This window comes from Hyla sarda, chromosome 6 (assembly GCF_029499605.1).
Source record: "Hyla sarda isolate aHylSar1 chromosome 6, aHylSar1.hap1, whole genome shotgun sequence".
NCBI classification, from domain to species: domain Eukaryota; kingdom Metazoa; phylum Chordata; class Amphibia; order Anura; family Hylidae; genus Hyla; species Hyla sarda.
Genome location: NC_079194.1, coordinates 29,587,490 through 29,659,578, shown reverse-complemented (window position 1 = coordinate 29,659,578; position 72,089 = coordinate 29,587,490). Strand labels below are relative to the sequence as shown.

Below are 72,089 nucleotides of genomic sequence, written 5' to 3'. Positions count from 1 at the left end.
GTTTAGAGCTGGATTACCAATAGAAACTTTGATATCAACTTTCTGCAATTTTTGTTTTATAACTTAAGTTTGTTTTGATGCAAATTTAGTACATTATTGCAATCTTCTAGCAAGCTTCAACTTAGATCGCAATCACTGGACGATCCCTACCTACTTGGATGATCCGTCCTGAACAGCATACCCTAAACTGAACGACGGTCCCTTTTCTGGACTTAATGCAGAGACATCAGAGTTTTCAAAATAGTCAGACAAACCAGGTCGGCAAAAATAGCCTAAACAACTCTTGACAGAGTATAACAAAATCATTTTTTTTTTCAAAGCTGATTAAGAAAGGTAAGGATTACCGATAAAAAAAAAACTTTGATATCCATTACAAACTTTCTGCAATTTTTTTTTATAACTTACATTTTTTTTTTTTAAATAACAATTTTGTTTTATTGGAATATAAAACATAATAATACAGCAATATGAGCAGAACGACCAAAAAAGATAAACATAGTCATGGACAGGATGGTCATACATAGAGCAGTAGCATAGGGTGCAACAAGCACGTTTGAACAATGACTAATGAAGAGTGGACAGATTACATCACAGTATCTGAAAGGGCACCTCAAGAAACCCAGATGAAGGGGCTACGCAAAATGATGTAAGCAGTCTCAATTACAATTGCAACTTCAATTTGTTTTAATGCAATACGTTATTACAATCTTCTAGCTATGCCCCAGACAAGCTTCAACTAATTGGACGATCTGCTCTAAACAGCACACCCCCAACTGAGCGACGGTCCCTATGCTGGACTAAAGGCAGGAGCTAAAGTTGTCAAAATAGTTAGACAAACCAGGCTGGCCCATATAGCATAAACAACTCTCGACAGAGTATAACAAAATCAGTTTTTTTTTTTCAAAGCTGATCAAGAAAGGTAAGGTATATGTTACATTAATACCTTGTGCTATAGGTGTTATCAACATAATATATTGGTTGTGTGCAGAACAATGCACTGCGAGAAACACAGTGCAATTGCCACTGCGCAAAATTGCGTCAGGGGTTCAGTGTGTCAACTATAATGAAAAGAAACTGATAGGATCCTGAGGGTAAAGTAGCGATTATGCTGATACAATGACACAGATTTACCTAAGAAAGTAGTGTAGTTTTCTTTGTGCGTTTTTTCCCCCAACATATATTTTTCCATGGTATTTGCTAGTGTTTCCCAACATTTTGCACTTTTCCCTACATTTTGCTTTTTTTTACACATGCTCTGAGCTGTGGGGTTTTCCTCAGCTCAAATCCACCAAATTTTTTGTGGAAACCTTAGTAAATATTTTGGGATTTTATTAAAATGTTGGGGGGACATGCCCCCTTTTTGGTGATCCTGCCCCCTTTTCCCAGCAGTCACACCCCTTTTTCGTGTTTTCTCAGTAAAATGGAGAGTTGATCGGGAATTTTGAGTATTTGGCGCAAATTCTGGCGCATATTCTGGAGCAGACACAAATTCTGGTGCACAACCCAACAAAACAGGTCGGGTTTACAATAGTAAATAAGGTCCACTGTGTTGGTTCAATTTAGCTGTAGTATAAAATAACGCAGTACGATCATATTGTATCAGCATAATCGCAACATTTCACCCAGGATCCTATCAGTTTCTTACCATTATAGTTACCACATTGAACCTCTTGCAAAATTTAGCGCAGTGGCAACCGGACTGTGTGTCTCGCAATGCATTGTTTGGCACACAGCCGGTACATTATGTTGATAGCACCTATGGCAAAATAATCAGTAGGACACAAGTTATCCATGATAAATTGAATGTGGTCTATTTGACAGCACATCGTACTCGTCATTTTATTTTTCTCTTTATGAATGAAATGTATTTGTGCAATTGTTCATTTGTTTATTTATTTATTTGCTACTACTACAACATCATTACATTGTGCTGATGTTGCATGACCTACCTGGACATACTGTTCATTTGTCTTAAATAGGTACTCCATTGCCCCAGCGTTCGGAACATTTAGTTCCAAACGCTGGTTACAGGCTTTGGGGGTTGCCGCGCCACTTGTGACATCACACCACCCCCCCTCAATGCAAGTCTATGGGAGGGGGCGTGGCTAATGCCACGCCCCCTCTCATAGACTTGCATTGAGGGGGCATGGCGTGATGTCATGAGGGGTGTGGCGACCCCTAAAGCCTGCACCCAGCATTTGGAACTAAATGTTCCGAATGCAGGGGCATTGAAGTACCCCTTTAAAAAGCCTCTTAGTTTTACCAGATGTATATACCACTTATCATTGAGAAAGGGACTGTGGCGTCTCGAAACGCGTCTGAAAGGTCTTAATAAAACTCAAATATTTTATTTATAGTGATCTGACTGTTCTCATTTGAGGTGACTGGTGCCGATGAATCCCATAACCTTTTTCCTGATTTTCAAGATTGTACTTCATATTGGCCTGGAAGCAAATCCTGCGGACTCCTGGGAGGCTACACTTCAAATCTGACTACACGCGGTCATGGTCGTTGTGTCTATTACAGGACAAATAAAGGTGAGCAAAGATCCACTCGCTATCTGACAACCACCTGTTATCCAGATGTACTAATCCATGAGAAGCTCTGCTGTTCAACCCCCAGAAGTATCTGTGTATGATGCCATTTTGTACGTCCAGTACGTAGAGTGGCTCCTGTATGGCCTCTAGTTGCTGCAGGAAGAAGCTTTGGTGATTTTACAGGAACCAATGTATTTTTTTTTCACCTGGGGGTGGGGGTGGAGTCCTATCTACAGCGGGCAAATGAAAGACAGGGGATAAGCTAACTACAGGTGGCTATATATACAGAAGAAAAACTACCTGAAAAGGGGGGGCTATATACAGGGGACAAGCTAACTACCGGTGGCCATATATACAAAGGGAAAGCTACCTGAAGGGGTGGGGGTATATATAGGGGACAAGCTAACTACCGGTGGCCATATATACAGAGGGAAAGCTACCTGAAAGGGGGGGCTATATAAAGGGGATAAGCTAACTACATGTGGCCATATATACAGAGGGAAAGCTACCTAAAGGGGGGGCTATATACAGGGGATATGCTAACTACATGTGGCCATATATACAGAGGGAAAGCTACCTAAAGGGGGGGCTATATACAGGGGATATGCTAACTACAGGTGGCCATATATACAGAGGGAAAGCTACCTGAAAGGAGGGGGGGGGCATATACAGGGGACAAGCTAACTACAGCGGGCAAACTAACTTCACTAGCTAGAGGGGGTGCCCTATAAAAAGTGGGAAAGCTATCTACAGTGGTAAGTTAACCTCAGGAAGCCCGAATATAGGAGAAAGCTACTTTAAAGGGGTACTCCCGTGGAAAAAATGTTTTTTAAATCAACTGGTGCCAGAAAGTTAAACAGATTTGTAAATTACTTCTATAAAAAAGTTGTAATCCTTCCAGTACTTATTAACTGCTGAATACTACAGAGGAAATGGTTTTCTTTTTGGAACACAGAGCTCTCTGCTGACATCATGACCACAGTGCTGACATCTCTGTCCATTTTAAGAACTGTCCAGAGTAGGAAAAAATCCCCATAGCAAACATATGCTGCTCTGGTCAGTTCCTAAATGGACAGAGAGGTCAGCAGAGAGCACTGTGGTCATGATGTCAGCAGAGAGCTCTGTGTTCTAAAAAGACAACCATTTCCTCTGTAGTATTCAGCAGCTAATAAGTACTGGAAGGATTAAAAAAAAAAAGTTTTCCATGGTAGTACCCCTTTAAGGAGGCAAGCTAACTACAAGGAAGCCCTATATAAAGGAGAAAAACTACCCACAGGGTGGGGACCTCTATACAGGGGGCAAGCTACCTACTCACAAGGAAGTCCTACATACAAGGAGTAAACTACCCAACGAGGGTCAAACTACCTACAGGGGAAAAATGGTTGGGTAGGTTTGCCCCATGGTAAAAAAAATTCCCGTGGAGTACCCCCGGAAGAAAAGGTTTGTGAAAACACTTGTCTGAATGATTTGCATAAACATTTTGCAACTTTTCTACAATTGTGTAAAAATTTGTAACAATTTACCACCCCCCCCCCCCAAAAAAAAAATGGGTAAAACCAATGATGAATTTTCCCCATAGATCATCTCCTCTTATCTGTACTATTCTTATCCTAGACCCAGGGTGCTCATCTGGTTATTTTTAATCTGTATGAATATGAACAATTAAAAGTGACGTATCTGAAGCCTAACAGGAGCGAGGGAACGTGAACTATACGATTCTGCATATATCATATCTATTTCCTCAACATAAAAGTGATGTACACGTCGCGTACTCCTGCTGCTGCCCCCCCCCCCCATTTCACGGTCCAACCCTGCTACGCAATTACTGTAATATATTACGCTATATAATTATGCTATAGAATTAGCTTCTCGCGGATTTATCGTCTCGGAGCGCGGTGTCACCATACAAAGCCGCTTTGTTGATTAGAAAGGGATAGAAGTGTACAGATAAGCTAATTATCGTCAAATGGCGGCGCAATCATTTCGGAGTTGAGAAATTTCTCCACCTCAGCAGGGAACAATGATTGAGATGCGCCGCCTACACGCACAGATATATAGAAAGATAGAAACGGCATATGCTTCTCTCTTCTTTCCTCCATGCCACCCTAAGGATAATGTATTCTGGAAGTGATTATAGTGAGATGATCGGATAATTAGAAGCCTTCGTTATGGCTTCCTTTGGCTGTTTATAAAGTGTTATCTCGGAATGATTTAATAAAGGATGTAGATCAACACCACGCGAGGAGTGAGATATAAACATGGCAGAGGGAACATGGAGATGGTATATATTTATGGCCTTTGACAAGAATTTCCTTTTGCGCTGCCTCAGATGTAAATCACAGCTCGGTGCTAAAAGAATTCAGTCTGAATGGGATGAAGTGTTATAAGAACGTCAGCTCGCGAAAGAAAATATATTATCTGTGTAATGCCTTTTCCTAGTATTGCAAGAGAGGCCATGAATGGCGGAAATAGATTCTGGGCTTTCAAAATACTATACAGCAGAGCCGAGATGGTTACTTCTGTTATGGATAATAGATGCAAAATGGAGATCATTCTTCTAAGATGGTGGTTGGATCCTGTACTACGCCGTGAGTGACCATCCCCTATTGGCACCGAAATATATGATGCAATGCTTACGTAAAGTAGTCTGCTAACCAATTAGAATGCTTACACAATGTGCTAAGCCCTACTGAATGATATATAGTGTGTGTACACAATACAATAAAACAGAGAACCATTTTGACTCAGTCCTGTGTCAGTATGTGTTTTTCTCTCCGTGCACGTATTATCTAATTTGGAGCAGGATATCAACTTAGAGCGGTCACTTGGAACACACCCAAAACACTTATAGGCAACTCTGAGGAGCATTCATCTATGAAAAAACATATTGTTTATATGTATGTAAATGATTAATTCGTTCTCCTGACTCACAGATAGTGATGAGCAGCAGGGGCCATATTCGAATTTGCGATATTTCGTGAATATATTGACGATTATTCATCGTATTTTCACGAAATTCGAATATTCGCTATGTTCATTCACATTTTTTCTGCTTTTTTTTCTTCACATGCAAATTTTATGCGAATTTTCCATGCAAAATTTCGCATAAAATTTGCATGTGAAGAAGAAAAAAAAAAACAGACCCATGTGATAGACCCCTATTCTCATGGAAAGTTTGCATAAAAATTTGCATGTAAACAAAACGAAAAAAAATATTCGCCATTACGAATGTATAGCACTATGTTATAAATATTCGCGAAATTGCGAAGTGCCGATATTCTCAATAAAAATTTGCATTACGAATGTTTGTGCTCACCACTACTCACAGAGTGGTAGAAGCTGAAGGAAGAAGCACAAAAGGAAGACTGAATTCAGGTAGAAGAAACAGACATGGTCGCACATCTACAATCTTGTATAATGATCTAATTGCTTCTCAGCATAATATATAAAAAACTAAGAGGTTGTTAGTATACATTTTTGATCAAAAAGTACAAGCCCACTCGCCACGTCAAGGCAACCTAATTAGAGTGGGTCCCTAACGTCCCTAGCATTAAATGGCGTAGCACTGGGCGGCGACCACCACCGCCGCGACACCAGTGCCCAAGGGGGGGGGGGGGGGACGACCCACTGGCAGAGCGGCCCCAATGCCACTCAAACCAGTCTATGGGCCGCACTCCCCCCACCCCCCCACAGACACGGCGCCACGGCAGCAACGGACGCCGCACAGCACCACACCAGTGTGAACAAGGTGTGACAGCACACTTACCATGCTCTCCCAGTCAGACTGGGAGGCTGCTAGGAAAGAAATGGCCCTTGTGTAGCTAACTACTACTTATATAGGGTTGGGCTGAGGGGGTGGGGAAGAGTGCAGACACATGTTCAAACAAAAAAAAAGAGGGGATAGAAAACACAATGTGAATTCAGGTAGAAGAAACAGACATGGTCGCACCTCTACAATCTTGTATAATGATCTAATTGCTTCTCAGTATAATATCAAAAATAACAGGTTGTTAGTATACATTTTTGATCAAAAAGTACAAAGCCCACTCGCCACGTCAAGGCCACCTATTTAGAGTGGGTCCCTAACATCCCAAGCATGATTAGGTGGCCTTGACGTGCTCCCAGGTTAGCTCCAGTGTGAGTAGTCACACATACAATGGGAGAGGGAGGGACAGGCTACAAGCCCCACCCTGGTTGGCTAGATATAGTGCCAGCCTCACAGGTGAAACCTTAATGCTACCCAGTATGATGAAAAGGGTGCATTAGTATAAGCTTTAGACATAAAACACCTTACAATTGCGTGGTCTGCAATGGCAAGAAATACTCAACCCCAAGTGCAGTTGTGCACCTATATTGGGGTGGAGCTCCTGCACTCGTGGTCCGTTGCTATGGGCGATCCCCAGCATAAAATATGCATACAATGGAGGATGCCTGCAAACGGTCACAAGTACCACAAGGGCATCCTACACATGATAAACGTGTGGATGCATGACATTTAAACATTAGACAAATTCACCGATGTGGTCTAAAATGGCAGATAATCCTCAACCCCAAGTGCAGTTGTGCACTGTAAGCTGGGGTAGAGGTCCTGCATTCATGGACCACAATATAGGTTCACTACTGTGGTAGATGTAACAATGACATTGACTAACCCTCAAAACTGATGTTAAAATTGAGACATTAGCCAGTATATCCTTATATTAAGGACATACCTGAGCCCGCACACCAACGCCAAGGTTTCTCAGATGGTACGGGTACTAACAACTAACCTACCTGTGCATGATTGGCAAAACCAGGAACCAAATTACAGCAGTATTAGGCCTAGGCTTGTAGACTGCTCCCAGGTTAGCTCCAGTGTGAGTAGTCACACATACAATGGGAGAGGGAGGGACAGGCTACAAGCCCCACCCTGGTTGGCTAGATACAGTGCCGGCCTCACAGGTGAAACCGTAATGCTACCCAGTATGATGAAAAGGGTGCATTAGTATAAGCTTTAGACATATAACAACTTACAATTGCGTGGTCTGCAATGACAAGAAATACTCAACCCCAAGTTAAGTTGTGCACCTATATTGAGCACTGAGGTGCTCCCTGGTTCCTCTGGTGGGTCCCTTAGAGGATCGTGATGTGCCATCTTGGTGCTCTCTTACCCACTTGTACAAGCTGAACTGAAGCGGTGGGACTTCCTTCTTCCTTTTATCGGAGCCTCATCCAAAATGGCTGCTAAAAGGAAGTCCTTTGTAAGTGCAGCCTCTCCAACCATCCCCCCCCCCCCGTAAACAAGGGGGCAGTCCTTTGTATTCCCTTCAGGACTTGGAATGGAATATTGGTTTTCCTTGCCGGGGGTAGGATGCAGATTTTCACAGGCTTTCGCTTTACGCTTTTTAGAGACTGACTTGTTAACCCCTGCTGGGGCGACTGAACTTTATAAGGCAGCATGTAGTCTCCTCGCTGCTTACGTTTGGATGATTGTTTGAATAACATAGTTCATAATGGCTGAAATGATAAACTTTCCTTGAGTACACACTTGCAATAAATAAAATCCTGTACAGCAAATGTTGCACACAATTTGTTGCACGTCTTGTGCGTCTTTCGCTTTTACAAGTCTCTGTTAACACTTGGGGATTTTCTTGCAATAAGGCACACACCGAAATCCTGTTCGTGCGACACCTAACTTGTGGTAAACAACAGGATGTTGTGTAGGTTACCTAGAGTTTGTGCCGCCAGGAGTGTTAACCACCACATTGCCAAGGATAAGCCATTGCCTATGCCAGTAATAAACACCTCAAATGCCAGGTTAGGAAAACCACTTTTCCTTTACTTCAGGAGCTTGCAGTATAAACAGGGACAGTACACTTTGGTGCAATATTTGTTGAAAGATGCTTTTGGGAATCACAGCTGCCTTTTGGCACTATGTCACATCTAGTCCTCCTCAACTAACTTGTTACTTAACTTAGATAAATTGTAGTTTGGTCTGAACTTAAATTAAACAGACAGACTGACTGGGACTTGAATAAGACTTTGGAGCTAACAATCACTTGATCTGCACTTCACTTGTGGAATCCTGTGTTAGGGCTTACCGCAGAAGTGGACTTGTATGGACCAGAGCTGCCTGAGGCTTTCTCTCACTTTATCCGCTCGGTATTGGACTTGTCTAAAGTTGACTGGACTGAAGAAGAGCCTGGTCGGTGGGAATCCATATGTGGGCGATGAGTCTCTCAGAAACTGCTAGACAAAGATACAGACATAGTACCTGTCCCCAATAGAGGTATGGGGCAAGCATGCTGCAGAGATGCTTCACTTTCCCATGACGGAATCCTACTCACCACTGACTATGGCTAATTAACTCCTCCCTGTCTATCCAGACCTGGGGCCGCAGGGCAGAAGGCCATGATTGGCCAAAGTGCTTCTGAGATCCCTTAAGTATCCTCCTGTACAGACAAAATTAACTCTTATATAACAAGAACAAAATACACAGACATTGAATATATGATATTACATTAAAATACATTAAACCTCTCAATACATGCAACCTGAGCAGTGGGCCCGGAGCAGACATGTTAAAGTGACATTCATCTGACAGTGCAGGAGGGAAAATGTGTTACGCACCGTGATACCACACAACCACATGTGAATTGTTAGATGCATCCGATGGCATCAAAAGGCATCAAGAGTCATCCTAGCAGTTACCTGAGGGGCATGACCATAAAGAGTCAGGGAGAAATCCCTTCCAATGTAGCCATGTATCTGAAACAACTGCATTGTAACAGCTCAATGGTTACCTATGACAACCCTGTCTTCCCTCTTTCCTGCGTACAGAAGTTATATCTCATATGTATCTGGTATCTTGCAAACAGTTTAAAGAGTACCTGTCATCAAACCATATTTTCTAAACAAACTCAGATTATATTCACTTACTACTCCTAACATTCCTTCTGCCCTTAAAAAAAATTTCCGAGCTCTAAAAAAGCTGTGTATCATACCTTTCCCTTTCCTCCCATTGTCTGAGCTCCTGGCATGAGAAAGTGGACATTTCCCAGCAGGTGCGATGTCACTGAAGCCTGTGAGAGCTGTGCCTCGCCATTCCCCGCCATGCCCCGCATGCACTTCCTAACTGTTTGACTTGTGGCAGGAAACAGAACAGAGCCACCTAGTGGCTGTTTTTTCAATCACATTAAAAACATAGAAAGGTTTAGAATTTTAACAGCAAGTAAATAGCAAAGGGTCTTTATAATAACATAAGGAACAATATATTAAAAGTTTAGTTTGGTGACAGGTACTCTTTAAAAAAAATAAATGAAATTATATCAAATAGAATAGTGACTAGACCTTTTCTTAAATCTCCAGGTTGAGATTGTAAAGTTGGATCACTTCTCCTTCTGCAGAGAACAGGAAGTGTTCTTTACATATCAGTGAATTCACATCAAGTATATAGCTTAGTCTATGATAAACCCTTCACCATCTAATTGATATAAATAATATTGCCAAAATACATAAGAATTCCTCTAAATTTAGTGTACCCTAAATTATACTGTCCTTAAAAATGTACCTGCCTGAGTTGTGTGGTTAGTTAGAAGTGGGTGGAGTGTTTATACAAGTCCTTTCCATTTTATATATGTAGTGATTAGGTATTTGCTCATTCCTTATATGATTTGATGTGATGTTCTCTTTCAGAGTAATACAATGCCTTGGATTTTGAGCTAACCATTGTAACTGATGTTATACTGTGACATAGTTACTAACTTCTGTGACTTGTAGTTCTACTGTATGTATTTACTAACTTAAGCTTAAAATGTTTCATTAATATTATATTTATGTTAATATCTTATTGATAATTCATACCATATACTTATTTATGTTTATTGATCACAACCAATAAATCTACATACTTTTTAAATTTTTACATATTATTTTATGATATTGTAAAAAGTAATGATAGATAATTCTGTCAGACCCAGAGATACCATTTGCATTATTTATATTTTTCAGTGATTAGTAAGGTCACATATTTCAATTTCTTTCTGACCATAGATTATAGATCGTCATGGCATCATGACCTCCTGCTAAAACAAAATACTGACAAAATCTTAACAATCACCTATATATTGGAGTGACCCATTCATGCATTGAGCTCAGTCTTCACACACAACACGCTCCTATACATTATTTATTTGCACATTTCGCTTTGCATGCATTTACACCATGTCTTCACGTCAAGTACTTCATTAATCACCTTTAATAATACATGACTCCAAAACATACATCTAACTCCAAGAAAAGACGCCACTAAGAACTCTTATCCCTGTTATGAAATATATATTCTCAGGATTAAGGTTGTATACTATTAATTACATAATTATAGTATCCTGCCATGTGCTTAAAGGGGTACTCCGCTGCTCAGCGTTCGGAAGAAACTGTTCTGAACGCTGGAGCCGGGAGCTCGTGAAGTCATAGCCCTGCCCCCTTATGGCATCACAACCTGCCTCCTCAATGCAAGTCTATGGGAGGGGGCGTGACGGCTGTCCCATAGACTTGCATTGAGGGGCTGGACGTGACATCATGAGGGGGTGGGGCTATGACGTCCGAGGTCCCGGCGCCGGCTACAGCGTTCTGAACAGTTTGTTCCAAACACTGAGCAGCGGAGTACCCCTTTAAAGCAGAATAAGCAACATCTGGTATTATCTGTATGTTCTGCAAATAGATTTAAAGGATATAACTGTGCATTCACACTTGGCAGATTTTGTTGCAGCTGTATGTGCTTGCTGGTAAAACAAATCATTTAGCTCAAAATCCTATATATGGTATCACTCCACACTACTTTTATGTGCCTGTAAATCAATTCTACATCCAATTGTAGAATTTTTTTCCATAGAGTAGCTAATAGGGAAGTATATTTCCAGCCATGTAGAATTCTCAAAGAGAAGACATCCTAAACTAAGTTCACAGTACACTTGTGCTCTACGTTACCAGTATAAGTAGGAATACCACCAACATATGTTGACATATACCGCGGTATGCAAGAAATAAAACTAAAGGGTTTTTTAGAAACTCTATAGACAACCAATAATGGTAATTGTGGGGTAGAAATTCTTGAGGGTGAATTTACATCACATCTATGGCCTCCCTGGCATGGATACATCAGCAAAATGTCAAAAAATGGGAGGCCAATATATCCAAACATAGTTAGCTAGCAATTAAAGGAGTAGTGCAGTGAAAATTAACTCCTCCCCTATCCAAAGGATAGGGGATAAGTTATAGATCGCGGGGGTCTGAGTATTGGGACCTGCTGGCGATCTACTGAATGGGGCCCTGGCAGTCTGCCGGAGGCGGGCGGTCTGACCCCCACAGGAAGCCGCGGCTGACATCCCCCTCCATGGTCGGCATGCCCCCTTCCAGCACCTAAAGGAGTGCCAAGGCCCCGTTCAGCAGATCACCGGAGGTCGAGTACTCAGACCCCCCACGATCTATAACTTATCCCCTATCCTTTGGATAGGGGATGAGTTATTTTTCACCACAGAACTCCTTTAAGTTGCGGTCATGTATATGACTTTTGTCTCTAATTTATAGGCATAGATCACAGCACTTTTAACTCCAAGACAAAACTCATATAGGCTTGAAAAAATAGGCACTGCCATTAAAAAAAAAAAATAAAAAAAAAAATGTAAAAAAAAAAAAAAATGACGTGTTCTGGGAAAATGACCAAAATGTGATTGATCCCTAGAATCACTCGCATAGCAGGAGATGTGCAGCAATAGAAAGTCTATGGACCCATTTTCTGTGCACAAAGCAGGGAGAAATCATTCTTACAATCAGTGGGGATCTAAACAGCCAGAGCCCCACTGAGCAAAGCTTTTTGACATGTCCCCGGGGTATGTAAATTTTTTTTCTATATGACAAGTACACTTCATGCAAAAATGTTTAAATAAATAAATTACATTGCCATACTTGTGATTGTGATTCTATGTTACCCTGGGTTTTCTTTACATAATTATTATGCATTACTATATGTAATCACTGACTTCAGGGGTGAAATGCCATCCATGCTGACATCACTATGTCCGCCATTGACTGTAGCAGTTGTGTGCAGAAAACCATGTGGTCAAAGTGAACATGCAATTAGCATGAGTTTTGAAAGATATGTCTTTATGCCTTTATTTATTGTCTATATGAAGTTTTTACTGGGTTTTTCAAAAAGTTAGAATGCCCCCTTAATGAAGAACTACGGGATAGAAAAACCTATCCCCTATCCTAAGCAGAGGGGATAAGTGTCAGATTTCGGGTGTTCAAACTGCTGGGACCCCCACGATCTCCGCCCTGCACCCCAGCCCCCCTCCTCAATGGGATGTGTCAACCACTGCATGAAGTGGTGGCCAACACGCCATCTATCTCTATGGGAGAGCAGGAGCGCTGCACTCACCTCTGGCTCTCCCATAGAGCTGCATGGAGGGGGTGTGTCGGTCACTGCCTTTTGCGAGGGTCGACATGCTCCATTTAGAAGGAGAGCCGGGGCGCCATGCGATCTGACACTTATCCCCTATCCTTAGCATAGGGGATACATTTTTCTATTCTGGAGTACTTCTGTAAGGAAGTTATTTGGCATTTTACAAGAAATTACTGTCCTGCTTACTCCGTCTGGTCCCCCCTTCTTTTCTTTTCTTCCTGCTACCGAGATGAATGCTGGTTGAAGGACCTGTCTGCTCAGCCAATCACTGGAAGCAGCTTGGTCCCATCATGCTGAGTGATTGGATTAGCAGGTAGATCTTGCAATGAACACTCATTTCGAAAGCAAATAATAAAAGATCGGGGGGCCAGACAGAATGAAACAGGAGCTACAGCGGACCAGCAGGGGACTGGGGCTAGGTATATGCCGTTTTTGCTCTATTTTTTCCTGGCCCCAGCAAGATATACATTTTTGCATAATGCTGGATAATGCCCTTTAATCGTTTCCTATGCATTCAAAGCATAAATCTTAAAAAAAGGTCCCAAAATGTATGAATCAAGTCTAAAAGCAATTCTTGAAATATTTCCTGGAATTTCCATCCTAATAAAAACCACAAAGCCGCAACAGGACCCATATCTTTGCTGCAGTAAAATGCTAATTTTCTTTTTTTACTTCATTCTTTGCTATTTTCTCTACACTAGCATTTATATGATGGCTTATATAAACTTTTATATGAAGCTATTCTTTCCAAGCACACCATATGCCAATGTTTAAAAAAAAAATAAAAAAAAAATGATGAAATTAAACATCACATCAAACCTCCAATTTGACTTAATTTCATAATTTTTAACAAAAAATACATGAGAAAAATATGAAAAAATATAAAATTACCTATTGATTTTCTTTTTTCTTTCTTTTTTTTTTTTAACGGTAAAGTATCAATCTAGCGCCCAGCTCATGAGTCCAAAATTGTGTCCATCCGTCACTTTCCATCATTGTGATGACATTGTAATATTAACAGCCTTGCATACAATTGGGATAATATGCAATTAGATTAATTTCCCTAATAAAAAATGAAAAACGGCTCCGTGAAACTCATAACATTCTCAATATCCTGGTGGAATATTCAATGCTGCCATGTATAATGAGGAGTCGCACCATCCCTGTACAGTATGGTGACATCTGCCATCCAATATAAAAGAAATTAAAAATGCATAACCTACAGCATACAGAGAAGATTTACTCATCTTTGATCCTAAAAATGTATTATCAGAAGCTTAACAAAGATTATATGTGAAAAACATGGAGTAATGTTGCAGTAATTATCTCTACGCAAGATAAACCTGTTCACTGCCAGGGAGGCCAGTCGGAGATGCGATCTACAATCCGCCATCCTCAGTATATGTAGTTCTTGGGTAAGTCAATTAAAAATACACAAGTATTTTCTAATATAACATATAGACAACAATTTGCATATATAAATGATTATTGAACATGTTAGCCAACCTCAGGCTAAGAAATGGATATTATTAATCACTTAAAGGGGTACGTTGGTGGAAAAAAAAAATTTCAAATCAACTGGTGTCAGAAAGTTAAACAGATTTGTAAATTACTTATATTTAAAAATCTTAATCCTCCTAGTACTTATAAGCTGCTGTATGCTCCACAGGAAGTTGCGTAGTTCTTTCCAGTTTGACCACAGAGCTCTCTGCTAACATCTCTGTCCCTGTTAGGACTGTCCAGAGCAGGAGAGGTTTGTTATGGTGATTTGCTTCAACTCTAGACAGTTACTGACAGGGACAGAGGTGGCAGCAGAAAGCACTGTGGTCAGACTAGAAAGAACTTCCTCTGGAGCATACAGTAGCTGATAAGTACTGAAAGGAATGGTATTTTTAAAGGAAATCTTTTATCATTATCACCCACACTAACCTGTCATACAGGCTTGTAGTGCGGGTGATACTGATCAAAATGATACTTACCGTGTCCTGAACTGTCCAGCCGTTCCGCCGTTATATAGCTTTTTCTACATATGTAGATGAGGTGCTTGGGGCATGGGCGGAGCTACCATCCACATACATAATCCCCCTCCCTCCTCACACAGCAGGTTTACTCTACGGCGAATGTGCCGCTTCACCCGCACTACAACCCTGTATGACAGGTTAGTGCGGGTGATACTGATGACAGATTTCCTTTAACCCCTTAAGGACCAAGCATTTTTCAATTTTTGCTCTTTCGTTTTTTCCTCCTTACCTTTTAAAAATCCTAACCCTTTCAATTTTGCACCTAAAAATCCATATGAGGGCTTATTTTTTGCGCCACCAATTGTACTTTGTAATGACTTCAGTCATTTTACCCAAAAATCTACGGCGAAACGGGAAAAAAAATCATTGTACGACAAAATTGAAGAAAAAACACAATTTTGTAAATTTTGGGGGCTTCTGTTTCTACGCCGTACATTTTTCAGTAAAAATGACATCTTATCTTTATTCTGTAGGTCCACACGATTAAAATGATACCCTACTTATAGAGGTTTGATTTTGTCATACTTTTGGAAAAAATCCTAACTACATGCACGAAAATGTATACATTTAAAATTGTCATCTTCTGACCCCTATAACTTTTTTATTTTTCTGCATACGGGGTGGCATGAAGGCTCATTTTTTGCACCGTGATCTGAAGTTTTAATCAATACCATTTTTTTTTTTTTTGTTTTGATCAGACTTTTTGATCACTTTTTATTCCTTTTTTTTAAGTATGAAAAGTGACAAAAAATACGCTATTTTGGACTTTGTAATTTTTTTGCACGTACGCCATTGACCGTGCGGTTTAATTTATGATACATTTTTATAGTTCATAAATTTATGCACATGGCGATACCATATTTGTTTATTTTCATTATGTTTATATATTTATTATATGGAATTTGGGAAAAGGGGGGTGAATTTAACTTTTAATAAGGAAGGGGTTAATTTGTGTGTCCTTAAACGTAAAATTATTTTTTTACACTTTTTGTCCCTTTAGGGGACTTTTAGGAGGAATCATTTGATAACTCATACAGATCAATGGGGTTACATATAATCCCATTGATCTGTGTGCTCTGCTCTCGATTGATAAAGCCTGGCCCTGGCAGACTTTATCATTCTGAGCACCGGAGATGGCACAGCAGGAGAGGTAAGCCCTTAGGCTACCTCAGCAGTGGATCTCCCGCCCGTGATCGCGTTGCAGGGGGGGCGATCCACCCCAATGGACCACCAGGGACGGGATACAGGCACCTTTAGACGCCGCTTTCAACTTTGACAGCGGCAATCTAAAGGGTTGATAGCCGGCTGCGGGGATCGCCGCATGTCGGCTATTAACGCCGGCCCCCAGCTACGGGAATCAGCTGGGGGCCGGCCGGTATGATGCAGGCTTGAGACGAGAGCCCGCGTCATACCCTGTTAACGGCCATTGGACGAGCATCGACGTCCATGATAGTTATCAGGTTAAATAGAAGTAATTTACAAATCTGTGTAATTTTTTAGCACCAGTTGGTTTAAAACGATACTCACGACATCGGGGCCGGAGTATCGTGACGTCACACCACGCCCCCTCCCATAGTCTTGCATTGAGGGGGAGGGGCGTGACATCACAAGGGGCGGAGTTGTCACATCACGATACTCTGCCCCGGGGTCATGAGTCTTCAGACACAGAGCGATCATCACTTCCTGCAGCTGAGACAGGTGGGTGCTGCATGAGAGATTGCGGGGGTGCCCAGTGGCGGGACCCCCACGATCAGACATCTTATCCCCTATCCTTTGGATAAGGGATAAGATGTCTTAGGGACAGAGTACCCCTTTAAGCAAAAATCAAACGAATTCAAAATTTACTAAACATTGTAAAACTTTTGAGATTTGTTTTGCATTCCTCAAAATGGCAGCTGTTGCTACTAGCCCTACACAGCCACATATCCCTGTCCAGTCCATTATGTTCCATACTGTTTTGCTGCTTCTACTATTACCACCCCTACAGAGCTGCACATCTTCTGCACTGTCGATGATGTTCCATATTGTGCTACTTCTACTACTAAGGGCTAGCACATCCCCACATCTCCTACCTTGTCCATGATGTTTCACACTATACTGCTACTACTACTACTACTACTATTACTACTACTACTACTACTACTATTACTACTACTACTTCTACTAATATTGCTACTACTACTAGTACCTACTAGTACTACTGCTTCTTCTACCACCTCTACATACTGTAGCTGCACATCTACTACCTTGTCCATCATGTTCCATACTGTACTACTACTACTTATACTACTACTACTATTACTACTACTACTAGTACTACTACTGCTACTTCTAATACTATTGCTACTACTACTACTATTATTACTACTACTACTAGTACTACTTGTACTATTACTACTATTACTACTACTACTAGTACTACTACTGCTACTTATACTACTATTGCTACTACTACTACTACTATTATTACTACTACTACTAGTACTACTACTGCTAATACTACTTGTACTACTACTACTACTACTACTACTAGCACCACTACTACTACTACTACTACTACTACTACTACTACTACTATTACTACTACTACTGCTACTTCTACTACTATTGCTACTACTACTACTACTATTACTACTACTACTACTACTACTGCTAGTACTACTTGTACTACTACTACTACTAGCACCACTACTACTACTTTTACTTGCACTACTACTACTACCACAACGACTATTACTACTATTTCCACTGTCATGTCCCAGAGCAGTAATACCTTTGATACTTGAACTCTGTTCGGGTGGTTCGAGACCCTTTTTAAGGTGCCCATCTGTATTTTAGGTCTGCGTCTGATATAAAATACATTTTATTGTGTTTCTCTGTGCAAGGGTTAATTGTGTACAAATGTAACAGCTGGTGAATAGCCACATGTCTCCTGCAGCCAATCAGGGAAGCCACCCTTGTTTCCACCCTATACCTCTGGGATAGGGAAGGAAATTCCAACTGTCAGTTAGTCACAATGGCTGTCAGTTAGTCACATTGGCTGTCAGTTAGTCACATTGGCTGTCAGTTAGTCACATTGGCTGTCAGTTAGTCACATTGGCTGTCAGTTAGTCACATTGGCTGTCAGTTAGTCACACTACTCCTCAGGGATAGGGAAGAAATCCTATAGTCAGTGTAAAGTCTGCCTCTGGGCAGTAAAAATGCAGCAACTCCTGTGTCCTCTCCTCTCACCTCACTGAGGGGGTTGTATTCCCGAACCCTTTTCTCATACCTTAAATGGAGATAGGCCCCAAAGGATACCATTGCCGTCTCAGACTTTGTCGAAATTCTCTCTGTTGAATTCGGCTCTCAAGGTAGTACCAAAAAGCAAAAGGCGCTTAAAGGGGTACTCCTCAGAAAAACATGTTATCCCCTTTCCAAAGGATAGGGGATATGATGTCTAATTGCGAGGGTCCCGCCACTGGGGACCCCTACAATCTCTGCTGCGGCACCCAAGTCATCTGTGCACGCAGTGAACTCTGCTCCGTGCCGGATGACTGGCAACTACTGCTACTACTACTACTACTATGGGAGACATGAATGGAGGGTGCGTGGCGTGACATCACGAACACAGAAGCTCCAAGCTTCCATGTTCCAGACGCCGCTGCTGCCAGCCAGAGATTGCTGGAAACCCCAGCGGCGGGACCAGGTGATTAGACATCTTATCCCCTGTCCTTTGGATAGGGGATAACATGTTTTTTGGGCACAGTACCCCTTTAAGGTACAAATAGCATTACTGATGGGCACTATAGCTTTTGGATGAAGGTACAGGTTATCATCTGGGCCGCTCCTATCTCTGTGACAGACTAGTGTCTGGGTTCCCTCTGCCGGATGCTCTGCAGTCAGTGGCATCTCAACTTTACCCAAAGAAAACGTCGGTGAGAGAGAGGGACTTTTCATGAGGATCTCACTTAAAATGGAACCCCATTAGAGAGAGTCATGTCTAAAGTCTGAAGTTTTCCAAGAACCGATCATTTCTGTCAAATTGTCCAACAAATAATCCAAACCCTTATACAAGTCCAGTCTGTGGCGAGCCAGTACAAGTCCAGTACGGCATAGAAACTGTTAAGTCAAAGTCAGAGTCAGCTTTCTGTCTAAAGTCAAGTGTACTACAACTCCCACAATCTCTACTAAGTCAGCGACATTAGCTATTTACCAAGGTCACCAGCTTCAATGTAAATTCTACCTCAAGTCTTTACCATCTTAATTGTCCACTGTACTTCACAAATCTGCAACCAGTTCAGTAAAGTTAAAGTGGTTATCCAACATCATGGCATTTCAGGATTTATTTCCTGGGACCAAAATACAGATGACGGTTTCATCGAGGTCATGGTAAGTAGAAACTCACACAACGCTACAACCACCACCATCATCATTGCAGTTCTAAATTACTTCCACACTCCTGGTTTAAAGAGTGCCCGTCACCAAATAAAGCTTTTAATAAAGTGTTCCTTGTGTAATTAGCAGACACTTTCCCATGGCCACTAGGTGGCTCTGTTCTGTTCCCTGCCACAATTAATACAGTGAGTTTGGTCTCCTCTCAGCCTGGCAGGAGACCAAACTCAGGAAGTGTTTCTCTGAGCTTTATTGACAGCTGCACAGAGCCTAATTGAAACATACATAGAGCCTCACTGAAAGATGCACAGAGCCTGAGGTCTTCTATTAATCACAGCACTGCGACCATGTGAGGGCAAATGTGGTCCCCCAGCAGGCTTCAGTGATGTCACGCCTGCTGGGAAACACCCACTTTCTCCTGCTGGGAGATTGCACTATGTGAGCAAGAATAAAGGTATGATACAGAGCTTTTTTAAGGGTATGAAGGTTGTTGGGAGTAGTTAGGGAACATAGCCTGTTAGTTTAGAAAAGTTTATTTGGTGACAGGTGCTTTTTAACAAACAAACCACTGCCAGCCCCATATCCCACACATAGAACTGCTCATACACAGCCTTACTACAAACTTTGGCCTTAGTACACTACTGCTACATAGCCGCACATCTCCTGCCCTGTCCATCATGTTCCATACTTTACTGCCACCACTACTACTACTACCTCTACACAGCCGCATATTTCCTGCCTTGCCCATCATGTTCCAAACTGTACTGCCACCACTACTCCTACTACTACCTCTACACAGCTGCATATCTCCTGCCCTGTCCCCATCATGTTCCAAACTGTACTGTCACCACTACTACTACTACCTTTACACAGCTGCATATCTCCTCCCCCGTCCATCATGTTCCAAACTGTACTGCCACCACCACCACCACTACTACTACTACCTCTAAACAGCCACACATCTCCTGCCCTGTCCATCATGTTCCATACTGAACTGTCACCACTACTACTACTATTACCTCTAGACAGCCGCACATCTCCTGCCTTGTCCATCATGTTCCATACTGTCCCGCCACCACTACTACTATCACTACCTCTACACATCTGCACATCTTCTGCCCTGTCTATCATGTTCAATATTGTACTGCCACCACTACTACCACTACTACTACCTCAACACAGCTGCACATCGCCTTCCTTGTCCATCACGTTCCATATTGTACTGCCACCAATACTACCACTACTACTACCTGAACACAGCCGCACATTTCCTTCGTTGTCCATCATATTCCATATTGTACTGCCACCACTGCTCCTACTAACTCTACACAGCCGCATATTTCCTGCCTTGTCCATCATGTTCCATACTGTACTGCCACCACTACTACTACTACTACCTCTACACAGCCACACATATCCTGCCCTGTCCGTCATGTTCCATGCTGTACTGCCACCACTACTACTACTACTACTACTACTACTACTACTACTACTACTACTACTACCTCTACACAGCCACACATATCCTGCCCTCTCCATCATGTTCCATGCTGTACTGCCACCACTACAACTACTACTACCTCTACACAGCCACACATATCCTGCCCTGTCCATCATGTTCCATGCTGTACTGCCACCACCACTACTACTACCTCTACACAGCCACACATATCCTGCCTTGTCCATCATGTTCCGTACTGTACTGCCACCACCACTACTACTACCTCTACACAGCCACACATATCCTGCCCTGTCCATCATGTTCCATGCTGTACTGCCACCACTACTACTGCTACTACCTCTACACAGCCACACATATCCTGCCCTGTCCATCATGTTCCATGCTGTACTGTCACCACTACCACTACTACTACCTCTACGCAGCTGCAGATCTCCTGCCTTGTCCATCATGTTCCATATTGTACTGCTGTGCTGGGGTCCTGTGTTTAAATCCCACCAAGGACATCTGCAAAGGTGTTTCTTTTTTTTAATCTTGTGTTTGTATGGTTATGCTCTGGGTTCTTCAAAACATACTGATAGGTGTATTAAGATCCTAAATAAATAAAAAAAAATATTATTTATGTGGGTCTAAGCTGAGAAAAGGCTATTGTGATCCCTACTGGGACCTGACATTGTACTACAGAATTTACCAGTACTCTATAGGCAATGGATGAAAAAAAATAAATAAAGGGTGTTTAGAATATATGATTTTTAGTTTATTCACAATGCATGGTAGTCTTAGTCAGCAACACGTTGTTCATGTAGAATAACACCATGGTCTCTGAACTTTGTGCAATGTTTTCACAGCAGGTACATGCCGGGAAGGTGGTAAGGAGGATGTGTGAAGCGTGGCATTATTTAATTTGCCACCTTTCCTCTCAATTTGAGACCATCGGCTGTGAAAGATACTAATGGAGCCGATGGCCAATAATATAGTCTGACTAAGGCACGGCTATGTAACATATAGATACATGGGGCTGCTTGACGTTCTGCTGCTTAGGCTTCGAGGACCTTGTAACATACGACATGCTTAGCGGAAAGCGTTAACTCGTTTCCTTGTTCTTTTTAATTATGGAATTTATTTAGAAACCAGTCACGATTTATAATTCCCACATTTTGCTGCTCACTAAAGATTTTAGCTCCAAAGTAATTATGCTTCGCAATACATTTGTGCCCCATCCGATCAGCGGGGTCAGCTAGGCAGATTAGTGGACGTCAGATTCATTTCACAAAACACCCGGACTTCTCCCCTCGACACGGACCGGAGGACATGTGCTCCTCGCTGGTGATCGATGTAGAATGTTAATAGACAGAAATTAATCTTTGTTACTCTTCTCCCTGATTTCCTTTCTACATGTAAGCCATGTTAAATTGATCAAGTTAAAATACTTCTAAGTCGGCCTTTTCAAGTATTTCAATATTTAAAACTTTTGATGCCTCTTCTGTCAGATTTATGAACTCCAGGCAGGTTGTTCACCTTGAAAAAGTACATTGCTAATCATTTGTATGACACTGTCAAAGGCAAGAGAACATCAGCTGCCGGAACGTGATGACAGATTAAAACAACATGACACGCCAGTCAGAACTTTTTTTGACTGCCGAAGTAACGTATGACCTAGTTTGGCCGGGTACTTGAATCATTCTGAGCTTGATGTGATCCCGCACTACAGGTGTCTTCAGGGGTTTCCTTCAAATGATGATCACAATAATAAGTAACACCGCCTTTGATCTTGTAGGTGCTGGGGATGATACCTCAGTCCAAGGATACTTGCTATCATATGGATTTTTAAAGTTTTAAGACGTGGGTGTCAAGATTTTAGATTGTTAAAGAAGTAATATCTGATTATTGATATGATGATGAAGTATAAACTTATAAAAATTGAAGGGGTGCTCCATTACTAGACATCTAATCAAATCTTATCCCCTGTCCAAAGGATAGGGTATAATATATTTGACTGCGGGGTGCAGCTGCTGGGACCACCCGCTATCTTCGTGCACAGTCGCCATCCCCCCTCCCATAGACATAAATGGAGGGGGCGTGAGGTGACATGAAGAGGGGGGTGGCGTGACATCACAACCATGGCTGCCCGAACCCAGCGTTCTGAACATAAAGTGCAGAACGCTGGGTGTCTGCACAGACATCGCAGGGGGTCCCAGCGGCCAGACCCGAGCAATCTGACATCTTATCCCCTATCCTTTGGAAAGGGGATAAGATGTCAGCAATCAGATGTCTAGCAATGGAGTACCCCTTTAACTTCATAGATGAATCAAGGAATCAACATTTTTGTATAAAGGGATATTCCGGAATATCCCTTGGTTCAAAAGTTTGGTCATACACCATCATGGCACTTCACTCCTCAGCTTGCAGCAATCTCCATCCTGTGACCCCATTATAAGTTTATACTGTAGAGCCATCCAGAGAAGCTGGCTGGAGATCGCTGCAAACCGAGGAGCGAAGCACTTAAGCACGCGCTTCTCCCCCTTGTTTAATTGATTGGTATCTCAGAACTGAGACCCCAACCAATAGAAACTTTTGACATGTCAAAAGTTTTTTTTTTTTCTTTTAATGAAAGGAACACAGTTTTTATTTTTTTAAGAGTAACTATCACACACACACACAAAAAAAAAATATTGGCATGATTCTTTATCTGTTTATGTTTGATAGACTTACTGTATGCAATCTGACTGGTCACGTGACACAGTACCAGAAAATAACTTGCTAAGTGTGTACTTTTCCTGGTTCGTTCATGCGATCTGTTAGGGTTTGACTCCCCAGACCCCAACCAGTCAAATATTTTGACGTGTTTTCATGACAGGGCCCATGAAAGGACTATTTCTCACTATGCAAATTCAATACACATCATGACATTCTAGCAAAACCTTTAACTGGCTACAATTCACATCACATCCTCTGGCTGACCACATGTAGATACATGTAGCATAAACATTTCCCAACAGAGGATTGAAAAATAAAATCATGTTTGTCATGTCCAGGTTAATGGTCAGCAAGGCTACTACATGCACAAACCACAGATCCCCCCAACCTGGACGATCCGCCTTAACAGGGACCCCAAACTGGATGACGGTCCCTACACTGGGCTAAGTGAACGGTGAATCAGGTAAGTCAGGAATGCTGGTCAGCAACACCCAGGCAGATAAAGTACAACATTAGTAGACAAAGGGTTAACCAGGGACAAGGCAGAGAGTCAGAAACCAAGAAGGCAGCCTAGTACAAAATAAAAAAGCAGAGACAAAGTGAACACGAGCAAAAGTCAAACTTACAGAGAAACATTAGGTCCAAAACAGAAGGCAAAATGCAAAGTCAAGGATCAGAAGAATGGTCAGAATCTAAAGAAAGCTAATAGAACACAGAATGCTAGTGAGGTAGGGTATGGCAATACACATCTGATTATTATAACAGGGACCAGAGAGATAGAACAAGAGCAGAAGGAGAAATATGTGTAAGAAATTTCTAAAATGAATGCTCAAATATACCATATACAGTTGTTCATAGGGGAAAAGAAATAAAGGTTGTCTCAGTAGCTTGTGGTTATTGAAGTAAGGATAAAGGTCAAGAACTATAGATTTGTTCTCCCTTATATTTTAATATATTTATTAAAGACTCAATTCCTCACAATACAAATTACATACATTATGGTGATGTGCTAGCAAAACCATTGCCAGGCTGCCATTCACTTCACAACCGTAGCCACTTATACACACATATAGCATAAATCACTCCAAACAGAGCAAAGTCATATATTTATTTAAAGCAGGTAGGTAATCTCACAGATATATGAAGCCAAGAGGAAAGGTAAGGACAGACACATCAGTATTGTGCCCATTGGCATTGGAAAACAATTTCAGTGATCCCTCAACTTTCAATGGCCTCAGGTTACAATATTTTCAACATAAACTGATATTTTGATATTTTCTGGACCATTATAACCCGAAGTCAAACAACATACAATGCTACAGACAGTCCAGATCTGTGAGACGTGTCAATTGCTGCAAGATCTGACCATTCAGAATGGGCATTCACTGGTAAAACCCCTGTATTACAAAAGTCCATGCACTGACTGGTGTCTGGTAGCACCCCCTACAGTACAGGGAGGTATTACATGTTCTGTACTAATCTTTACCTGTATTACTGAAGTGCATGCACTGGCTTGTGTCTGGTAGCGCCCCCTACAGTACAGGGAGGTATTACATGTTCTGTACTACTCTTTACCTGTATTACTGAAGTACATGCACTGACTGGTGTCTGGTAGTGCCCCTACAGTACAGGGAGGTATTACATGTTCTGTACTACTCTTTACCTGTATTACTGAAGTACATGTACTAACTGGTGTATGGTAGTGCCCCCTACAGTACAGGGAGGTATTACATGTTCTGTACTACTCTTTACCTGTATTACTGAAGTACATGCACTAACTGGTGTCTGGTAGTGCCCCCTACAGTACAGGGAGGTATTACATGTTCTGCACTCTTTACCTGTATTACTGAAGTGTATACACTGACTGGTGTCTGGTAGCGCCCCCTTCAGTACAGGGAGGTATTACATATTCTGTACTCTTTACCTGTATTACTGAAGTATATGCACTGACTTGTGTCTGGTAGCGCCCTCTACAGTACAGGGAGGTATTACATGTTCTGTACTCTTTACCTGTGTCAGTGTTGCCTGCTTCTTTGGACACCAGGTGAGGGCGACTCCATGTTACTTTTTTAGGACACTGTGTGTTCTGTACAGGACCCTGAAGAAGCTCCTGTCCTCTACATAGACAGTGATTACGGCTCCCAGCAGATCTTTCTTGCTATTATATGTAAGGACTTGTTTAATCTCTATTAGCTATCTGTTTTTTTCTTTAATCCTCACTTGTTCTTATTTTTGGATGACATTTTTGGGGCTTCAGAACCAATAACCAGCTTTCCATAGAGTTATGATCTCAACATACAATGGATCCACCATACAATGGTTTCTACACACAATGGTCGTCCTGGAAGCAATTCATATTGTGACTTGAGGATCACTGTATTGTTTTGATAGGATGTAAGAGGTCTTTTAATAAGAGAATCCCAGCACTCACCATGTAGGACATGATAACTTGTAGTGTTTATTCACATCAGGTCAGGATAGAGGTACAGACAGGATGTGTTGCGGCACAACAGGCCTTCCTCAGCTATGAGAGGTATTTTGCCCATTCCTATGTTGTTTCTACAGCAAGATGTGATGATGTAGCATGAATGTTCGAGCAAAGATGTTGTTCTGAAATATACATCACGTTATTAGACATATTTTTTATTCATGTGAATAATGCCATCTGGGGGATGAATGCAGAAGAGTACTAATACAGGATCTTACTCTTCCTATCCGAGCTTGAGGCAAGTTATGATATATATATATATATATATATATATATATATAGTAGACAACTTCAACTCTACTTAATTTGCAGTGATCATCGTCAATACTTCCAGTTCCAATTCCCCTTTCATGAGTGTCACCATTTTCTGCCGCCTTTGTTATGAACCACCTTATTCCGGATGCACCACTCCATCCCTCGTTGTGGCAGAGAGTAAAGATATCAAACCACCTTAAAGGAAATATATCATGCATTAAAGCTTATTCCCTATCCAAAGGATAAGGGATACGTTTCAGATCGTGGGGATTCGACTGCTGGGACTCCCCCCCCACCCTGCGATTCCCTGCATGGACCCCAGGTCTTCCCAGGAATGGAGTGTGTCTACCCCCGGCACAAAGCAGAGCCCAACATGCCCCCCCTGTATTTCTATGGGAGTTCCACTCGTCAATCTCCGGCTCTCCCAAAAAGATACATGGAGCGGGTCGACGTGCTCCATTCACGGTGGAGAGCCAGGGCCCTGTAGAGGAGATCCCGGAACGGTGGGTCCAGCAGTCAGACCCCCGCAATCTAAAAATTATTGCCTATCCTTTGTATATGTTTTTAAATGGGCACTATCATGAAAACTAATTTTTGCTATTGCACTCTTTATGGTAAATAAAAAAATCTTTCTAATGTACTTTGTTTTAAAAAAAAATGAAGTTTTCTATGTTTTATTTGTGTTTGAAAAAGCTGCCACTAGGTGTCTCCCTACTTGTCTGTAGCACATTTCCCTCTATCTCTTGCACAGACTTTGGACTCCTGCTGGCCTGGAGTCCAAAATCAGGAAATGCTGAGGGGGGGGGGGGGGGTGCAGGCTTAGCCAATGATAGCTCATCTCACACTGAACTGCTCTGGGCTGTGTGTAGCAGAGTGAGGGAGGAAGTTCTCCCTGTATGGCTTCAGATGATGTCATACCTGCTGGGGAACGCCCCTTTCCAGTCTGTGAATCTGGCTGAGACTGAGCAGAAAATACAGAGCGATATCAAGGTAGAAAACTAAAAAAATTATAAAAAATAAAGTCAGGGGGTGGTTTATCATGATGGGGGCAGTGAACTGGGAGGATTATAACATTTAACAGAATCATGAGAGGTACTCTTTAAGCATGATACTTCTCCCTTAAATATTTACATTCCTCTGATTTGCTGATGTGTGAATCACCAGAATTGTGTTTTCCCCCTTTAAGACAATAGTTTTTTTTTTAAAGCAGATCTCAGCAGTTCTCAGTTTTAGTCTTCATGGTTTTATACGGTAGAAAAAAATGGTTCTTTAGCCAATTTCTCAGTAGGTAAATACACATTCCATTTCATGAACTCGATAAATACATTCAAACTGCTGCCTCAAGCCCTGAATTGGAGAATTGTAATATTTTCATAAAACAGTGGAGTGGGTTGTATGATCCGATAAGATTCATATTTTTCAGCAAATTTTTGCTGCATCTCTCTTCATGTGGTCTCAAACTGTGGCCCTCCAGATGTTGCAAACTTCAACTCCCAGCATGCCCGGACAGCCAACGGCTGTCCGGGCATGCTGGCAGTTGAAGTTTTGCTACATCTGGAGGGCCACAGTTTGAAACCACTAACGTGGTTCTACTGTTTACTAAGGCAAGTCACTTAAAGGGGTTATCCACCATAAGGGGATTTTAGTACTTACTGAATTGACATGCTTTGGAAGGATTTGCGCATGTCTTGGGGCTAAATGGCTGTGTTGTGAGATTACCATAATGCTGAGGCTATCTTTTTTTCAACTGGCTATTTCCTGTTGGAGTTCTTTCTCTTAAACTACAAATCCCATGATTCCTTGTTTGTAAGTGTGAGGTCACTTTTTTCCCCTCCCACACATCAGCCACCCCACCCAGTGAAGCACACCTTTGATCCCTTCAATGCAATAGACCAGTGTTTTCTGACCAGGATGCCTCCAGTTGTTGCAAAACTACAATTCCATGCAGAATGATCTCCCTCCCACCCAGCAGGCGCTCCACCCATTGAAGCATAGACAGGCTCCCTCTGAACACCTAACTAGTAATGTCATGTCTCGGGCTGCACTGCAACTTTGGAAAAAGCTAGAAGACAACACTCATTTTCTTTGCTGTTAAAAATAAACATTGGGGCAAAAATCACAGAAGAAATGCAAGACCACCATCAAACACAGGTACAGACGCTATATTATGAACTACACTAGTAGAAAACAAAAAAAAAATGGAATACCCCTTTAATAAAACAATATAAAGGAGACCTGATACAGTGAACAAATACTGTAAAAAATGGGACCATGAAATAAGTAAATCCTGACAATTCTGTAGTTAAAAAATTACGTACGTTACCTGCAAGTAGGAAAATCTTTTTCAAGACCGACAAAATGCCAAGGGCAGGGGACAATTAAAAAGTCATGTTTAATGGGCAGACAGGATATAAAGGGGAGTTAATAAAACATGAGCTCATCTGAGATGAGTATTTCAGTCACCCCCTGTGGGAGCTGCCGCGTCGGAGTCATCTCTTTAAATATATATACACCTTTCCCTTTTTGCGAGTTCTTTACCACAGGTGACAGACCACAAATTTAACACTTTCATCACCAATAGTGTGAGTAGATTTGCTTCCATTAAAATAGATGACAGTCGACTGCTGAAGACGAATCAGTCACGTCATGCTTCAGGTCTTCTGTATCTCTGCCAACAGAACCATTATTACTCTGATGATCCACGAGCATTCCATAATTTATTACGTAAAACTTTAAAGAGTACCTGTCACCAAACTAAACTTTGAATATATTGTTCCTTATGTAATTTTAAGACACTCAACCTTTATATGTTTTTAAAGGGTAACTCCGCTCCCCAGCGTCTGGAACATTGAGTTCCGAATGCTGGGTATGGGCTTCCGTGTTCACCCCCACCCCCATGTGATGTCACACCCTGCCCTGTGACATCACGCCCCGCCCCCTCAATGAAAGTCTATGGGAAGGGGGCGTCACGCCCCCTCCCGTAGACTTGCATTGAGGGGGCGGGGCGTGAAGTCACAAGGGGGAGGGGTGAACACGGAAGCCCGCACTCAGTGTTCGGAAATCAATGTTCCGGACACTGGGGAGCGGAGTAACCCTTTAATGTGATTGAAAACATGGCCACTAGGTGGCTCTGTTTTGTGGGAGACCAATCAGGAAGTGCATGCAGGACATGGGGAGGCACAGCTCTCATAGGCTTCAGTGATGTAGCGCCTGCTGGGGAACACCCACTTTCTCCTGCCGGGAGCTCATACAATGTGAGCAAGGGGAAAGGTATGATACACAGCTTTTTAAAGTTTGGAAATATTTTAAGGGCAGGAGGAATGTTAGGAGTAGTTAGGGAATATAATCTTTTAGTTAGTTTAGAAAATGGTTTGATGACAGGTACTCCTCAAGTTGCTGTTCAGGTAACTCCGCACCCATAGGGGATGCTTACTTGTTGTGTTGAGTTTTTTATGTATTGCTGTTTGGCTGCTTTTTAGCTACAATAAAAATAAAGCCAATGTTATCTGTGACTACAATTTAGCTACAGAGAAAGCGAGAGACTCTTTATAGCCGCTCTCTACTCTGGATGACAGATAAGGAACCTGAATAGAGGACTCACCTCTATTTAAGGGGTACTCCGTTGGAAAACATCATTTGTTCTGGTGCTAGAAAGTTAAACAGATTTGTAAATTACTTCTGTTAAAAAATCGTAATCCTTCCAGTACTTATCAGCTGCTGTATACTATAGAGGAAGTTCTTTTCTTTTTGAATTTCTTTTCAGTCTGACCACAGTGCTCTCTGCTGACACCTCTGTCCATGTTAGGAACTGTCTAGAGTAGGAGAAAATCCCCATAGCAAACCTTTCCTGACCTGGAAAGTTCCTGACATGGACAGAGGAGCCAGAAGTGAGCACTGACTGGAAAGAACTATACAACTTCCTCTGGAGTACCCCTTTAATTCAGAATTTCCTAACAGGGTGTATTTCAATAGGCTTTAAAAACTAGACAACTCCTATAAATGGCCACTGCCAGATACATTAACTTTTGATATGTTATAAAGCATGTAAAAACAATATGTTTTTCAATTGATTTAATCAGAAATTTTTTAGTATTTCATACTGAAAAATCCAGTCAAAAAACTAGCCACTAGGTCCCCTGCCTCCTGGGACACATAACAGTCCTACAGTGTCCAGTGGTCATCGACACCATGAGTGATTGACAGGGCTGCAGGCAGGTCCAGGGCCTTCTGTGAGTCAGAGCAGAGTGAGGGGGAGGAGTCATCATAGTGAGGAGAAGAGAGGGACACGCCCCATGCCTCGGCATGGACAGAAACTTCACTGAGCAATGATGACAAGTAAATAAATGCAATTCTAAGAGAAATAAAGGTGGGAGACACATAACAATTTGATGTACATGATTAGGATGAAGTACTGAGCAACATATATCAGTTTTATTTTTTATTTTTTTTTGGGGGGGGGGGGATCTGACAGGTATGCTTTAAGGGTCCATTCACACATACAGTATCCTGCGCAGATTTGATCTACAGGATTTTCTGCTGCAGATTTCATTGTAAACAAATTGACTAAACTTCAAATCCTGCGCATCAAATCAGCGCAGGATACTTTATGTGTGAATAAACGCTTAAGCAGGTTTTTAGGGTATAAAATAAGGGCTATATAGAACTTTTGACTCTAAATCCATTCATGCTTCCCAATTGTTAATTTGCCCCACCAGTGCTGAGAGCTGCTAGAGCCCAGCACAGTTCTAATCCTTCATCTATCAGCCACCCCCTCTGTGCGCTGGTCACCTCCTCTAGCCCCTTAATTGATAGAGGAGAAGTGATTAACTGGTGAAGGGACCACTGCAATATGCAAATTAGGCACCACAGTGTAATTTGCATATCTGAGGGCTTAATTTAACGGTTACTCTGCTCCTCAGCGTTTGGAACAAAATGTTCCGAACACTTAGATCCGTTGCTGGAGGCTTGTGATGTCATGGCCCTGCCCCCTCATGACATCATGCCCCACCCCATCCATGCAAGTCTATGGAGGGGGAGTGATGGCATCCCCCCATAGGGGAGATTTATCAAAAACTGTCCAGAGAAAAGTTGCCCAGTTGCCCATAGTAACCAATCAGATCACTTCTTTCATTTTACAGAGACCTTGTTAAAAATGAAAGAAGCGATCTGATTGGTTGCTATGGGCAACTGGGCAACTTTTCCTCTGCACAGGTTTTGATAAATCTCCCCCTATATGAGCTGGACATCCTTCCTTTCAAGTAGCTTCAAGGTGCTGCCGAGCACCGCCGTGCCTCGGCGGAGACTACCGAGGGGTGAGTTGATTACCTTTTTGCTTTGTATTTAGCAATCACAATTAAAAACCTGAACATGTGAACATACCCCAATAAACAACATACCCCAATAAACAACTGTATTTTTGGTAACATTGATTGTTACTCATGAAATATTACACCCAAGGGGGCACAAACAATAAGCTGGCAGGGGGAAGTGCACATAGGCGCACAAAAGGGCTGTCCGAGACACCCCTGTAATCTATGGTATGCCATGCTGTGTTTGTTGTTTGTACTATAAATGAAGAATAAAGACCAACTTTTCTTCTACTGGGTGAGTGCTTCCTTTGTTCTGTCTTTTGCTCACATTTCAGCTTTGCTGTGTAGACTGTGACAGAATTGGCAGAGCCATCTCCCTTCTCCTTACCATACAACCCTGATCAGGAGAGTCTATATTCAAAGTGTTTTTATTGGGTTTTCCAAGTTTTAAACACAATTACAGCAACTACAATAAGTAATAAAGAAAAATAACATTAAACAAGAATTTAGAAACAATGAAAGGATATTATAAATCCAGAAATAATAAAGTACACAGATATCACCCTTGCGCCCGTTACTTCACAGCCCTGGAATATTGATTAAGGAGAGTCTAAATGGGGCCAGTGGTAAACCATGTGCTTGGCTGCTCCATTTAAAGTCTATTTGACGAAGGCTATGTTTACACCTCGGAATTTCCGTATGGATTTGGAAATTCCGCTGCATCTTAGTCCCATTGAATTCAATGGGATTCTGCTGCGCTGTGCACTCGGTAGAAGTTTTGCGCCAGGTGTATCTGGCATGGAACTCCCGATTTCTATGTCCACAGAAAAAATGAACCTGTCCATTCTTTCCACGGACTGCACGCAGAATGCGAAGCTATCCATGAGACGTTGCATTCTCGTGCGGTCCTAGTGCCGGCATGCCCTGCGGACATTGCCAGGTGTGAGCATAGTCTAACACTTTGGGCATTTCTTTCCATAGTGACTATGAGTGAGAAAACAATGTGCAGATTGCTTATCATCCATAAAAAGCCTCCATTGAACCAGATTAAAATCATTGCAAAAATAAAGGGGTTAAGATGTTGCAGCCAAAATAATAATCCTAAAATACCAACAAATTGTAATTAGATTTTGTTCCAAAATCAAAATGAAAAAACTAGGTACAGTATGCACATCGTCTAGATGATTATTTTCCAACCAGGGTGCCTCCATCTTTTGTAAAACTGCAACTCCCAGCATTGCCCGGACAGCCAAAGGCTGTCCGGGCATGCTGGGAGTTGTAGTTTTGCAACAGCTGGAGGCACAATGGTTGGGAAACACTGGTCCAAAGACCATTGCCATGATGGTCAAAAAAAATGTGGCTCTTCTTTGTCCCGGAGAATTCTCATTCAGACACTAGGTGGCACTGTTGTCTTTGAATCTGTGCGTTGAATTTTTGATTAACCTTTGTCTAAAAAAGCGGCACAGTTACTTCTACTCATTAATAAATGCAAATCTACAGAGAATATAGCTCCATGCAGGGTCATTTACATGTTTTCCAGAACGTTTACAGGAAAGTAACGTATATACTGTGTCTATATATTTATATATATATATATATATATATATATATATATATATATATCTATATCTATCTATCTATATATATATATATATATATATATATATATATATATATATATGTGTGTGTGTGTGTGTGTGTGTGTGTGTGTATATATATATATATACATATATATATATATATATATATATATATATATATATATATATATATATATATACATACACACACATAAATCAAAATAGTCGCTTTCGTTTGGTGTCACATAATATAAGATATGATTTTTACTTTTTTTAATTGTTGTGCTTGTATTTGATTGATTTTCTCTTATGGGCTGCTAGAAAATTCTGCATCCATCTCCATTGTTATACGTATGAAACCAGACATTGCTATGAATAAGGCTGGTATTGCCTTGAAAAAATTAAAAATAAACACTGCCGAAGTTATATTTCTCTCTATATAAAACTTAAATAAATAAATAAATAAAATAATCCATGTCTAGAATAAGCAGCGTTCTTAAAATGCACAGCACCCAGACATTGAGCTGCATTATTCTTACCTGTATCGATGTCGCACATACAGATCTAGCAGAGCTAGGTTCTTTAATAGTCAAACGTAACATGTTTCAGCCATGAAAAGTGCGGATACCCTAAAGCAGTGGTCTCTAGACCCTGGGCCTTTGGGATGTTGCAAAACTACAACTCCCAGCATGCCCAGACAGCCAACGGAAGCTGTAGTTTTGCAGCCTCTGGAGGTGCACAGTTTGAAGAACACTGCCGTATAACCTGCTATGACAAGTGTCCAGGAGGTGGGCTCTTCTTCTTTGGTACTATGATCTCCCCAATTAGGAGCTGCCAGGTCCTCGACTCTTCCACTTGGATGCTAGGGCCATCAGTCAGAGCTGAGAGGAGGGAGCATTAAAGCTCTTAAAGGGGTATTCCGGCCAAAAACATCTAATCCCCTATCCAAAGGATAGGGAATAAGATGTCTGATCGTGGGGGGCCCGCTGCTGGGACCCCCCGCGATCTCCCTGCAGCAGCCCGCATTGTACGCATGGGTGCGTCTGCTTTTTCTGAAAGCTCCGGGCTTCCGAGACGGGGACGTGATGTCATGCCACGCCCCCTCCATTAATTTCTATGGGAGAGGGCGTTGAATGGAGGGGGGCATGGCGTGACGTCACGTCCCCGTCTCGGAAGCCCGGAGCTTTCAGAAAAAAGCAGACGCAGCCACGCGTACAATGCGGGCTGCTACAGGGAGATTGCGGGGGGTCCCAGCAGCGGGCCCCCCGCGATCAGACATCTTATTCCCTTTCCTTTGGATAGGGGATAAGATGTTTTTGGCCGGAATACCCCTTTAAATGGGTACTCTGGAGAAAAGTTAAACAGATTTGTAAATTACATCTATTTAAAAATCTTAATCCTTCCAGTACTTATCAGCTGCTGTATTCTCCAGAGGAATTTGTGTAGTCCTTTCCAGTCTGACCACAGTGCTCTCTGCTGACACCTCTGTCTGTGTCAGGAACTGTCTGGAGCAGGGGCAAATCCCCATAGCAAACCTGTCCTGCTCTGGGCAGAAGGAAGCAGAGAGCACTGTGGTCAGACTGGAAAGAACTACACAACTTCCTCTGTACTATACAGCAGCTGATAAGTACTGGAAGGGTTGAGATTTTTATATAGAAGTAAATTACAAATTGATATTGTTGTCTGTCACAAGTTGATTAAAAAAATTAAAAAATCTGCAAATGTAATTTTTTTTCTGCAGATTGTGCTGAATATTGAGCATGAGTTTTAGCAGTCTGACTGCAGAACAAGCAAATAAAAGCTATCACATTACAATACCTACCAAGCTGAGGAAAGTAGTGGGCTGGCCTGTATTTTAACATAAATATGCATTTAAACGTGTTGAAAGTGTACACGGAATAGCCATCTAAGGCCAAGTTATGTGTATTTTCAGAGTTTAATCAAACATAGTATTTCTACCTAGGTTTAACATACCTATGCATTTAAAAGCATTGAGAGCATATGCGGAATAGCCATCTAAAGGCAAGATACCTGTACCAGTACAGGTAGCAGCAGCTGCCTGTTGGTAGTAGTAGCAGCCACGTGAGTCAATCAGAGTTCTCCCTTTCTTCCAGAGGTTGTGTGGCTTCCGAGGATAGTACGGCCATTGTAGACTAGTTGACAAGTTTGAGGTCTTCTCAAGAGGAGGTAGAAGTCTGATGATAGGACATTGGTAGTCATAGGTGTCAGTGGATTTCTCGTTGTCTACAGTTACATGGCACGGTGGAAATGTCAGTTCTAGATGGTTGGTTCCATCATCTGTCTTTGCTTCTCCCTCTAGGGTTAAGCAGAAGGATAGCATTAGCCACGAGGAGGAGTTGTGTCATGGTCAGCCTTTGGAGTGTGTTGCCAAGGTGGTGGAGGTGGAAGCAGTGGCTGAGCATTGCACATAGTGGGACTGGTGGTGGTAGGTTTGGTTGAGATACTAGAAATACAAACAAAAGGAATCCCAATTGACACCTATATTTATATACAGCATCCATAGCTACATGGTGTCTCTTTCGATCCTAAACATAGCGGGAAAAGCCTCAGCATTTGAATACCACACAAAAAAAAGAGAGTTCACAAAATTCTGCTTAAATTTAAAATATACAACTAATCCCTTCAGGTTAAGAGTGCATCTATATCATTCATCATATATGTGCTCCTAGGTATTTACATAAAAACTGAATATTGGCTCTCTGTTTGGTTGCCCGGCCTAATCACTGTGGCCCTCATCTAAGTCCAGATTTGTGATATTACTGTCCCTACTTTTTATGAATTGTAGTTACCGTATATACTCGAGTATAAGCCGACCCGAGTATAAGCCGAGACCCCTAATTTCAACCCAAAATCCCAGGAAAAGTTATTGACTCGAGTATAAGCCTAGGGTGGGAAATACATCACCCCCCCCCTGTCATCATCCAGACCCGTCATTAACATCTTCATCATCATCACCGCCTGTCATCATCCAGACCCTCATCATCATCACCTGTCATCATCCCCTTGTCATCATCCCACACATCCCCCCTTCATCATCCCCTTGTCATCATCCCACACATCCCCCTTCATCATCCCCTTGTCATCATCCCAAACATCCCCCCTTCATCATCCCCTTGTCATCATCCCACACACCCCCTTCATCATCCCCTTGTCATCATCCCACACCCCCCCTTCATCATCCTCTTGTCATCATCCCACACCCCCCCTTCATCATCCTCTTCTCATCATCCGCCCTCAGTGGTCTTCAACCTGCGGACCTCCAGAGGCTTCAAAACTACAACTCCCAGCAAGCCCGGGCAGCCATCGGCTGTCCGGGCTTGCTGGGAGTTGTAGTTTTGAAACCTCCGGAGGTCCGCAGGTTGAAGACCACTGCGGCCTTCAACATCATCCAGCCCCCTCTCACCCCCTTTAGTTCTGAGTACTCACCTCCACTCGGCGCTGGTCCGGTCCTGCAGGGCTGTCCGGTGAGGAGGTGGTCCGGTGGGATAGTGGTTCCGGGCTGCCATCTTCACCGGGGGCGCCTCTTCTCCGCGCTTCCGGCCCGGAATAGAGGCGTTGCCTTGACAACGACGCAGAAGTACGTTGGCAATGAACGCACCTCTGCGTCGTTGTCAAGGCAACGTGACTATTCTGAGGCCGGGCCCGAAGCGCTTAGAAGAGGCGCCCCAGGTGAAGATAGCAGCCCGGAACCACTATCCCACCGGACGACCTCCCCACCGGACAGTCCTGCAGCACCGGACCAGTGCCGAGCGGAGGTGAGTACTGTACAGAACTAAAGGGGGTGAGAGGGGGCTGGATGATGTCGAAGGCCGCAGTGGTCTTCAACCTGCGGACCTCCGGAGGTTTCAAAACTACAACTCCCAGCAAGCCCGGACAGCCGATGGCTGCCCGGGCTTGCTGGGAGTTGTAGTTTTGAAACCTCTGGAGGTCCGCAGGTTGAAGACCACTGCGGGTGGAGAGTTCACTTGAGTATAAGCCGAGGGGGGTGTTTTCAGCACGAAAAATCGTGCTGAAAAACTCGGCAATAATGGTAATAATGGTAATAATGATTTATATTTTAAATTTAAGTGGAATTTTGTGAACTCTCTTTTTCTGTGTGGTTGAGATACTGTAAGGCATCATGGTGGATATGCTGAGTGGAAGCAAGGAGCCCATGATCAGACATGAGAGGTTCATACTGAGAGAAGTGGTGGGGACGATGAGGAGGAGTTTGATGATGTCAGCGGGCTTGTTGGTCTGATCAGCTCAAGAGCAGGTGTTGGCAATGCTGCTGCATATGCAGGTTTAAAAAAAAAAAGCCTTCCAAAGTAGGCACACAGTCAGGTGGTGATGTAACTATCTCTTTATGGCATCCTGTGTAACAGTGTGGCAAGGATAGGGTACATTTCCCTAGTTAACCCTGGAGAAACCTCCACCTGTGGCCTAATTAATGAGGTAGCAGAAAGGGAAAGTTTGCTTGTAAGAAACACTATAGTCTGGGCTCTCCCTAGAAGACAGCAAGATGGCTGTAGGGGAGAGGCTGGGGTCCTGCTGAGGAACATACAGCCCGAGCTGTGAGTGGCCCCAAAGAGTGATGTGGATGAGACAAACAGCAAGAGGTTGCAAACGCTGTGTGTGAACAGTGAGTAGAAGGTTACAGGAGGCATAAGTTTAACTGGCCGGGAAAAGCCCACCAGTGGATAGTCAGGGCATGCTGGATTGTTTAGTTAGTGACTAGACGGTCTAGGGTTTTGTTTGTTCCTGTTTTATGTTTTATTCATCCTGCAACCTATCTAATAAAGCTGGCGAGGAGCCAGACTTGCATAAAGAACTGTTGTTTGCCGGTTTATTGTGAGGAAACATGTCCCGTGGCGGTGTTAAGGACGATCCCAGAGCTATCCCCAGGGAGAAATCCTTAAACCTGCCATATGGAAATTCTTTTCTATCTTAACAAATGGAGCAAACAAGGCACAGTCCCATTCCTGCAAAAAAAAAAAGTTAGGCACAGCGAGGATCCGAGTTTAGGAACTCTAAAAGGTACATTCATCATCAGCTTTACACCACTTCAATGTTCTTAAAATCCCTGAAAATTTGGCACAATTGCATTTTTTGCGCAATTTTTCGGTAGGACATCTTTCAAAGTTGTCTACTGTTTGGTGTACTGTGCACCACTTTTTGCTGTATTTATTATTTGTGCAAATTAAATCTTTACTACCTTACATCAACATTGATACTGTAAATGTCCCCCATGGAGCAGCATTACCTGGCTATAAGTATCACTTGTTCACCACTGCCTGCTTTTCACTGGCTACTACACCAGTCCACCACTCTTGCTGTTGCTTTTACCAGCCAGGTCTACATATACACAACTTATCATCCCAAAAAAGGGATACTTTTTTTGGCTTTTAATACAAAAGCTATTTCTTCTTCGCCATTTTGGGACACCAATCCTGTTACAACTCCCAATAAGGGATACATTTTGGAACTCTTGGAAAAAGCCATTGTGTCTTTCAATACCCCCATGTGCATTTTAACACCGGCAGGCATCTGCAAACAACAAGGAATACTTTATGCACCTTTATTTTAGAATTTTCATGGCTTACAGCATGTCGCTGTAGCGTCGACATTAACTTAGCCTTAAAAACACTTTAAGGGTAGAGTCACATGTAACAGATCTGTAGCGTATTTTACATCGGTGACCTGGCCCATAGTGTGCCTCAAACTGTTGTCAACCCCCCCGCCCCACCTCATCCCACCCCCTGTCCTGCTCTGCAGAGGCAATCCGCTGCTTCAAGCAGCCACACAGGGGCCTGCGAGTTGCCGAGTGCATGCGCAGTGTACTTTTACATTGCGGCTTCACCACAATGTCTGAGTAGACTGCCAGTGCACTTCACGACTCGCAGGCCCCTTTGTGGCTGCTCAGACCATTGGATTGCTAACTATGGGTCGGGTCACCGTGGGATCCGCAGCATAAAATATGGTTTTACCCTACCCTAAAACTACTTGAATACATTCATAGATGACCCTAGCCATGTTATACAGGGCTTTAGAGCTTTTAGGCAGTGTTATACACATTTTGAGGCTAATTTCATTGCTGGTTTGTTAAGAACCTGTTCTCTGCAAACCAAACTTTTTAGAAAAAAGCTTGCTCAACTCTACTGTTAATGTAACTTGGGACTTACAGAAACAGCATAGCCCATGGTACTACACTATTCAAGTACAGTATCTCCCATTATCACTACCACAATCAGGCTGGAGTGTTTCGGGGACCTCCTAATCCTGAGATAGAAGTGGGATCTGTATCATGTTCCAGATGGGAATGTCTCTTTAATGGGGTATTCCAGTATCATTTTTGAACAAGAAAAAGGTCACCCCAAGATATATAACTGACTTATACAGTATAGTGTTGTCACAAATTGAACTGACTGAGCATGTTTTTATGTGATTCACCTGGCAGGAAGTTGTGTAGTCCTCACATTATCAGTATGGTGTTGTCTCCTGCTTCCCTGTCTCCTCCCTCTCTCCTGAAATGATTCATCATCTCTGCAGTCTCAGGAGCCATGGCTTGATCTTGTCCCTGAGCTTAAGCCCCACCCTTTGAGGGATGTCATGCCTCTCTTAACAGACCCTACAGCTACATCAACATCTACCTGTAATAAACACATATTCATATTCATCTTTATTGGGACTGTTAGAATTAGGTGAGTTTACAGCATGCTGCCTTGTGCTGAACAATGCCACAGGCAGAGGAACAGACAGGGAATAAATGCAGCAGATTCTAAAGATGGAGCAATAACCTGATGTGTACTGAAATGTTCTGCAACAGCTCTGGGTGGGGAAATTGCTGTGGGAAAGTAGGCAGGGTGGGAGGGCTGTGATGGACAGCTGAGGGAAAGCAATGTTTTCTGAGAATTGTAGAACTGAGCAGCTGGTCATCCAGGTAGTAGTGAGGGGTATGGTAGGGAAGAGGATTACATAACCACAAAACAAATGGATTTTGGTGGGTTCAGAACTGGGGCAGATAGGTGAGCAATGCTATATTCCACTGTAGCAATTTTTATTTGTTTACCTCATGTTGGAGTCGCTCTTTAAAGGGGTACTTCGCCCCTAGACATCTTATTCCCTATCCAAGGGATAAGATGTCTGATCGCGGGGATCCTGCCGCTGGGGACCCCCGCGATCTCTCCGCTACAGGTTCAACACTGCGCCAGTGGCAACTCCAGCATTCATATTTAGGGGGGGCACATGGCGGGCCAGTGACGAAAGTGGGGGGGGGGCAATTATATATATATATATATATATATATATATATATATATATACACACACACACACATACACACACTGTGCAGAACATGTTTAATTTAAAAAAAAAAAAAAAAAAAAATGTAATTCCAAATCTTCATACATTCTTGTTGCACAATTATTTTTTTTTTCATTTTTGCCGTAGATTTTTGGGTAAAATGACTGATGTCATTACAAAGTAGAATTGGTGGCGCAAAAAATAAGCCATCATATGGATTTTTTAGGTGCAAAATTGAAAGGGTTATGATTTTTAAAAGGTAAGGAGGAAAAAACAAAAGTGCAAAAACGGAAAAAACGCTGAGTCCTTAAGGCGTTAAACCTTTTGGACACTACCATCAACTTTGATAGCGGCATCTAAAGTGTTAATGTCGGACATCAGCCTGATTGGTGATGTCTGGCATTAGCTGAAGGTTCTAGCTAATGATATATACAACACAGTGGGAGCAGGCACCATGCGTACACATACGCCTTGTGTCCTTAGGTTTCATTTACACGGATGGATCCCCTGACAATGGACCCTACAGTGCTGCCTCCATCTGTTCCTGCTCAAAACAGCAATCCTCCGCTACCAGCAGACACGCTTTTATGTGTATACTCACACACATCGCGGCTGCTCTCAGCCTAGCTCAGGAAGCAGGAGGAGCGGCCATGATGTGCACGAGTATAGCGGAGGATTGCCGTTATGAGCAGGCACAGAATGTAAAATACACTGTGGATCCACCCCTGAATGAGCCCTTAGGATACGTTCACATGTACAGGATCTGCTGTATATTTTCTGCAGCTGATTTTGCTACCTATTGAAGCTAATGGGTTGCAAAATCAGCTGCACAAAATATGCAGCAAAAATATGCAGCAGATCCTGTACATGTGAATGTACCCTTGAGGGGTTAATGAGGGGTTAATGTGTTCATATGTTGTCCTTCCAGAGGGGTCACTTTCCCTCCTCCAGTGTCCACAGGTCTCCAACAGGTCACATTATCAGAACAATTTTTTGGAAAAATCGCTGCAAAATTGCACAGTTTTACCGTGATTTTTCGTAAATCGGGGTAAAACTGCACAATTTCGCCGCGATTTTTCCCAAAAATTGTTCTGATATTGTGACCTGTGGACACTGAAGGAGGGAAAGTGACCCCACTGGACTCTACTATACACATGACCCAGCCCCAGGATAGACTGCTGATCAGGGGGGAGAGAGGGAGGACACGGGACATCACTCACCTCACATGAAGCTGCTCTGTGTTCCGGAGGTCTGTCAGCTCTCGGCCCCTCCTCTCCTGTGCTGGGGGCGGAGCCATCATCAGGTACCTTCATCCCTGCTCTGCCTGTCTCTGCTAATGATACGCAGACCAGGAGCAGCCAGGGATATCCTCAGCAGCTGCAGCGGGCTCTTTACCCAGCCGGTCAGTCCGCCCCTGGCCCCGATACTAGTATCGCGACAGCCCTATTTATTTAAAATTGGGGGGGGGGGGGCACGGCCTGATCTAGGGGGGCCATGGCCCCCTGTGGCCCGCCCCTAGAGACGCCACTGCTGACTGCGCCCTGCTCGTGACATCACAGGCTCGCCCCCTCAATGCAAGTCTATGGGAGGGGGCGTGATGGCCGGGATGTCAAGAGTAGGGCGTGACCGTGATGCCACGTGCCTTCACCCCGCATCGCCAGTCATCCGGCATGGAGCGAAGTTTGCTCTGTGCTTCGGATGTCTGGGGTGCCGCAGCCAAGATAACGGGGGTCCCCATCAGCGGTACCCCCACAATCAGACACCTTATTCCCTATCCTTTGGATAGGGGATAAGATGCCTAGGGTCGGAGTACTCCTTTAAATCCAGTTCATATTCTGACTTTGGATGCATGAAGAATAAGCCTAGTCTCGGATAAGTGTATTTTTACTACTCTATTAGCGCTGCAAGTCCCGGCCCGACTGCAGATCTAGTTATCTATGATATTTTCAGTTTTCGTCACTGGATTGAAAATTGGTCCAGATTTATCAAACTGTGTGAGAGAAAAAGTGGAGTGATTTCCCCACAGCGACCAATCACAGCTCAGCTAACGAGCTCTGGTAAAGTGAAAGGTGAGCTCTCATTGGTCGCTGTGGGGAAATCACTCCACTTTTTCTCTCACACAGTTTGATAAATCTGGGCCATTGCATCCATAATACAGATGCAAACAGCGGCCATATTACGCTCATCTATACCCTGCCTTATTCTTTATCTATCCACGGAGAGAATATGAAGCGGTGACCCCATGGACACAGATGAGAGGCCACACTTACACCGTGTATTGTACACTGAGTCCTAAAACCAGCCAAGCAAGAGCTACAAATGCTGCAAGTGAAGATGGATCACAGCCCGTTCTAAAGAATATGTTGCTTTTTCATGCCTCATTAACCCTCGGAGCATCAATCAGCCGGGAAAACAGGTCTATAAAGACAAATAATTTCACATTCTGATAGTTATCAACATTAAAATGTTATCCCGGCGATAATCAATCTTAAATCAATTACTAGGTAATTGCTGAGTCAATAGGAGAGAGAGTTAAATATTGATAAGTGTCTGGAGGGTCCATCAATGTTATTGACGAGTGGCACAGAGATGGATGGAGGCTCCCGAGCGTAGAGCAGTGATGGAAACCATACAAGTTTAGGTTAACGTTCCTATTACTGCAGCCAGACGAGGCTATCAATACCAAGTAGTGCCGCTCCGCCAGCATCACAGGACTGCCAGCCGAGGCTTGGAGCACCGCTAGGGAGACAGGAGGCGAGCTGCATGCCCTCCCTGAATACTGCCATGTCAAATGGCGCTCACGGTGACAATTCAGAAGATGTCATCTGGCAAAACCATATGAAAAAATGTGAGCCGAGGGGGGGGAGAGCTGGTAACCGAAAAAACTATTACTGGTTATTGGGTTCAGTTCTGCAAAAATGTGTGAAAAGCTGCACGGCAAGAAGTAGAGACTAGAAATAGGAACATTAATTAGAGTGAGAAAATATTGACATTGTAGAGATGTAGTGTAGTGTTAAAGGGGTACTCCGCCCCTAGACATCTTATCCCCTATCCAAAGGATAGGGGACAAGATGTCTGATCACGGGGGTAATGCAACTGGGGACACCCCGCGATGTCCCTGCTGCACCCTGCGTTCGTTTAGAGTGTTGGGTGCAGTGCCGGAGGCTCGTGATGTTATGGCCGCGCCCCGCTCATGATGGTATAGCCATGCCCCCTCAATGCAAGTCTAAGGGAGGGGGCGTGACGGACGTCACGCCCCCTCCCATAGACTTGCATTGAGGGGGCATGGACATGACGTCACGGCCGGGGCGTGACCGCGACGTCACGAGCCTCCGCCCCACATCGCTTTGGATAAGGAATAAGATGTCTAGGGACGGAGTAAAGTACTCAGGGAATTTTTTTCTTTGCTTATATAGTGCAGCGTAGGCTATTATTAGGGAATACTGTAGAGGTTCTTGTGCCTGCCTTATGCTAACCTGTTGTAGCTGATGTGACAGGCATTGGGTTTCAGCCATATTGATTCCTATGTTATCACTGAAATGATTTCCCAATGTTGAATACATTTCCCATTAATCCTCTGGCTTTGCAGAGAGAGAGAGAGAGAGAGAGAGGGTGGAGTCTCATTACTGCAGCTCCCCTAATGAGTTCACCAGGCTAGACTACAGCAACCTAAACTGTTTAGACTCATAAGTGGGTTGACGGTCAGTTCACACCGTGCAGTCATGATGCGTTTTTTTTTTTACTCAAAGTGCCTGTTTGAGGCTAAATTCATTTGACCCATTTAAAAAAGGAGATGTTTTATGAATATTTGAAGTCACATGTTGCACTTCTACCACATTTGTATTATGTTTTTATTGTGGTTTGGCCTTTTTTCTTTTGCATAGCCCATGGTACTACACTATTCAAGTACAGTATCTCCCATTAACACTACCACAATAAGGCTGGAGGGTTTCAGGGAGCTCTTGATCTCGAGATAGAGGTGGGATCTGCATCATGTACCAGATTGGAATGTCTCTTTAAAGGGGTATTCCAGTATCATTATTGAACAAAATAACCACCCCAAGATATATAGAACTTACTTATGTTACTTATATAGTGTTGTCACATATTGTACTGTCTGAGCATGTTTTTGTATGATTCACCTGACAGGAAGTTGTGTAGCCTTCACATTGTCAGTGTAATATTGTCTCCAGCTTCCGTGGATTCTCTCCTCCTGAGTTAACTCATTATCCTCTGCGTTCTCAGGAGGCAGATCCCAGTTTTACATTTAGGACCCCTTAATAATGATAATGGGGAGGTTGTCACGGGCGATCAAGAGAAGGCGGAGCTACTGAATGGGTTCTTTAGTTCTGTATATACTATGGAAGAAGGAGCTGACATTGGCCAGGTCAGTGCTGGTAACACATCATATAATGTATTGAACTGGCTTAATGTAGAGATGGTACAAGGTAAGTTAAGTAAAGTAAATGTAAGCAAATCTCCAGGGCCGGATGGATTGCACCCAAGAGTTCTTAGAGAGGTAAGTTCAGTAATATCTGTACCCTTGTTCATGATATTTAGAGATTCTCTGGTGTCTGGTATTGTGCCAAGGGACTGGCGCAAGGCTAATGTGGTACCAATCTTCAAGAAGGGCTCTAGGTCTTCGCCAGGCAATTATAGAACGGTAAGTCTAACGTGCATTGTGGGTAAATTGTTTGAAGGACTTATAAGGGATTACATACAGGAATACATAGGGGATAATAGTATTATAAGTGATAGCCAGCATGGGTTTACTAAGGATAGAAGTTGTCACCAATCTAATTTGCTTTTATGAAGAGGTGAGTAGAAGCCTTGACAGAGGAATGGCTGTGGATATAGTGTTTCTGGATTTTGCCAAAGCGTTTGATACTGTCCCTCACAGACGTCTGACAGGTAAGTTAAGGTCCTTGGGCTTGGAAACTTTAGTTTGTAACTGGATTGAACACTGGCTCATGGATCGTACCCAGAGAGTGGTGGTCAATGATTCGTACTCTGATTGGTCCCCGGTTATTAGTGGTGTACCCCAAGGTTCAGTACTGGGCCCGCTGCTGTTTAATTTATTTATCAATGATATAGAGGATGGTATTAACAGCTCTGTTTCTATCTTTGCAGATGACACCAAGCTTTGTAGCACGGTACAGTCTATAGAGGATGTGCATAAGTTACAAGATGACTTGGATAGACTAAGTGTCTGGGCATCCACTTGGCAAATGAGGTTCAATGTGGATAAATGTAAAGTTATGCATCTGGGTACTAATAACCTGCATGCGTCGTATGTCTTAGGGGGGATTAAACTGGCAGAGTCACTGGTAGAGAAGGATCTGGGTGACTTGTAGATCACAGACTACAGAATAGCATGCAATGTCAGGCTGCTGCTTCCAAAGCCGGCAGGATATTGTCATGTATAAAAAGAGGCATGGACTCAAGGGACAGGGACATAATACTCCCCCTTTATAAAGCATTGGTACGGCCTCACCTGGAATATGCTGTTCAGTTTTGGTCACCTGTCCATAAAAGGGACACTGCGGAGTTGGAAAGGGTGCAGAGACGCGCGACTAAACTAATATGGGGCATGGAACATCTTAGCTATGAGGAGCGATTAAAGGAGTTACAATTGTTTAGTCTTGAGAAGAGACGTTTAAGGGGGGATATGATAAACGTATATAAGTATATAAATGGCCCATACAAAAAATATGGAGAAAAACTGTTCCAGGTTAAACCCCCCCAAAGGACGAGGGGGCACTCCCTCCGTCTGGAGAAGAAAAGGTTTAGTCTAAAGGGGCAGGAACAATTAACAGCTTTAAAACAGGGTTATTTTTGCACACCTTTCCTTTTGTTTGATTTAAAAAAAAAAAATGGGTACATGTATTTTATCCTAAGAATATTATTAAAAGTTAAGTTTTACGTAATGCATATCCTCATTTTCTTCAGTCAGTCAGTCTAAAATCTTCAAGTCAGCATGGGCTGCTATGTAATCTATTTAGTCTGCAGCAACAGAAACTACAAATCCCAGCAAGGTGACAGGCTATCCTTCTCTCTGCACCATAATCTGCAATGTGATGAGCTATAACAATTCCTGCCTCAGTAAAAATGGTTATCTATCACCTTGCATCAATGTCATCATTGTCCCCAGGCTTGGCTCAGGAGAAGCTATCTCAACCTCGGACTGTAAAAGTTAACGTTGCCCTGGCGTTACAAATAGAAATGAGCGAAGTTTTCAAAAATTCGACTCGGCTGATTTGCCAAATTTTCCGAAAAAATTACGTTTGGACCGAATTTATTTGCGGCTTATCTCTATTAAAAACAGCTATTCCTGGCCTACAGAGAACCTCAATGGGGGTGTAGAACACTTTTCCTTGCTGTAACACACATAGGGTTTGTGCTGTGTTGGTGAAATAATACTGTTATTCAGCATGACATGCATATTAGAGGTGTTGCTACTAGAATCACTGTTGCAGAGTGGCACAATGACAGAGCCTGGAGGGGGCATCAGTATGAGGAGACCATATAGCGGCTGAATGACCCACCCTGGAGGTGGCAACAGCCTGACAAGACCATAGGGCCTCACAATTGAAAATATTAAAGATATTTTTAACATTTAAATGGAAGATTTCAAATACATGATACCTAAAAAGTTTTATTTAAACCAGGAGTCACTATTAGAATCACTGTCGCAGAGTGGCACAATGACAGAGCCTGGAGGTGGCATTAGTATGAGGAAACCATATAGTGGTTGAATGACATAGCGTGGAGGTGGCGGCAGCATGAGGAGACCAAATAATTGCTGAATGACACAGTGTGGAGGTAACTGCAGCATGAGGAGACATATAGTGGTTGAATGACACAGCCTGAAGGTGGCGGAAGCATGAAGAGACCATACACTGGCAGAATGAGACAGCCTGGAGGTGGCAGCAGCACGAGGTGAACAAATAGTGGCAGAATGAGGCAGCCTGGAGCTGGCAACAGCATGAGGAGAACATATGGTGGCAATATGAGACACCTGGAGCAAGCATCAGCATGAGGAGAACATATGGTGGCAGAATAAGACAGCCTGGAGGTGGCATCAGCAGCATCAGGAGTCCGTAAAAAGACCCCGTGACATAGTGGGGCGGTGGGTGGCAATACCAGTACCCTGTGACGAAGGTGGGTGATAAAAGGAGAACTTGGCATTAGGCGGGTGGCAGGATCAGAATAGTAGCGTAAGCAGGTTGGCAGAAGAAAACGGTCTCTTTTGTAAAAGTGTTAGTAAGTAAGTAAGTATTAAGTAAGTATTGAGGATATGCATTACGTAAAACTTAACTTTTAATAATATTCTTAGGATAAAATACATGTACCCATTTTTTTTTAAATCAAACAAAAGGAAAGGTGTGCAAAAAACACCATGTGCCACCTACAATACCAAGTATTGATGTTATGCAAAGACCTCTAAAAGGTGGAAGGTTTCATTGCAACCGGTGGGGGTAAAAACATCCCTAATCTGGCATTATTAATTCCCTTCTTGGCAAGTTTTACTCGCCCTAAAAAGGGCAGCCCCACACTGGAACCTCTCCCTACTTCCACCTACAAACTCTGCCATTTCCCATGGTTTTTAGGTGGAAATAGGGAGAGGTTCCTGTGTGGGGCAGCCCTTTTTAAGACGAGTAACACTTTTCTCGAAAAGGTGGAAGGGAACAACGTATTGTCCATGGTAGCAGGTGGGGGTAAAAAATTCCCCTTTAAGGCCCTAGTCTCACCCTATTAGTTCCCTTCTTGGGGAGACAGGGGAAGTTTTTATCTCAAATGGTTACAATGTACCATATGTTGTTCCCTTCCATCTTTTAGAGGTCTTTGCATCACATCAATACTTGGTGGTGTAGGTGGCACATGACGTTTTTTTGCACACCTTTCCTTTTGTTTGATTTAAAAAAAATTGGGTATATATATTTTATCCTATGAAAAGTTAAGTTTATCTAATGAATATTCTCAATAATTAATTGTGGTCTGAAGGGGAGGAATGTCTGTAACTGGGGATCATCACCTTAGATATGTATTTCACTATCCATATTTGTGAAGTGTTGGTGTAGCAGCATGGTCAATCTGCTCTGATGCATCAGGCATTGGTGGGTGGAAATCCTGGCTGATCCATGCCTGATTCATCTTCACAAAGGTCAGTCGCTCCACATTTTTGGTGGACAGGCGAGTTCTCCTTGGGGTGACTATGGCCCCGGCCACACTAAACACCTGCCCTGATGGCACACTACTGGCTGGTCACGACAGCTTTTCCAGAGCAAACTCTGCTAGTTGTGGCCACAAATCAAGTTTGGCTGCCCAAAAGTCCAGCGGATCTTCAAGGTGTGTTGGCATGGTCATGTCAAGGTATGCCACCACCTGCTCATTAAGGTCCTGCTCCAGGTCTACCTGCTGCTGATGAATAGCTTCACTATGTTGGTGAAGAAAGCTATTCATCAGTGACTGTAGACTCAGGCTACTTCTAATGGAGCTGGTACTGCTCCTGCCACCCCACCCCTCTCCAGCAGCCATGGCAGTGAAAATTGAGCGCAGAGGGCCACCCGAGTCAGACCTGCAAGAGGATGGGCGATGGTGCATGGTTGGCATCGGCCAACTGACTACGTAGGATGTCTCTGTAGTAGGTCAGTTTGTCCTTCCTTTCAGTAGGTGTAAAAAGGCCCCCATTTTGTGCTGGTAGCGAGGGTCCAATAAGGTGGAGATCCAGAAGTCATCCTGCTGCCAAATGGTGACAATTCGGCAGTCACTCCGCAAGCTCCTCAGGCTCCTCCTCCTCTCCTAGTCAGATGACTTGAAAAACCGCCCATTTGGCGAAACCAAAACTGTGCTCCACTGTGCCCCTCCCGCTCCTCCTCCTCCTTCACTTCAGCCCCGCACAGGGCTCATGTGGCCGTGAGATATAGGCGCCACGTCTCTAGTGCCTTGACCAGCCATTGTTTCCAGCACGTGTTGTAGGAAATGAAGCAGTTGAATGACATCATTCATCCCGTAATACTGACGACTGACTAATAATGTGGCTTCCTCAAGGGGCCTGACCAAACGGCAGATGTCACATATGAGTTGCCACTGGTTGACATTGAAGTTAGACAGGGGAGTCCCCCTATCTGCTTGGATCATCAAGAAATCGGTGATGGCTTTTCTCTGTTTGTATAGGTCCAACATATGGAGGGTGGAATTCCAACGTGTGGAAATGTCGCAAATCAGACTATGTTGGGGGATACCGTTCTGATGCTGAAGCTCAAGGAGGGTGTGCTTTGTGGTGTACGAGTGGCTGAAGTGCATGCAAAGTTTCCTTCCCTGTGTTAGGATGTCTTGCAGATGGGGGAACACTTCAGGAACCGCTTGACAACCAGATTGAACACGTGTGCCATGCAGGGTGCATGACTCAGGCTTCCTTGTTGCAGCACAGACAAGATGTTCTTCCCATTGTCGGTCACCATGGTTTCCATTTCCACTTTTAGTGGAGTAATCCATGATTCGATTTCTTGATGAATTACTTTTAACAGTTCCTCCCCTGTGTGACTCCGTTCGCCAAGGCAAACCCAGTGAAGAACAGCGTGACACCATCATGCCCTGCACACATGGTATGCAGGAGGGACACTGAGACTTGTCCGTGCAGTGGAGGCTGAGGACACGGTGGAAGATGAGGAGCCGGAGTTGCACATTCACAGGCCTGAGAGCATGGAGGTGGAAGCAGCATGACCTGTCCAAGTTGTTGTTATGGCTGTGCAGGAACCACATTCACCCAGTGGGCCGTAAAGGACAAGTTTTGTCCATGACCGTAGTTGCAGCTCCACACGTCGGCGCTGACATGCACATGTTACACACCGACAGGCTCAAGGACTGGCCCACCTTCTGTTCCACAAAATTGTGCAGGGCTGGTACTGCCTTTTTCACAAAGAAATGTTGACTTTGGACTCTCCACCTCAGCTCGGCACAAGCCATCTGTTCTCTGAAAGGTGCAGAGTCCACCACTTGAAAAGGGAGGGACTGCAGCACCAGCAACTTGGACAGGAGCACATTCAGCTTCTGCACTGTTGGATGAGAGGGCGCATACTGTTGTCTCTTGGACATGGCTTCGCCGATGGATTGCTGGCGGAATGACTCAAAGTAGGAGGAGCAGGAGCATCTGGAAGTGGTGGAGCCTTGGCTGGCTGAAACAGGGAGCGGCGTGCCACTGGGTGATGCAACATGGAGCCACGGTGCTCCGAGGCCGCTTCATGGTGACGCTGCATATGTTGACGCAGGACTGTGGTGCCAACATTGGGAACCTAGCCATGCTTCACCTCTTGCATGTGGCCATGTTAACCTCCTCTGGATGCTTGATGAGAGACTGCCTCACCGCCGAGTAGCTGATTTTCCCACCAAAAGTCCGCACTAATTGACTGCTACTGACGCTGACTCCACTACCTCTGGGGAAGGTAGGCTCCCACGAAGCAGGTGTTCTCCCCACGTTTTGCTCCAGACTTTCCACTTCTGCCACCATGCTGACTGCCAACCATGCTACCTCCTTGCTCGCTCAGCTGCTGCCTCACGGCCAACCTGCAACCCTCTTCTCCTGATGATGATGAAGCTCCTTCTGCACCCAGCTCCCAAGTGCGATCGGCTTCATCATCATTGAGTTGTGTCTGCACGCCACTAATGTCCTCCTCAGGTTCCTCAGCAGTGTCTGCTTAAGGAGCTTGAACGCTCGCAAAACCACCTCCCATGCCACTCTCTTCATCACTACTTGCCCGACCAACAGAGGAAGCGGGGGATGTCTCCTTCACTTCTTGGCTGGGCAGTAGCCGCTGACTGTTTTCTATTAGATTGTCCTCAATAAATAGTGGAGCTGAACCCACAGCATAAGAAACTTCTGTGGGGGAGGGAACAGCATAGGACAGAGGCAATGGGAGGACAGGGACTGCTCCCGGGCCATGCCAACTGAGGGTTGTGTCTGAGGAACCCACCGCCTGTTGAATGGGGGTGTCAGATGTCACTTGTGATGAAGTGGATGACCGTGTTAACCAATCTATGATGGCAGATTGGTTCCTGATCGAGACACGACCGCTAGCTGATATAGAGAGCTCAGGCCTCTTGCTGCAACTCCTGCTGCCACTTGCCCCTAGTCTGCTGCGAGCACTCCCTGTGCCAGATGAATTTAGGTCTCTGCCACTTCTCTGTGCACATCCTGGAACTTCTCTGTCTGACATACTTAGTGCGTACATGAGGGAGGACAATACACTCCCCTACGCTGAAAGCAGTATTTGTCTATAACACCAACAGGTGTGTACTTTTGGATGGCCTTTCTTAGTAACTAGGCCCTTAGGACTTTAACACGAACTAAATGGCACACCACTTAGATGTACATATGTGGTGTGCACTTATAAGGGGAGTACAATGCGCTCCACTATGCTTAAAACAGTATTTGTCTACAACACCAGCAGGTGTGGACTTTTGTCTGGCCTTTCACATTCACTAGGCCCTTAGGACTTTAACAGAAACAAAATGTTACACCACTTAGATGTACATACGTGGTATGCACTTATGAGGGGAATACAATGCGCTCCAGTACGCTTAAAGCAGTATTCGTCTGCAATACCAGAAGTCCCAGCCAGTGTGTACTTTTAGCTGGTCTTTTACAGTAACTGGCCCTTAGGACTATAACAGGAACAAAATGGTACACCACTTAGATGTACGTATGTGGTATGCACTAATGAGCGGAGGACAATGTGCTCCACTACGCTTAAAAAAGTATTTGTCTACAACACCAGCAGGTGTGTACTTTTGGCTGGCCTTTCACAGTAACTAGGCCATTAAGACTTAAGCAGGAACAAAATGGTACACCACCAATGTACGCACTTGTTACACTTAATAGAGGACAATACGCTCCGCTACTCAACCAGTATTAGGGACTAATAACAGGTGATTGTTGCTTTTAGTGCTCTGCTCACCCTAACTGGCTGGCTTCTATTAGCTTTTCAGTTATTGTACACACCAGTTCTGCAGCTCACAGTCGCTGTGTACTGCACCCAAAATTGCACTTTCTCTCTCAATCTCTCTCCCTTCCCTATCAGTGCTTCTAGGCTGGATTTGGGCGTGAGGTGAATCGCTGCTGTAAAAATGCTTTTCTGTGCAACACACACTGCTCTCTGCCCCCTCTCTCTCTGCAATAGAACGCTGATGTGACTGTCCGCAAGATGGCTGCCGATTATATAGGGCTGTGACATCACAGTGGTGGCTGCTGATAGAATGCATGCTGCATGTGATGCAGGTTCATCCCACCTACCCTTGTTCCCGCCTTCCCAGAATTCCTTGCCCCATGTCCTCACATGTGGATCCACCATCTTAGATGCCTTGGAGCTTGGACAGCACTAAATGGAGTTTAATTAAGCAATTTGTGTGATCAAATCGTGGCGATATTTGCATTCGCTCCGAAGCAAATTTTTCCTGAATTTCGTAATGAATTCAGATTTGTCAGATTCGATTCGCTCATCCATAGTCAGAAACTATACATCTCACTCACATTCCACCCGTGGCACCCAGTTCCCACTTAGGGACAAGGTATAAGGGGACATGGGCATGGAATGAGGGGACATGACGGGACATAAATATGAAATGAGGGGGCATGGATTGAGGGGAATAGAGATGGAATGGAGGGTAGTGGAAATATAGTAGTCTAACATTCAACGCCTCTGCTGCCCGGGATCCTCGCTCTCCGTTGCCGCCATCACGCCGCTCCGAACGCCGCTACGCACGCCGATCCTACTGGATGATGGGATGGCGTGCATGACGACGTGATGACAACGAAGGAGAGCGCCGGCCATGCAGGGGATCCCTGCATGGAGCAGTCATTCACCGATCGGACACCGAGAAGGCAGGTAAGGTCCCTCCCGGTGTCCTGTAAGCTGTTCGGGACGCCGCAATTTCACAGCGGCGGTCCCGAACAGCCCGACTGAGCAGCCGGGTTAGTTTCACTTTCACTTCAGACGCGGCGGTCAGCTTTGATCGCCGCATCTGAAGGGTTAATACAGCGCATCACCGCGATCAGTGATGTCCTGTATTAGCCGCGGGTCCCGGCCGTTGATGGCCGCAGGGACCGCCGCGATATGACAGGGTTTTAATGTGTATTCGCCATATGTGACACACCAACTTTTCCCCCCCAGTTTTGGGGAAGAAAAAGTGCGTCTTATACGGCGAAAAATACGGTACCCTTCCTTACTCCGCAGCAATCCGGTTTGATAAAGGTCTAAAATGACCGAAACATTACTTTATATGTAAGATTATATAATAAATATCTTCTACTTTCCCTGCAAGTGGAGTGCCACGTCATTTTGCTTATTTGTATATACGGATTGGGACCCTACCTGTGCACCCATGCAATTGGAGAGTGTCATATTCTACTATATGATCCTCACTCATCTCACCATATGTCAAGTTGAGAAGAAAGGTATGACATCTGCTATTTCTAGACCAGTCTGCATGAAATAAACATGTAAAAGAATATTTCCAATCTTCTTAAATTAGGATGCCTAATTTTTCCACAAGGTAGCACTGTGACATAAATAAATCCAGTTGTATTATTCTTCACGAATTTGTGCATTGTGTGGATGTTTCACGTGTTTTCTGGGATTGGACTGATATAAATAAAAACACGGATCAAATAATGCAAACTCAGTAACTTAACCACTTTACGCTCCCTCGAATGTTGACTTTTAGCTTACATTTATATTAGTGCTAACTTTATTTTATGTAACTTTATTTTCTTCTAGGTACAATTCCAATGATACCAAACTTGGATAATTTTTGTTTCTGTTTATGGTTTAAAAAAAAATAATTTGAAAACATTAAAAATAAAAAAAATGTGTTGTCTTCTGACTCCTACATCTTTTTTTATTCATACAAGACTCCATATATGATTACTACAGTCTATAAATTGCTTCAGTCTATAAATGATGGATGGGAACAGAGGACCGATGTGTCACAAGGAGTGTGTATGAGGGTTATGTTTTAACAGGTAATTTGGGGCATTATTTCCATCTTCTTAGGCACCAAAAGATAATTATTCTACCACTGATTGTGTTTCTAAATAAGCTATACAGTGGTCCCTCAAGTTACAATATCATTGGTTCCAGGATGGCCATTGTATGTTGAATCCATTGTATGTTGAGACCATAATTCTATGGAAACATGGTAATTGCTCCTGAAGCCTCAAAATGTCATCCAAAAATAGGAAAAAGTGAGGATTAAAGAAAAATAAGTAGATAACTAATATAGATAAAGCAAATCCTAATATATAAAAGTAATAAAGATCTGCTGGGAGCTGTAAATTACTGTCTATGTAGAGGACAGGAGCTTCTTCAGGGTCAGGTACAGTACACAGTGTCCTAAAAAAGTAACATGGAGCCGCCCTCACCTGGTGTCCAAAGGAGCAGCTAACCCTGGTACAGGTAAGGAGTACAGAACATGTAATACCTCCCTGTACTGTAGGGGGCGCTACCAGACACCAGTCAGTGCATGCAATTTATTAATACAGGTAAAGAATAGTACAGAACATGTAATACCTCCCTGTACTGTAGGGGGCGCTACCAGACACCAGTCAGTGCATACACTTCAGTAATACAGGTAAAAAGTAGTACAGAACATGTAATACCTCCCTGTACTGTAGGGGGCGCTACCAGACACCAGTCAGTGCATGCACTTCAGTAATACAGGTGTTTTACCAGTGAAATGCCCATGACTAGGGCAACATTTACCTCCGCTGTGACCCCCACACTACCCCCATTTCCCACCAAAACATCACGCAACACCATACTTTGGTATAAAAGTCCACAGTGGCCACTTTATTAAATAACAAAACATATTATTATTAACTTATTAATAAATAATCAGGTGAACATTACCTGACCAATCATTTACAACATTATAAAAATGAGTGCAATAACTTCCTTAACTCCCAAAGTAATTCTCCCCACCTAGCCAGAGAGGGACTTGGAGGCTTCCTGATCCTCATGGGGTCTCCTACTTTGCCCTGAGCCGTCCTACACCTAACCCCAGGGCACCGCCTTCAGAGACCCCACCCCTTTGGGCCTCTCCCGCAGGGGTTCACCACCAGAGGCTGGGTTCCGCCCCCCAGCCTCACCATTCCATTTCCTCCAACTTCTATCTACCTGACTCCAAGTCCCCCTCTAGCTCCTGCCGCTACGGCAACTAAACTACTATTCCCCAAAAGTCTCCAAACCCCAAAACCCTATAAGTACAGGGTGGGGCAACTTTCCTGACTGAATTCTCCTCACAACTTGTCCCCCTCCCCTCCTAGGTAAAACATTTATAAACTAACCTGACCCCACGCCCTCCCACTTCACAGACCTGTACTTGACCCCTCACTCTACTTGCTGCTGAAATGCCCCCTGTCATGCACACTTTCATTGCCATTCTGTCCATTCCCGGGTTCTCTTTCTGATTGGTCAGTTCTTCCAGCCATTGACACGTCTCACAGATCTGGACTGTCTGTAGCATTGTATGTTGTGCCTGGTTTCTAGTTACAATGGTCCAGAAATGACTAAAAATATTGTAACCTGAGGCCATTGTAAGTTGAGGGATCACTGTACTTTTTTCTTTCTTATTCCTGCAAAACACTACATAAAATAATGATAATGCACACTAATAAATCATTTAGAATTCTTAAATCACCAGTATGCACTGTATGGGAAAGTGCAATACAAACCCTTAGATCTGAATATTTATTTAACATTTGAATGTTTCATTTTATATATTTGCAATGTGCAATTCCCCAAAATATACAACATACTGTATTTACTCCATAAAAACATATCTCGAGGCTTCTTTACTAAAACTGTGCAGGCGTTATGGAGAGAGAAGTATCTGTTCAGGACAAATTAAAGATCTCTCCTCGTACATAAAGATTCTCAATAGGGTTTTCCATGCTTAGTAATCTGCAGCTGTGCCGGCATTTAATAGTAATACATTTTAACCACTCTAATTTCCATCTGCCTGAAGCAACAAAACCAGAAAACAGCATCTTGTTCATCACGGCTAAAGTGATGGTAAACGGAGGGAAATTCATGCTCGGTTGGTGTAAAAGTAATAAGCTCTTGGAAGGTATGCAGAGAATTCGACACAATTAAAAGCTTTTACCTATAAACTAGAGGGGGGGGGGTGTAATTCATGAGCGTAGACTTTTTTGCAATGTCAAACCTGCTGGATAACTGACCCTCTACCTCCAGAATAGGCCGTTGAGTAGACCCAAATATCTCTCAACCGGAGTATGGGTCTATTCACACGACTGAATTTCCACAGTTCTGGAGTCTAAGCCACCATGCTTTCTGTACCGATTACTTGTTCTCTTGCAGTTTTTTGGGACGCAGACAAAGTTTTTATTTCTCTCATCCATTAAATTGCTCAATCGTGTCACCTTCTGCTAACAGATATTTCCCACATACATCCTTACCGCACCATTGACGCCGCTAAACCACCACTCCAGGCCCTTATTACCTTCTTGCCTTGACTACCGTAACATATTACTAATGTATGCTTTAATAGCCAATCTGGCCTCCCATCAATCCAACCTCAATGCAGCCGCCAAGTAGATTTTACTGTTCAGTGGTTACACTAAGGTTCTGTCCTCTGTCAGTGATTATACCGTGTAAGTGTTCCTTCTGGAATAAGATGAAAAACTCTGCAACTCATTTACAAAGCTGCACCTTCCGTCTCTTTTCCCTTCTGTCCCCGACCTACACTCTAATCAGTCGATGACTAATAGCTATGATCCTTCTTCTTCACAACCTCTCACATCCACCCCGAAGATGTGATCTTTCAATGTCTTATACATAAAATCTACAAACTGTCTTATTTTCCCACAACTTTTTACCCAAGGATCTTGTACTACCTGATTTTCTACGCTATGCATCTTATTGTAATTTCTACATGTGTTGGTCTGATACTGGCTGTAGAATAATTTATATTCTGACATTGCGTACAAGTAGAAATTCCCCCTAATTGTATTAAAATTCCCAAAGCTTTATTTCATTCATTAAAATAATCTGATATAAGGACAAAGAAATGTGTATGTGCTACTTAAAAACACAGCCGTTGCTCAGTAAGGTCACTGTGAGAGTCCTGTAGAGTACTGAGTAGTTCTATAGTAATAAGCTATTAGCTGTGGACATTCACTTATATTGCTACTGGCTTCTATGGCTGCTTATTTAAAAGGTGATGGTAGCCATTGGCCACCCCGACGTTTCGTCAGGCTACGCTGACTTTATCAAGGGAGTCCGGCTTAGCCGGACTCCCTTGATAAAGTCAGCGTAGCCTGACGAAACGTCGGGGTGGCCAATGGCTAGCATCACCTTTTAAATAAGCAGCCATAAAAGCCAGTAGCAATATAAGTGAATGTCCACAGCTAATAGCTTATTACTATAGAACTACTCAGTACTCTACAGGACTCTCACAGTGACCTTACTGAGCAACGGCTGTGTTTTTAAATAGCACACACACATTTCTTTGTCCTTATATCAGATTATTTTAATGAACAAAATAAAGCTTTTGGAAGTTTTATTACAATTAGGGGGGATTTCTATTTTTAGGGCCAACCCCTTTTGGGGGGGGGGGGTACCCCTAAAAGTTGTTGTTTGGAATAATGCCCTGGAATCCTCGGGGGGTATTTATTGTTTAGTTGTGTACAAGTGGCCATAATAATGGCTTTACTAACTCTGTAATGACTCCTATCATCTACTTTAGGTCATTAGCTGTGACATTGTTTTCCTCATTATTCATATGTATATGTATTTCTATTTGTTATTATGTTGTTTGTTTATCGCTTTTAGTGATGCTAAAAATGTTTCACCTAAATCATATTTTTATTTACTTGAATTAATGACTGTATTTATTTGCTTTGTTTATTCACTTTATTTATTTATTTATTTATCTTAGTGGCCATTTTGGAAACATTGGATGAACCATTTTGCCAGATGCGAGAATCTATTGCAAATCTGTCAGATCTCCTCCTCATTCCTATCTAAATGTTTGCTCTTTCCAAAATAATTGTGCCAATCTGATTGCCTCCATAGTGAAATACAGCATACCTCCAACACTAGCAGTGCACAATGTGTTCAAGAAAATAACTGTAGCAGTGTGCTAGTGAAAGTCATAGTGCCCCAAACAGAATGAACTTCTCAGCTGACATAGGGCATTCAATAGGGCCCAGCAATGGATATAGGCAACTAGATGGAGGAGAACATAATGGCAGCCTACACCTGGCCTTATCTTGACTTTGGGTGCCCCATTTTAGTTCTTTCCATCAGCATTTTAAAAGGATAAAGCTGAACAGGAGCTCATAAAGTTGCTTAAGAAGACCCCGAAAATGTTACAGAATAAAAAAGAAAAATGGTTAAAGTGTCCCTGTAACTTAAAATAAACTTTTGACTGCAGAAAAGGCATTTGTGAAGGCCCCTATACAAGCAAAACTTTCCTGGAATATGCCCATTTGCGACACTTTGTGAACTCTCAGGGGAACAAGCTCTCTCTAACTAGGGACCTTACGTTCTTTGAGACACTTTGTATCTCGTCTCCTCTCCCTGGTAAAGCTATTTCCTTGATATATATACTCTTCTTCTCAATCCCCACAGAGGACCAACAACCAGTCTTTAATTTTGAACATAAAAATTTTAATGAGAAAAAAAAATAACTTTTGACTGCAGAAAAGTCATTTTACTGGGTGGATTGGGGCTTCCTGAAGGCCTCCCCAGTTTAGACTGGCCTTGGACCCATAATGCTCCATAGAATCATGGCATTTTATCGCCCTCCACAGGTGTGGGTCCATGTTAATGGCTCTCTCCTATAACAATTCAGAATTGTATCTGCAAGGGATGTACCCTCTTCTCTTCTATATTATCTTATCTGCATGGAGCATCTTCTTATTTCCACACATAATGTTCTTAATATTAGTGGGTTGAAATAAGGAGACAACCATAATAAACAATCATAAACATCATAAACATCATAAACGTAGACAATCTCCTGTTCATTCCCTCTTCCCTTACCTATTTACCAGCCATGAAGCGAACACTTGACTTGGCAACTACAAAATTAACATATCCAAGAATGTTGCTCTGAATGTCTCCCTCCCTGCAGACCTTGTTAATAGCCGGGGTGCACATTATTGCTCTCTCTGTCTCGCTGCAAAAAGTCTGTGGTGCCCAACTCTGGCAGCAAAAACAAGGGGAGAGAAGTGCTTAGCTGTGTGCTTCTTCCTGCTCATCCTAGCAATGAAGGTAGTAACAGGTTTTGTGTCTGGAAAGTAAGGAAGAAATGGCTTTTTACAAGCTGTGAAAAAGGATTAATATTTTGGGGCATAGCAACAGTATTGGCATCCTGGAAAGTGGACAAAAGTAACAGAAAACCCTATATGCAGCTTTATTACAATGAGTGTAAAACAAAAACAAAAAAAAGTCAAACTTATGTTTAAAAACAAGTTTGTACTGCCAAAACAGATACAGGACTTTCTTTGCTGCTTTACTATAATAATTATTATATATGTGGCTCCTACTCCTATCTGTGTTGGTCACTGCTCAGTGTCCCTCTCAGAGATCTTCACCTAAAATCTTCTATCTATAGAATGGCTGCTGAAGCTATGTGCATAGGCTTTTATAGTGGCTTTGACATCACCCTAAACTGCCTCCTGATTGGCTGGAAGAGCTGAAAAGCATTATAAGTTTCACTGAGGTCATGTGATCCTTCCTCATTCTGCTTTTTGCCATGTGGCTGATGATTTTTTAGCAGGTTCGACTGAACTTAACCACCCAAAGTTTGAGTTCTAGCTCAACTTTTAACATAGTTCTGACCAAATTCAGGTTCTATGAAGACAATTCGCTCATTTCAAGTGAGGGAGAAAGTACCCACATGAAATTTAAGGGCAAGCAAGGGAATAACCCCTCCTCTTCAGTGAACTGCATGAAGCGTGAGCAACATTAAGGGAATTAGTAGCCATAAAAGAATAAAAACCAGGGTTTAAGAACAGGGACTAGATCAGCACCAGTTAGAGTGTAAGACTGTAATTTTTATTTAACCTATTAAGGACGCAGGGCATACCTGTACACCCTGCACCCGCTCCCCTGCTATGACGTGGGGTCACGAGCTGACCCTGCGTCATAGCGGGTCAGTCCCGGCGGGTATCAGCAGCCGGGACCCGTGGCTAATACCAGACATTCCCAATCGCAGTGATGTCTGGTATTAACCCCTTAGATGTGGCGATCAAAGTTGATTGCCATGTCTAAAATGAAAGAAAATGCTTCCTGGCAGCTCAGTCGGGCTGATCGAGATCACTGCGGTAAAACCGTGTTGTCCTGATCATCCGAGAGGACGCAAAGAGGGTTCCTACCTTCCCCTTCGGCGATCTTTTGCTCCATGCATGAGATCCAGGCTGGAGCAGCAGAGCGCCGATAGCACTGATCAATGCTATGCTATGGCATAGAATTGATCAGTGTCTGCAATTGGAAGATTCCATGTTATAGTCCACTATGGGGTCTATACATGTGTAGAAAAAAAAATAATTTAACCCTTTCCCTAATAAAAGTTTGAATCACCCCCCTTTTTCCATAAAAAAAACCACGTAAACAAAAATAAATATAGACCGCATGGTTAATTAAACCGCACGGTCAACGTTTTACGCTTTAAACATACAAATTGCTGTGCAAAAAGTTGTACTTTTTTAACAGTAGTAAAACAAAATAAAACCTATATAAGTCGGGTATCATTTTAACCGTATGGACCTACAGAATAAATATAAGGTGTCATTTTACCGAAAATGCACTGCGTAAAATTGGAAGCCCCTAAAATGACAAAATGGCATTTTTTTTTTGTTTTATTTTGTCCCACAAATAGTTTTTTTTGGGTTTTGCCGTAGATTTTTTGGGTAAAATGACTGCTGTCATTGCAAAGTGAAATTGGTTGCACATAAAACAAGCCCACGTATGAGTCTGTAGGTGGAAAACTTAAAGTGTTATGATTTTAAAAAGTGAGGAGGAAAAAACAAAAGTGCAAAAACGGAAAAACCTTGAGTCCTTAAGGGGTTAATTGCATGACAGATAAACAATAAACATGTGCCCATAAAACGAGACGGTCATTGTTTAATAATCATGTCAGTAGAGCTGCTGTATTATAGCCCTGTTTACACCATGATATTGGTTACATTTCGGCTTTGGACTTGACGAGATGTAGAGCGCTAATTACGTTCTCATATTTCTATGACCAAGTTTGAGCTGTATCACAGCAATGAGAAAAGATTGCATGTGTCATACAAGACAGTTTAAAAGCTGGTGTCAAACCAGAGATTTATCTACTGAGTCATGTTCATTAATCCCTAAAAAACGTTTTTTTGAAAGGAAAATGTCAGCCGACTTAACCTTTAGTTAGTGTAAAAGAGTGGCCTGATTAATTTAATATCTGATTAACCAAATGTCTCCAGGATGTCTGTCTGTTCCTCAAATCAGGGCAAACGTTATCTGTGTGGGAAGAAAAATGAGAAATTGTAATACGCTGCTCTATTCACATCGGTTTAACCCCATTGAAATAACAAGTTTTACTGCAGTGGAGACATTCGTAGCACTGTCAAGCGGCAAAGCTAATTCTTGTGATGGAAGCGATGCTATTTTTTTTTCTTTTAGATTGATTTCACTCAGAATTTTTGGGACAAAAGCCACTGCGGTTTTCCGTTCTGCGTTTTAAGAAGAAGCTAGAAGTTGATCCATCAGGAAGAAATATGAGACCTTCTTTTATATATCCTTTTGAATCCACTTCTGGCTTTGGCCCCAAAACAGTAGCGTTACACAAATAAGGCTGAGTTCCCATATGTAAGGCTTTGGCTTAGTTTCCCTCCGGTGTGCACAGGAGGGAAAATTATTGTACAACTGATCCCATTCATTTGAATGGAGCAGTTCACAATCATCCAACGTCAGAATTTTTGGTGAACATGTTGGATGGCACCGGACAGGGGAACGCAGCAAGCTGCATTCCCCTGTCCGGTGCCGTCCAACATGTCCAGCCATCGGCATCAAAATTGAGATGTTGGATGATTATTAACTGTCCCATTCAAATGAATGGGATCAGTTCTACCATTATTTTCCCTCCGGTGTCCAGAAATTGATGCTAGAAGGAGAAAAACTGATGCTAGAACTGATCACATTAATTTGAATGGGACAATTCACATTCATCCAGCATCTCAATTTATATGCCGGATGGTTGGACGCACCAGAAGGCACAGGACAGGGGAAACAATGGATGCTGGATGATAAACAACTGATGACAACTGATGCATGTTCTCATGAGTTATGGCATCCATTACGTCGAGATCTAGGCTGCTTTCACCTATGCCGTACGCCAGATACATGTGAACCCAGCCTCACACAGTTCTGTTAGGCTGGGTTCACATATGTACGGCATAGGTGAACTTAGGCTGAATCTCAACGTAACTGATGCCACAACCCATGACAACATACATCAGTTGTCACCAGTTGTTCATCATCGAGTGTCCATTATTCCCCTGTCCTGTGCCGTCTAGCATGTCCAACCATCTGGCATCCAAATTGAGACAAATGAATGGGATCAGTTCTAGCATCAGTTTCTCTCAGGTGCTTTCTTTCAAGCAACGGTGGAAAAGATGACTGATGCCGGACATATGTGAACGAGCCCTATGTTTTACTAATGCGAATCTTAAAATCACAATTGCTGGTCACCTTTACATATAGACATTACTGCAAACTCACCTGCCCTGATCCCAACTTTCTCTGAACTATCGTCTCTACAAGAAATGTCTGCTCAGCTGATCTTTGGCTGCAATGGTGACCTCCCTAAGCCAGAGTTTGAGTGGGGAACCATAGTGAGCAACAAGATGGAAGTGACACATATATAATACTCTTCCTTAAACATTTTGTCCATATGAGACACAATTTTTCCACACAAAAATGCACCCAATGTTTCTTTTTTTTTTTTTCAACTACTGGACATCTGCAGCACTGGGAGAGCAAGTAAAGTAAGTATTGAAGCATTTATTTTTTTAATGTCCGGAAAGCCATAGGGTTAAATGTATTATCCAGTCAAAAAAATAAATTAATTAAATTTCTGATAGTAGGGGCTGTCCAACCACTAGGACCCCCACAATCTCAAGAACGGGGCCAGTCTCTCCTCGCTGCATGGAACGCCAATAGCTGTTCCACTCCCAATACTCCTGCATCTCCAAACACATGCATGCTCTAGTGACTATTTAGCTTGTTAATGTCATTATCAAATACCTCCCCCATAATGGGCCATGTCCTGGCCAGTGATTTGCTGAGGGTCAGTGTCACACTCTGGGCCCTGACGTCACTCCGGGCCCAGTCGTCCGGGGGACGAAGTGGGTCACCATTGCCACCTCCAGAGGTGATGAGGTAAGTAAAACTTAGTTTTTATTAAATGCTATTAAAGGGGTTATCCTCCATAAGGTGATTTTAGTATGTACCTGGCAGACAGTAATGGACATGTTTCGGAAGGGTCTGTGCTTGTCTTGGGGCTAAAAGACTATGTTGTGAGGTTACCATAATGATGTGGTTATCTTTTTGTGAACTGGCTATTTCCTGTTGGAATTTGTTCTACAAAGCCCTAGTTCCTTTTTTGTAACTGTGAGGTCACTTTTCTCCCTCCCACACATAAGCTACCCCACCCATTGGAACACAAATGAGCTACATCCATTCAAAAGACAAGTGTTTTCTTACCAGGGAGTCTCCAGCTGTTTAAAAAATACAATTAGTTGTAGAATTATCTCTTTTGCACCAAGCGGTAGCTTCCTTCATTGAAGCAGGACAGGCTCCCTGTCATCACCTGACTAGTGATGTCAGGTCTCGGCTGCACTGCAACCTGGGAATATCTGAGACCTAAGTAATTTTGTATGTTGTTAAAAATATATATTGGAACAAAAATTACAGAAGAATTGCGAGACCAGCATCACACACAGGTACAGACACTATATTATGAACTACACTAATATTACAGCCCCTGTAGCCCAGTCAAATAAAAAAAAACTTACCCCTTTAACTGTCTTACTACTAGCTGGATAACCCCTTTAATGCAGTCTTCCCCAACTTGTGGCTCTCCATCTGATGCAAAACTACAACTCCCGTGAAGTGAGTCTGCCACTGTCCGGGCTTGATGGGAGTTCCAGTTTGTAACTAGTGTTGCTCACGAATATTCGCAATTCGAATATTATTCGCGAATATCGCATATTCGCGAATTCGCGAATTTCGCGAATATAGTGCTATATATTCGTAATTACGAATATTCGTTTTTTTGTTTTGTTTTTTTTTCACAGTAAACATCACAGTGATCACCCCTCTCTGCTTCCAGCTTGTGTGGTGTAAAGAAGGCTCTAATACTACTGTGTGAGACTGGCGTGCGAAAATTCGCATATGCGAAAATTCGCATATGCTAATTTTCGTATATGCGAATTTTCGCGTATGCTAATTTTGTATATGCTAATATTCACATATGTTAATTTTCACATACGCGGAAATATAACGAGAATATAACGAATATGCGAATATTCGCGAATATATCAGGAATATTCGTCCATATATTCGCGAATATTCGCGAATTCGAATATGGCCTATGCCGCTCAACACTATTTGTAACATTTGGGAAACTCTGCTCTAAAGCTTGGTAATTGCAGCCTATATTCCTTTATTTTGCAGCTATAACATCAGATGTCTTATAAAATGGTGTAAAATGCTGGATAGCAAGTTGTCAAGTGTCCAGATAATTTGAGAACATGAAATCACTGACCTGATTTGTTGCCGTAGCTCCATTCACCAGCTCTAAAATGTTTTCAGAATGGTCATAAAATAATAACACAGTCAATGCTCAGGATTAGTGTAGGAGCAGCAACGCTCTGGAACAAGAATAATGGACCACACTAGATAAATCATCGTAACAGCTTAGGATTTTATTTTATGGTTTGTATACAGCCGTACTGTCTTATAGCTGTCCCTGCAACAAGGACGGCCAATGCTCTGACCATAAAATATCATAGTGGAGTGACCATCACAATGTTTATGGGACAAAAATGGTTAGTAGTGTACTCTTTCCAATGTTCCAAATGTTACTCTTTCGTTACTAAGTAAAAGTTAGGACTTATTTAGAAATTGTGCAAGAAAATGAAGTGGATCCGCCTTACCTGTGTGGATGATGACGTGGGCCATACCAGGGAGGGGAATCTAAGGAGTCGCTGGTTTTCACCAAAGCCCGCTGCAAATCGGGATGGACTTGCTGCGGCAGGCGGCACCCAGGTTGCCTGATACGTCTCGTCAACACAGGCGGCCGAGGTGAAACGTGGTACTGGAAGGATAAGGCAAGGCATAGTCAGGACAGGCAGGAGGTCAGGGCAGGCGGCACGGTAGCAAGGTCAGGTCACGTAGCAAGAGGGCAGAAGGCAGGTGGTACAGGAGCAAGGTCAGGATACGTAGCAATAAGGTCAGATACACAGCAAGGCATGACACAAACTGAACATTTTATCTTAGGCTGATAAGGCACAAAGATCCAGCAAGGGTCAAAAGGAATTGCTTGTACTTATAGGGTCATGGAGCAGCAAGAACCAATTCATTATGTAATGTCCCTTTAAATTTCACAGAGCCGGCGGGTGCATGCCCTAGGAGGTGGGAATGCGCGCACCGGCGCATTGCGTGATGCGCATCGCAGCATGGACAGTAAGGGCAGTGTCGGGCATAGGAGAAGGAGTGCGTCCGCTGCCAGCATGTCTGACCGTGGCACGACTCCTAACAGCTATACACTTTAGGTAACTGTTAGCTATCTCTTCTAATCCCCCCTGGCCCTATGCACATTCATGCTTGGCTTGGTTAATTGCCAATTGCATGTATTCTGTACTGAATAGGAGAGGCACCCAAGAACAAAAGGATTGGGTAAGGTACATTTTACAGGATCCATTATTCTCTCCCTGAATGAGTCAGGATTGAACCATACACAATAGACTCTTAGCACTGGTAGCACTGAAAACAACTGCTTTGGCCAATTATAATCTACCTTGCCTCTGGACACTAGATGAGTTACAGTCGGGTATGGAGGCACACAGGTTTAATATGGCATCCTGCAGCACATTTGTCCAAAGGTTTTGCAGCTGGGTCTGTAGATCCTTGCATGTATGTCAGTGTTTTGGAAAAAAACTTGGAATAAGAAATCTGTCCCTTTCTCTTTTGCAAGGCTCCTGTACAGTACTCTTGTGGTGTCCCAGAGCAGGTCACCTTGTGCTACCATGAACACTGTTTAGGTGGCTGTTGCCTCAAAGGTCCCCAGCTTAAACTCTGATGTATATTAAAAGTACCTGCCATGTGTCAGAAGTTTTTCCAAATTAAAGTCTACGTCTTCAACCCCTTAAGGACCAAGGGTACGTCCTTGGTCCTGCTCTCCTGATATAACGCGGGGTTACACTATGACACAGCGTCATAGTGAAGCCGGGACCCGCCTCTAATAGCGTGCAGCGCCGATCGCGGCGCCGCACGCTATTAACCCTTTAGCCGCGCGCTCAGAGCTGAGCCGCGCGGCTAAAAGCGAAAGTGAAAGTTGCCGGCTAGCTCAGTCGGGCTGTTCGGGATAGCCGCAGCATCCTGAACAGCTGACAGGACAGCGGGAGGGTCCCTACCTGCCTCCTCGCTGTCCGATCGCCGAATGACTGCTCAGTGCCTGAGATCCAGGCATGAGCAGTCATGCAGCAGAATCGTAGATCACTGGTTTCTTATGAGAAACCAGTGATCAATGATGAAGATCAGTGTGTGCAGTGTTATAGGTCCCTATGGGACCTATAACACTTCAAAAAAAAAAGTGAAAAAAAAGTGAATAAAGATCATTTAACTCCTCCCCTATTAAAAGTTTGAATCACCCCCCTTTTCAAAAAAAAAAAACACAGTGTAAATAAAAATAAAAATAAACATATATGGTATCAGAGCATGCAGAAATGTCCGAATTATAAAAATATATCATTAATTAAACCGCTCGGTCAATGGCGTGCGCGCAAAAAAATTCCAAAGTCCAAAATAGTGCATTTTTGGTCACTTTTATATCATTTAAAAATGAATAAAAAGCGATCAATAAGTCCTATCAATGCAAAAATGGTACTGTCATACCTCATACCGCCCCATAGACGGAAAATAAAAAAGTTATAGGGGTCAGAAGATGACAATTTTAAACGTATTAATTTTCCTGCATGTAGTTATGATTTTTTCCAGAAGTCTGACAAAATCAAACCTATATAAGTAGGGTATCATTTTAATCTTATGGACCTACAGAATAAAGATAAGGTGTCATTTTTACCGAAAAATGTACTACGTAGAAACGGAACCCCCAAAAGTTACAAAACAGCGTTTTTTTTTTCAATTTTGTCGCACGATTATTTTTTTTGCAAAGTTGCAAAGTAGAATTGGTGGCGCAAAAAAAAAGCCATCATATGGATTTTTAGGTGCAAAATTGAAAGAGTTATGATTTTTTTAAGGCAAGGAGCAAAAAACGAAAATGCAAAAACGGAAAAAACCCCGGTCCTTAAGGGGTTAAAGTCTTGCTATGAAAATGTATTTTATTATGTCTTTATTTGTTTCTTGTATGCATTGTCCTTAAATGTAGAAGTGTCTACACCAACAATCCTGTGTAAAGCTGGTAAGATGTCGCATGTCACTCTTCAGCCAATCAGGGCTAATGACAGTCTTGTCTCTACCCCATTCCAAAGGAGGCTGGAGAGAGACCCAAAGCACATGTTAAGGAGTCAGGCCTCAGACAGAGGGCAAGCAACACCTCACAGCTACAGCTCCCACACCTTCAGTAAGAGTCTACCTCCAAGCATGAGATTTCAGATCCAGACACAGCTGCAACCTTCCTGGTGAATCCTGCTGCAGGGTAGAAAAATCTCAGGTGGAGCTATAGGGACAATGGGAAAACCGATGGGCCCTCTTGCAGAGAAGGACTAAGTTCAGATATCCTCTGGGCTGGTCTGTCCAAAGTGACAAAATAACATCTGAGGTTTTAGTTTTTTCCTCCTCTCCTATTAAAATCCATAACTCTTAATTTTTTTTTTTTTTTACCTACAGACATATTTGAGGCTTGTTTTTTATGTGTCCAATTGTACTTTTCAATTTTGCAACGTATGAGGGATTTAGTTTTTTGCTTTTTTATTTTTATTTTTTTTTACAAAATTCCTATGCATACATTTTTCTTTTCTGACCCCTATAGCTTTTTAATTTTTACGTATATGGTGATGTATGAGGACTCATTTTATTTTAATATACAATATAATGTGTTAAAAAATCTGTATTTTTGGTATTTGATATTTTTTTGTTCATGTTTATGCTGTTTACCATGCAGGATCATAAACATTATATTTTAATAGTTTGGACATTTACGCATGCAGTGATACCAAAATATGTTCATTTTTTTTCTTTTTTTAAATGGGAAAATAAAAGTGATTCATTTTTTTATTAGGGGATGGGATTTTATATAATTTTAGAATTTTTTTTTTATTTTAATATTTTTCATATTTCCTTACCTGGCCACACTCCGGCAGGCTCAGGTAATGCGGTGGGTCTTGTGGGCTTTGTTGATGAACTTAAACAAGCAGCCAGTGATGCTGCCATCCTGATCAGCGGTGGCTGTAGAGAATGAGGAGTGACGTCCCTGACGCCATGCAGAGAAGCCAGCAGGAGACATCACTTGTCATACTATCCACACAGCCCACAAGACCCACAGCATTACCTGAGCCTGCCGGAGTGTGGCCAGGTAAGGAAACATGAAAAATACTAAAATCAGGAGGAGAAGTGTCCAGGCCCGCAGGAGCTGCCACTGGTCACTGTTTTAAAGTGGCCACAGGCGGGCTGCTGCTCTTTAACCCCTTCAGGACCAAGCCCATTTTGGCCTTAAGGACCAGAGCGTTTTTTGCACATCTGACCACTGTCACTTTAAACATTAATAACTCTGGAATGCTTTTAGTTATCATTCCGATTCTGAGATTGTTTTTTCGTGACATATTCTACTTTAACATGGTGGTAATTTTTTGTGGTAACTTGCATCCTTTCCTTGTGAAAAATCCTAAAATTTGATGAAAAATTTGAAAATTTTGCATTTTTCTAACTTTGAAGCTCTCTGCTTGTAAGGAAAATGTATATTACAAATAAAAATTTTTTTATTCACATATACAATATGTCTACTTTATGTCTGCATCATAAAAGTGACGAGTTTTTACTTTTGGAAGACACCAGAGGGCTTCAAAGTTCAGCAGCAATTTTCCAATTTTTCACAAAATTTTCAAACTCACTATTTTTCAGGGACCAGTTCAGGTTTGAAGTGGATTTGAAGGGTCTTCTTATTAGAAATACCCCACAAAAGACCCCATTATAAAAACTGCACCCCCCAAAGTATTCAAAATGACATTCATTCATCATTTTAACCCTTTAGGTGTTTCACAGGAATAGAAGCAAAGTGAAGGAGAAAATTCACAATCTTCATTTTTTACACTCGCATGTTCTTGTAAACCCAATTTTTAAAATTTTACAAGGGGTAAAAGGAGAAAATGTATACTTATATTTGTAGCCCAATTTCTCTCGAGTAAGGACATACCTCATATGTCTATGTAAAGTGTTCGGCGGGCGCAGTAGAGGGCTCAGAAGGGAAAGAGCGATAAGGGGATTTTGGAGAGTACGTTTTTCTGAAATGGTTTTTGGGGGCATGTTGCATTTAGGAAGCCCTTATGGTGCCAGAACAGCAAAAAACCCTCACATGGCATACCATTTTGGAAACTAGACCCCTTGAGGTACGTAACAAGGAATAAAGTGAGCCTTAATACCCCACAGTTGTTTCACGACTTTTGCATATGTAAAAAAAAAATTTTTTTTTTCACTAAAATGTGTGTTTCCCCCCAAATTTCACATTTTTCCAAGGGTCAATAGCAGGAAATACCCCCAATATTTGTAACCCCTTCTCTTCTGAGTATGGAGGTACCCCATAAGTTGACCTGAAGTGCACTATGGGTGAACTACAATGCTCAGAAGAGAAGGAGTCATATTTGGCTTTTTGAGAGCAAATTTTGCTCGGGGGGCATGTCGCATTTAGGAAGCCCCTATGGTGCCAGAACAGCAAAAAATACCCACATGGCATACCATTTTGGAAACTAGACCCCTTGAGGAATGTAATAAGGAATAAAGTGAGCCTTATTACCCCACAGGTGTTTCATGACTTTTGCATATGTAAAAAAAAAAAAAAAAATTTCCACTAAAATGTGTGTTTCCCCCCTAATTTTACCTTTTTGCAAGGGTTAATAGCAGAAAAAAAAAACCAAAATTTGTAACCCCATCTCTTCTGAGTATGGAGGTACCCCATAAGTTGACCTGAAGTGCACTATGGGCGAACTACAATGCTCAGAACAGAGGGAGTCAGATTTGGCTTTTTGAGAGCAAATTTTGCTCGGGGAGCATGTCGCATTTAGGAAGCCCCTAAGGTGCCAGAACAGCAAAAAAAAAACACACATGGCATACCATTTTGGAAACGAGACCCCTTGAGGAACGTACCAAGGGGTACAGTGAGCATTTGCCCCCCACTGGTGTCTGACAGATCTTTGGAACAGTGGGCTGTACAAGTTTTCATTTTCATGGACCACTGTTCCAAAGATCCGTCAGACACCTGTGGGGGGTAAATTCTCACTGCACCCCTCATTACATTCCGTGAGGGGTGTCGTTTCCGAAATGGGGTCACATGTGGGGTTTTGTTTTTTTTGCGTTTGTCAAAACCGCTGTAACAATCAGCCACCCCTGTGCAAATCACCTCAAATGTACATGGTGCGCTCTCCCTTCTGGGCCTTGTTGTGCGCCCCCAGAGCACTTTGCGCTCACATATGGGGTATCTCTGTAGTCGGGAGAAATTGCGTTACAAATTTTGGGGGGCTTTTTTCCCTTTTACCTCTTGTGAAAATGTAAAGTATAGGGCAACATCAGCATGTTAGTGTAAAAAAAAAAAAAAATTTACACTAACATTCTGGTGTAGACCCCAACATTTCCTTTTCATGAAGGGTTAAAGAAGAAAAAGCCCCCCAAACCTTGTAACGCAATTTCTCCCGAGTACAGCGATACCCCATATGTCGCCCTAAACTGTTGCCCTGAAATACGACAGGGCTCCAAAGTGAGAGCGCCATGTGCATTTGAGGCCTAAATTAGGGATTTGCATAGGGGTGGACATAGGGGTATTCTACGCCAGTGATTCCCAAACAGGGTGCCTCCAGCTGTTGCAAAACTCCCAGCATGCCTGGACAGTCAACGGCTGTCCGACAATACTGGGAGTTGTTGTTTTTCAACAGCTGGAGGCTCTGCTTTGGAAACAGTGGTGTACCGGACGTTCTTATTGGGGGAGGGGGGCTGTGTAAGGGTATGTGTATATGTAGTGTTTTTAACTTTTTATTTTATTTTGTGTTAGTGTAGTGTAGTGTTTTTAGGGTACAGTCACATGGGCGGGGGATTACAGCGAGTTTCCCAGCGCAAAATTTGCTGCATCTCAAGATGCAAGAAACCCACTGTAAAAGCCTCGCCCATGTGAATG

General features: G+C 42.8%; 1 long non-coding RNA gene across 1 annotated transcript; it reads left to right on the top strand.

Annotated features, from left to right (window-relative positions):
• The first annotated feature begins 18,112 nt into the window (after positions 1–18,112).
• Positions 18,113–59,116, top strand: LOC130275442 (uncharacterized). The gene is made up of 3 exons (XR_008844781.1): positions 18,113–19,370; positions 23,868–23,992; positions 58,419–59,116. It is a non-coding gene; the product is annotated as an uncharacterized LOC130275442 (long non-coding RNA).
• The last annotated feature ends 12,973 nt before the right edge of the window (positions 59,117–72,089 follow it).